Source organism: Nannochloropsis gaditana, assembly GCF_000240725.1.
Source record: "Nannochloropsis gaditana CCMP526 unplaced genomic scaffold scaffold073, whole genome shotgun sequence".
NCBI classification, from domain to species: Eukaryota; class Eustigmatophyceae; order Eustigmatales; family Monodopsidaceae; genus Microchloropsis; species Microchloropsis gaditana.
The window spans coordinates 1,220-71,552 of NW_005803880.1; the positions used below are offsets into that span (position 1 = coordinate 1,220).

Here is a 70,333-nt window from a genome sequence, read left to right on the forward strand (position 1 = left end):
AACGCCTGATTGATGGAGGGTTCATGCTGAAGTACATTGAAACGGACTGTCTTGCTCAGAGGGCGGCACTGGCCGACCGTCACAATGTCGCCCTCCTTCACCTGCGGGAAGGCGGGCGAACAGTGCGCTGCCAAGTTCTTGTGGCGCTTCTCGAAACGGCTGTACTTGGAGACCCAGTGCAAGTAGTCCCGTCGGATGATGATGGTGCGGTTCATTTTCGTGGAAAGGACGATGCCCTTGAGAATACGGCCACGAATGGAGACGGATCCCGTAAAGGGGCACTTCTTGTCGACGTAGGTCCCGGCCTTCGCCTCCTTCGGGGTCTTGAAGCCCAGGCCCACCTCCCTGGTCCATCGCGCACCCTGAGGAGCATGGGAGGATGCGACAGTGTGCTCGTTAAGACGTCTGAAAATCGTGATAAACACATGTCGTCTCCGACAGATACTTCATAGTTGTCTCATGTTTGACTGGAGTATATTGAAAACGCCCCTCCCCAAAACTGCATCCTTCCCAGCCTACTATCTCCACACGTACATGCTTTGAGCGCTTGGACCCCTCCTTGCGGGATGAGGACTTTCCAAACATAAATACACCTTTCTGCACTTGATAAGCCTTTTCATGTTGATCGGCTTCACGGTAACCACCGCGCTTGGAAACTTTCTCCGCAACCATGGTGGATGCCTGATGGAGGAGGAAGGGGAGGAGATGAGATGGAGAAAACAGAGCAATGGGTATCAACGCACTCCGGCGTGGGGGGTTAGGCTGTCGTGCACCTCTTTTAGACTTCTATACCACTCCAATCATGCCGCTGGAATTTCCTCGAAAGTATAATTCTGGATTACTGAACAAGACGGGCATGACGGTACCGCTCGTCTCGTCGAAAGCGGTAGCGCCCCACAAGGAGAGCATCTTCATCGCCATTCGTGTGTCAACGAAAGATAGAGTCACACAGAATTCGAAAGAAACATATTACAGAGCATGCTAAGGGAGAATGACGCGTCCATGAGGCCACAGAGGCACGGGGCAGGGCGGGAGGAAAGAAGGGTGGCTGGGTGGCTGGCTGGCAGGCTCGGAGGGCCGCAGGATGAGGTCTCCCGCCCCCGCCGACATGGCCCCCCCGTGCCCCTGCCAACACTGCGGCCTTTCTGGCACTAGGGACAGGCGGGGTGACCCGGCCTGCCGCATGTCTCTTATGTCTTCGAGCATGTCTGAAGGACTCTGTGAATATTCTTTCAGGGGTCGTCACAACGGTGCACACAAGATTTCACCATTAACCTCCCCCCTCTCGGGTGTTCCCACAGTTCGTCGTACAGATTACCATGCCTGTTCCGCCTCTGTTTCCCGCCGCAGCGGCTATTGGGTCTTCGCTACTACCAATTTTTCCCACATCTAGGTATATTTGTGTCGCAGGCACGTATGACGGCGGCATAGCAGGCTGGGAATTGCAGCGGGAAGGGCAAAATCAGACAACAGGCCTGAAGATGGTACGTACGTCAACCGAGCTTTACCAACAAAACGCATGATTCGATTCTTGATACAGGATTGGCGGAAAGATTCTTTTTTGTATCCTTGTGAAGATATGGCAGTAAGAAAGCGATTGATCGGGGCTTATGTCCACGTTCCCTTCTCGCAGATTTTTGCCTACACCCCGCATCAAGGAAGCGTCCGATCGCTGGCTATACCACAAGGGGGGGTCAAAGCTGGGTCTCTTTTAGTGTCAGGTGGTGTTGACGAGCATATCCGCATGTATGACCTACGAAAACGCGCGGAAGTCGGCGAGCTTCTACACCATAAGGGTACCATAACCGCCCTGGGCTTTGTGGGCTCATCCCACTTGCTGAGCGGTAGTGAGGATGGTGCGGTCTGCATATGGCGCGTGTACGATTGGAGCCTTCTTCATATTTTGGGTGGACACAAGGGAGCTATCACTGCCGTCGCTATACACCCGTCTGGGAAGCTCGCCTTGTCCTCAGGGCGCGATAGGAGTCTGCGTCTCTGGGATCTGGTTCGTGGCCGTTGCGCCTACATCACCAAGCTCGAAGCGGTGGTCGAGACCGTCAAATGGTCTGGCGATGGGAGCGTCTATGCGCTTCAAGTGGGAGATCGTCGCCTGGAGGTACGAAGAGCGTCGGATAACAAGCCCACGGCCATCGCCACCCACCCCGCGCGTGTCACAGCCATCGCCTTCCTCCCTGCCGCTGCCGCCGCCCCGTGTGCTGATGAAGCTAAAAGCTTAGAGATTTCTGCGGCGATAGAGCAGCAGGCACCGATGCACCATGTGGTCACGGCCTGCGACGACGGCATGCTGCGCGTCGTGGATGGAGACACGGGGTCCGTCCTTTCCTGCACGGAGACGGGCCCGCACTGCGGACGCATCAAGGAGGCTGTGGTCTGGGGGAACAGGGCCTTGCCCTTCTGGCAACAAAGCCGAGAGCTGGTGACGGCGTCATCGGATGGGAAGATCCTGGTCTGGCGGGTCGGGCCCGCGGGCACACAGGTGGAGGTGGGACCCGGCGCCGCTTTGGGTGCCGGAGTACGCATAACGTGCTTGGCAGCCTACGCTGCTGGCGAGGCCGTGGACGAGGGGAGGGCTTCAAGCGGGACAAGTCTTGGCAAGAATAAAAAGAAACGAAAGCGGGTGCGTGGGGAGGAGACGAAGGAGGCTAACATGGGACCGGACAGGGCCGCGCCTCGAAAAGGCGAAACTGCGCGGAAGTCCAAGGGAAACAGGCATCGCTCAGCGAATCGAGGGTCTGGAATGCAAAGTAATGGGGCGCCAAGTAGAGGGAAAAGCCGAGCGCAGGCATCAAGCAGGGCGAATGTCTGAGCCAGTATCTGCGGTCATCATGCGCGGGAAACACGCTCGCAACGAGGCCTGAATTTGACTTCATAGCATCCCATCGTTTTTGGAAAGAGCAAATAAAAGTGACTGGATGCTCTGGAGGCGAATCAATGATATCAAAAGCTTATAAAGTAATTGTATCGCCTCCTAACACATGAAGAAAAGCTCATAAATCGTTCCCAAGATACCACGAGCAACTGTTGATACCATTACATTAGCGACTGTTCCGTTCATCACTGGCTGTCTCGCGTCAAAACTATCGTAGCCCCCTTGAGAGGTTAGGAGACGGATAGTGGGTACGATAACGCGCCTTTCCTCTCAGCATTTCTACGGCACTCTCATCATGCGACGGATGCACTGACCCTATTAGATTTATTGCCATGAGACTCGCAATCCTTCCTCTGACGGTTTTCCTTGTCCGCAGATTCCAGGAACGGGACGCTTGCGAGAGGGTCATCACGTGTACTCGCAGCTTGCTTGGCGCAGCAGGCCACAGACCAGACCTTATTGCTTTCCTTCCTAGCCACGCCCTTATTTGGGGTAAAAGAACCACCCTCGGAGAGGCAGCACATCCCAGAAGAGCTTGTGCCGTACAAAAAGGTGGAGTACATGACCAAGCTGACACCAGCCAGAAATTGAGGGGAGAGGTCGGTCTCCCCGAAGACCACGTAGGACACCAGGCAGGAGACAACAATGGAAACGGACGTAGAGAAGTTCTTGAGGACTGAGTCCGCGTACTTGACCACCAAAGCAATGGCAATACCGCCCACGGCCTGGAGCCCGACCACGGACCAGACGAGCGGGCTGTAGCCAGAGAAAAAGCCGGCCTCGCGCACGGCGGCCCCATCTGTGTACCAAACGCCAAAGACGCCCACAGGGATACCGATCAGGGCCAGCTCCACGTTTCGCACCCACACGGAGATCTCGGAGTCCTTCAGTACCTTCTCAAAATAGGTTCCCGCGAACCCGCTCGAGCAGCTAGCCAGTAATACGCAGACGAATCCAAGTGACGTGCTGCCGTTTCTGCCAGCCGTACTCGACGTGCTTCCGTCTTTCAAACCCGACGTTTGAACGAGAGAGACCCCGACTATTAAGACCAATAGAGACAGCCATTGTCTGCAGGTTAGTTGCCGGTTAAGGAGGACAACGGAGAAGACAGCCGTGGTCAATATTTTGAGCTGGTAGAGTACTTGAAAGCTAGCGGCATCCAAGTTTGAAAGCGCGACGAATAACAAATTGTTTTGAATCGTGAAAAGGAATGCAGGGACCAGAAGTTTCGCAAAATCGGCAGGTTTCAGCACTATGTCATGGTAGAGTTTACTGCCCAGCCCACACAAGCCCCCTTCCTCCATGCCGACCAGGAACGAAGCTACGACGAGCTTCACAATCTCTGACATGACCACGGCCGTGCTAGAAATGTACATTACATCCTTCCTCATCCGTGAGTAGCGCACAGTCAGAACTACCGCAGAGTTCTGGAGAACTAAGACCAAAAGCGCCACATACTTGCAGGTGTCCGCCCGCTTCATGCCCCCAAAGATGGAATGCATCGTATTTGGCTGGCCTGCCCCGCCAAAGATGGCGAAAAAGAGGTTTAAGATGACCTCTTTTGTGAATTAGGGTTCTCTCTTACCGAAGTGTTCCTGTCGTGCTTGTGCTGCATAAAAATGAGAAAGTTTGAGAACAGATCCCACCAAATTCAGTTGAATTCGTGTACATAGTCACGGAGGCCTGCACGATTTTCATCAGCCGCTCACATGTAAATGTCTCCTGTTTAGCCCTCTCGATCTTCTTCAATTGTCCATGTACGGTTTGAAAAAGATATAGCATGAGTCTTAACTCGCAGGTCCCATTTAAATGTATTAATTTGGGACTCGATCAGCGTTACGCTAATGGGCCGGCAACATGTCATGGTCTTTCGACTGCCCCATCTCTATGTCACCTCCAGAGGGGGCCGTTGATTGCAAAAAAAAAAGAGCTCAATTTGAGACAGGTGTAAGCTTTGCAATCGACTCCCACTTGGCAGCGACCTAATAAGGGCGGGGAGAGTGGTGATGTCTAAATTCACGTTTTGCAGGCATGCCCATTTCGGTGCCCCTCGATGACGCTACCCCCGCCGCGGCGGCCCCCTCCACTTGCGCTCAACTCCCTTCAGGTCACAGAGTTTCACAAAAAGGGGCTCACAACGACAGAAACACGATGGATCTCGCTGTGGGCCAACAGCCTAGCAACAGTTTGGCGTACACGAATCGGTGAGTCCCTTAATAATTCTGCAGACATGCAAGGAAGCCCATCCTCATTCTACTTCTCTGCTCCTCTCCCATGTAGGGTATATGTAAGCCACCCCGATTGGGAGTTCCTTCTTTCTCGCGTAGGCAACCCTGAGGCCAGCAAGATTGAGGACGACGCGCTGCTCATAACAGTAAATGGACTGGTTTTTGCGGTCAGTCCAAATAAGGGCATCGAGACTGGGAACATAGGCCTGAACTCGTTGCAACGACGTTTCGGTGTTTTTACGCTGACCCAGCGCGTCAAAGTGGACATTTTCGAGAGTAATGCTGGTCTAGCACTTACCTCTGTAATAGTCCGTGTGGACCTCTTGGCAAAAGGTAAAGTCAAGTCGCCCTTGCTGCTAGCCACGGAGGAAATGGCCGGGGCCTTCAAGGCCGCCTTTCTTTCGCAGGTCTTACAGACGCAGCAGCCCGTGGCATGGGATTTTCGTGGCACGAAGCTGGAATTGATCATAGAGAGCTTTCAAAATCTGATACCGGGTGGAAACTGCCCCAACGCTGGGCAGCTCTTGCAGCCCACGGATGTCGTCTTCACGAAGGAGAAAGGCGCCATGGTGGCCCTGTCCGGCGCCAATTCGGGCGCCCCCCGCGACAACATCATCAACCCAGATTTTGATTTTGGGAAGCTAGGTATCGGAGGTCTTGGGAACGAGTTCAATCAAATTTTTCGTCGGGCCTTCGCGTCGCGCGTCTTTCCCGGGCACATCGTCAAGCAACTCGGGATCAACCACGTGCGGGGCATGTTGCTTTGGGGCCCACCAGGCTGCGGCAAGACCCTCATCGCGCGTACCATCGGAAAGATTCTGAATGCGCGCGAGCCCAAGATCGTGAATGGGCCCGAGGTCCTTGACAAATACGTGGGCGGGTCGGAGGAGCGGATCCGGGAGCTTTTCAAGGACGCGGAGAAGGAGCAGCAGGAAATGGGGGACGGTAGTGGCTTGCACGTGATTATTTTCGATGAGATTGACGCCATTTGCAAGTCTCGTGGCTCCAGCCGCGACAGCACTGGCGTTTCGGACTCGATTGTGAACCAGTTGCTCTCTAAGATCGACGGCGTGAATTCTCTGAACAACATCCTGGTCATAGGGATGACGAACAGAAAGGACATGATCGACGAGGCAGTTTTGCGTCCCGGTCGGCTGGAGGTGCACGTGGAGATCGGGCTTCCTGACGAGGAGGGCCGCCTGCAGATCATATCTATCCACACAAAAAGCATGCGGGAGCATAAACGCATCGCGCCCGAGGCCGTGGGAAAACTTGCGGAGCTCGCACGCGCCACCAAGAACTACTCCGGCGCCGAAATTGAAGGCTTAGTCAAGTCGGCGGCCTCATTCGCCTTCCAGCGCAACGTGAACGTGAAGGACCTGTCTCAGCTTAAGGAGGAGGAGCTGATAGTGGAGTGGGCGGACTTTCAGCGGGCCCTCTTGGAGGTCCCTCCCCGTTTAGGGGCCAACTCGGAGGAGCTTGAGGTTTTGTTTCGGAATGGCATCGTCCCGTACGGCTCCTCTTTCGACGCGATCATGATGACCCTGCGCCGCTTCGTCCAGCAAGTCCGGGTCTCGGACCGGACGCCCCTCCTGTCTGTCTTGCTTGAGGGCGCTCCCAGCACGGGGAAGACGGCGATTGCCGCCTCTTTGGGCGTGCAGAGCGAGTTTCCCTTCGTGAGGGTCGTATCGGCGGATGCCATGGTCGGCTTCTCGGAGACCGCCAAGTGCTCGGCCATCCTGAAGGCTTTCCAGGACAGCTCCCGCTCGCCCCTCTCCGTGATCGTCCTCGACGATCTGGAGCGGCTCATCGACTACTCCCCCATCGGCCCACGGTTCTCTAACACGGTGGTGCAGACCTTGCTGGTGCTTCTGAAGAAGCCGCCCACCTCCCCGGACAAGCGCTTGCTCGTGATCGGCACGACCTCGGTGGCGGCCCATCTCGAGGACCTGCAGCTCGTCCAGGGCTTCAACGTGATGCTGACCGTGCCCCAGCTGACGGGCCCGGAGGAGATCAAGACGGTCCTACGGGAGGTGGTCACCTCCCTGTCGCAGAAGGAGATGGATGATATCACGTCAGCGATCAGCCAGCCAATAGGGATCAAGCAGCTCTTGATGGTGACGGAGATGGCGAGGCAAGGAGAGGAGACCGTCTCGACCGATAGATTCTTGGAGTGCCTGCACATTTGTGGGTTCTGAGATGGGAAGGAGAAGAGGAATTATCCAAGTGTGGAGAGGACGGGTATTGAGTTGCAGGCGCGCCGAGCGATGATGGTGGAGATGATGGGAGTGGAGGGCTATGTAAAAAAAAAGTCAAAAAGCACCTTAAGAGCGCGACGGGAGAGACCGACGCTTTATCCTCCAAGTTTAGGATCGCGAAATTGGCTTTGTGAAATTTGGCCTTTTTGCATTTTTTGTACGGAATTGATTTCAAAGCAAAAGAAGTTAGATTTGATAAAGAGTCGTTGCAAGATGGTATGTAACTGGCATCCGTGTTTCTTTTCCTTAAGACTCGCGCTCTACCACCGGGCTGCTCCAAACTTATTGTCCGTAAGCAAAACAAACAACTATTTCGAAGGGCCCAGTGAGATAACCAGGCACGCGCTAAGAGGAAGACAGATATGGCGAGGTCCATCACTTGGCTCCGACAAACTCTGTGGCCCGCTCGAGGAACGTCAGGTAATGCTCCTTCTCCTTCTCGAAAGCGAAGTAGGAGACGAAAACAGCCAGCTCGTCGTCAATATTCCGCGCCGCCAGATGCCGCGTGAAGGCCTCCTGGACATCCTCCGGGTACTCGGAGAAATCCGACCAGTACAAGGTCTCGTCGTTCCACTCCCGGCCGTCCGAGTCAAGCGCGACCTTCTCCACCCACACCGTGTTGGTGAACACTACAGAGAACATCAACTTGTGGTGGGCTTTCGCAATTGTCACCACCCCCCGGATTCCCACAGTGTAATCCTCCGCCTTCTCGTCCTCGAGCTCTTGAGGGTCGAGTTCATCCTCCGTCGTGTCTTGCACATCGTACTGCACCATGATTTTTTCCGTATTGTGCTTTGTATGCATTTTGATAATACTTCATGGAAAAATATTAGACGAGAGAGTGAATAAAATTTCCTACACTCCTTTCTATTCCAATTGAGAATCCCCAGTATATCTCAAGATTCCAAATGTGAACGCACCTGCTGCCTGGAGACTCTTTGATGTGAAAGCGCTTATGAATCTTTTCGGACACGTCCTCCAGTTCCGGTGCCCGTTCTTCGCTCTCCATGAGGTCTTTTTCTTCCTGCAGTTCACGAGCTAGCAAATCTTCCAAGGCAGCGCTCGTCCCATGTCCTCCCCCCGAACCTCCTTTCATGGCGCTCGGCATCACGTCACCGTCTCCATGCGTACCAAACCTGCGACTCTTTACTATCAATATGGGTGACATAGCCTGAGGATGGCGGACGAAGCCCATAGTAGCATTTGTCCCAGCGCGGAACACAAGGCTAGTTGCCATGTGATGTTGCTGTTGCGGAGTGGCCGATGCGGCACGGCGCAACAAGGCCAAGGTCGACGTGCGAAGCATGATGTGATACCTGTGCTGTTTCTGCTTGCATATTTATTGCGGGTGATTCGTAAATGTGTTCTATTTCGAGGACAAAAAGTTGCGTATGGTTGTGGCATACGTTTGCGAAGAGGATTTTGCACGAAGGTTGCAACCACCCTCGCCAACCATGACTTTCCTGCCCGGGGGGTCAGGAGGTTAACTACAGTGTGTAAGTACAGTGGCAAACTACAATATTCAACAACAGTAATTAAATACAGTGGTGTCATGATAGTTAGTTTAATGGTATGCTTCTACTTTCTTTGACCGGAAGCATCGTGTCCTTATTTGAGTTTATAACCCAGACCCTGGCTGGCGGTTCCCCCTTTCCTTTGTATATGCTTCAAAAAAGAATATACATAATCACACTAGCCGCTGATCATTAGACAAACACCTTGTCGTGCGCTGGAGAGACACCATCATCCAATGATACTTACTTTGACCCAGGCCGCATTATTGCCTGTCGTTCCAGTCCATCTCCTAGCGTGAAAACATTTGCCGGGAAAAGAAAGTTTCTCCTCGGACATAAGAGTGACAGCGTCTTCACCAGGCAACCCCCCTATGCTATCTTCTTTTCTCCGTCGTATTACACTCACTCCTTCTCGTCTTCTTCTTGCTGTACAATGCCTCCCAAGGGTAGCGCCACCTTGCTCCTCGCATCCGATGTTGCGACCTCGACTCTCTCCTCCCTTCCCCCCCCATCCCCGTCCGCCGACATCTCTTCCTCCGCCCCCCCTATACTCCCTGCGGTCGTCACCGAGCCCATCTCCCCCCCCATACTGCGCGTTAGATGCACTGTGGTCGACGAGGAGAAAAAATCCTCCTCCTCTTCTTCGCTCCCGCGGACACCTTCCTCCTTGTCTGGACCCCAGCCGGTCGCCCCCTCCCCCTCCCCTCCTCCACCGGCTCCCAACATGGACCCGAAGCCACGCCCGGCTAAGACGCTTGCAAACGACGAGGTCCCAGTCGTACCGCCACCACTGCTAGCGGGAGCATGCCCCGTATCCACAGGCCTGTGCAGGCTGTCCAATGGAGGGAACGAGACGTTCGAAAAATCCGCCCACCCCTCTCCGAAGGTTCCCCCCGAAGGCACCCCCTCCGCGAATGCCTTCGCGGCCCATCCCCCCGCCACCAGCCCCGGTATACTGTCCTGTCCAAAGACACCTCCACTCCCTTGCCCATTGCCCTCGATTTTGCTGCCGCCGCTCCCCCCTCCAAATCCGTCCGGCCCCTGCGCGGACGATCCGCCCTTGGTCTCAAAAGCGCTATCCCCCAGGCCTGAGCCCGATCGGAGCGCCAAGCCGTGCGAGGCTTGCAGCTCCTCGTCTTGCTCTTCCTGCTGGCGCTGTAATTGCTGCATCAGCAGTCGGGCGTCCTCGTCGGGTCCCCCCTCTACTGGGGGTAAGACACTTCCTGACCAGCCCATACCGCTCCCATCCCCTTGCCCCCCGCTCAGCTCCTCCCCCACACCGCCTCCCTCCCCAACATCCACCCCCGACAGCCTCTGTGCCAAATGCTCGGACTCGCTGTCAAAGTCAGGGCCGGGGCCGTCGTCGAATTTGGTGGACAGCGTGTTCTCGTCCGCTCTGGAAGGGATGGGGAAGCCCCCGAGGGGATGACCCTGCCTCGCCGTCACCTCCGCCAAGCGCCCCTCCGAGAACTCCGTCCACCGCTGACGTAGGGCTGCGTCAACCTCCCTGCCCATAAATTGCGCGAACGAAGACAGGGAAGCTCCCGGTTCGAGGCCGCCCGATGCCTGGGCTCGGGACTGCGGCCCAAGAGAGGACGGGAGAGGGCCCAAGGTCGGATCCGAGGGCGACGAAGGCTGAGGCTCATGCCCTTCCGTGGCTGATTGCAGTCCTCCCGCGACAAAGGGAACCTCAAGCAGCCCCTCCCCCTCCGCCCCCTCCACAAGGGGGAGCCGAGCAGCCTCCATGATGGCCTGTGCCATGATGAACAGATGGCCCATGTAGCCCCGCCGGCAGCGGGGGACTGCTCTGTGCTCGCCGCGGCTCCTGTCGCTGCTCTCGCTGTGGGCAATGGAGGGGCAGGAGGACGTTTCCAAATCCTGCGCGGCAGCCGGGCCCCCAACTCCCCGCCCTGCCCCTACGCTGGTATGGGAAGCACTCACGGCCATAGCCCCGTCCTCGCCCTGGCGCCCTTCCTCCCGCCCCATCTCCTCTGCACTCACACCTGCTGCTGCCTGCACATCCAGGGCCGCCGGACCCTCCGCCGTCAACTCCCGGTCTTCCTCCATCGCGTTCACCGCCTCCCCTGCCAGCCCGCCCGCCCCCCCCCTCCACTTCCCCTCCCCCTCCTAGCCCTTTAACGTCCCTCCCGCGCCCCTCAAACACCCCTCTCCCCGGCTCTCGTTTCGAAGCCTCCGCCTGGCTCTCCGGCCGCTCCGCACTTTCATTGTGGGCGTCCGCCTCCAGGATTCTCTGCAAGATGGCACCCTCCGTGACCAGGTAGGCCTGAAGGCCCACGCGGGAGGGCCCGGCGTCCATGATCCAGGTCACGATCCGTGTCACGCTCTGGTGCAGCACGGACGTCCACTCGTATTTGAAGAGCATGTCCAGACAGACCGTCAGGACCCCCTCTTTCTCCAGGGCCCGGTCCACCCGGGGGCTGCAGAGCTTGACCAAGGCTTCCACGTGCCGCACAAGCCGCAGGCGGGTCAGGCCCAGCTTGGGGACGGCCTCCCGACTCTGAGTCGTCACGGTCCGGTCGTCCCTCGCATGCGACAGCAAGTAGACGCGCACGAGCGGGAGGGACGACAGCAGCTTGCCTACTACCTCCTCGCTCAGGGTGGCCACGCCGCTCTCCCCCTCCAGCCCCTCAATCTCCGCCCCTTCCCCTCCCACGCCCTCCCCATCAACTCCCTGCTCGCCTCTGCCGTCTGCGCCCGCAGCCGGCTCCTGCGTCTCCTCCGCGGAGAAGCTTGCGCCGTTCAAGTCCTCCTGCGAGGGGGGCGAGGGGGGTCTGGAGGTATCCATGGGGGCGGGCGGAGGGAGCAGGGGGGATAATGCCGCCTGCTGCTGGCCCATGTCCCAGTGGAGTTTGATGGCCTGCGGGCGAGAGAGCAGAGCTTCGACGATGGTAAGGGCGGAGAGCATGGAGGAGCGCTCTTCTCGCACGACCCGCAGAGCCTCCGCCGCTAGCAGGGGGGGAGGCTGGCTCAAGTCCAAGGCTGGAATCGCCACGTCCGCCAGCCGGGCGATCTTGTCCGTCAGGTGCCGGATGAAGACCGAGTCCGGGTGCGCGTTCCCGATTACTTCCAACAGGAGGGAGCCCACATGCGTGTGCGTCGCCGCCGCCAAGCTGCCCTCCTTATCCTCCTCCGGCCCCGCCTCCCCCTCCCTGCTCCCAGCGGCCTGCATGTCCCCACCCTCCACCAGCTGGTCCACCAGGATGTCCACCACCTCCGGCATGCTACTCCACTGGCACTCGAGGAGGGACAGGTCCGGGCCGGAGCCGCTAACCGACAACGTCCTTCCCCCCCCCCCTTCCCCAGATCCAGGCCCACGGGCTGGCACTGCCCGTCCGAGACCGGCTGAAAGAGAAAGAGTTTCTCCACTACCTGCATGATGCTGTAGTTGTCTAGGTGCCTGACAAACTTCCTGAAAAGGGGCAGACCGCCGGCGTTCAAGAAGGCCATGAGCTGCACGCATCGTAGTCGCAAGAGCACAAACACCACCTTCTCGAAGTACCCCGTAAGACGGTCGTCCAGGTCACCCTCCTTGTCCAGCAAAGAGAACATCCGCCTCAGCATCTCCCCGTCCCGCGTGCTGACCAGGGCGTCTAGCACATGGTCGTTCTCGCAGCAGATGGCTTCGCAGGCCATGTAGGGGAACGTTGTGGACGCGCTTGTCGTCTGCGCCATCGGGGGGGGGGGTCCACCAGGAGTTCGACCATTTCTTCCAGTGAAGCCTCTTGGGCGAGGCTGTGGAGGCATGGGGCACGCGGGAATAAGAAAGAAAGAAATCGGGGAGACGGGCGGTGAGGAGAGGGAGAGAGAGAAAAGAGGGGAGGAACCGCGGTGTTCCGGGACTCCTCTACCAGTGGCAACACTAAGCTCTACTGAGCAGGATCACTGTTGACGAGGCACCCACTCCCGCCCTCGCTAAATACGTACAAATCAATCAGGCGAGTGTTCATGGACTTGATCTCCTGGAGCACGTCGTCCTCGTCGAACACCTCCTGCAATGTGAAATCCCCCCGGTCCAACAGGTCATTGACAGGGCTGTGTGTATTGTGTTGGCAGAGAGAGAGCTACGCGTGAGGCTTACCTTCACCATAAAATCCGCTCCGCCGTCGGGCGGGTACGTCTCGAAATACGAGAGAGGCCCCCCCCATCCCTCATCGAATGCTGCCCAAACGTGGGAGTCTCGCGTCCATGACGTGCTCCAAGGCATATGCACCATCCCTTCCAACCAAATTCGTCGACATTTTTGTCGAGGCCGTCAATTGCGCGTACCTGTTGATCGTATAGTTACTCGACCAAAATTCCCCCTGCCCGAACGACTGAAATAACGCCATAGTCTTCCGTACACCGCGCCACAGGCGTGGGGCCTACTCAACCAAGTTGTTCGTGGGATCGTCTGTACCCTCCCCCACGCCCACCACACCCTATAATTGTTCCCTTGATTGCGCTTACTCCCACAGTGAGCGCGCCGCCCGTTCGATAAGCAACGCCCGACTGATGAACGGGAAGGGGGAAAGAAATACAAAGCACAAGAGCGCCCCCGTCGCAGCCGCTTTGTAAATCCTGGCCCGCCTAAAGCTTGAATTGCCTTGCTTTTTTACACAGTATGGTAAGGGGGCAATGAGAGAGGGGGTTTGAGGACAAGACAGGTTGGGAAGTGTACTACTCGTGGGTGGCGAGGAAAGGTTTGTTGTTCCTAGCTGCCCGTGCTGGTGTGTGCCAGGAATGACACGTGTGCCCCCCATTACCACCCGCTTTGCAGCAAAGGCACGCAAACCACATTTGTATTTATACATTGACACTTGTTTTCTGCTTTGTTGTGATTTCAATGGAGACGACGAAGGCCCTGTCGCCGCTTTTCCGTCTCCTGCGCTCGCTCGCTCGAGGTGCTCTCCGAAGGGGAAGTGAATTCTACGGGAGAGGTTTAGTCCTTTTTAACGCGCATTTTGTGCGAATCACACTTCCTGCGACAACAAATACGATGCAGTGTGCAAAGAAATTGTAGTGTCGTTGCGCCGGTATGTTTTTTAACACCGTTTGTCTTGCGAAAGTGGCCCTGGCGGTCATTAGCTGCTCCTCGGCACCGTGGCGGGCAAGGGTTGAGGTCAATATACGACGTTTGGTTCATTTTTTTTTATTTTGCAATGCTGGCTGGCGAGCAGGCAGCACAAATCGATTTGGAACATGAGTAAAATTCCAGCGCGTCCTTCTACGTCTACAAAAGAAGCGATTAAAAATCATCCTACAGGAACGCTCACCCCCCGACATGGCCCATGCGGGGGCCCAAACAACTCCCGCGTGCCCCCAATACTGGGCCCCACCACTCACACGCATCCCATTTCAGGTATAACCTCTTTGAACACCGGGGATAAGTTTTTCTGATGCTTTGCACAAATTGTAGCTCAAACACATGTCCTACCGTCCTCTTCAAGAAACCAGAGAGAGTGGTCCTTGTGTGTCGATATTTTCCTGCGCCCGCCCCCCTCATGCATGCAAACCGTTGAGACATCGAAGTTCTTCTCCCTGCTTGCTGTTGTCATGATGTCCTGGATAAACTCGTCCGTCTTCGCCCGGAATTTCCGTGCTCGTATCCATCGGAAAGACGCCTCCCACATGCCCGCGCCCCCCCCCCGTGCCGCATCGTCTCGTGCTCCAGCCCAACACAGTTGCACTTCATATTCGAGAAGCCGCCGATTGCACAGTCGCAGTAGAAGGGTCCCTCCTCCTTCTGCACCAGGTCGTGGTCCTTATGGCAGATCTGGGAGCAGGGCATGCAACAACCTACATTGCCCTGGAGCACGCTGTACTTCTCACAGGTCCGGCACACCATGTACGCCTGCCGCATCCAGCTGGTACCCGTGGCCCGAAAGGTGCAGATGCCTTGCTCCGTGCACGCTTGCAGCTTCTGCTGCGCATATGCGACCAGGGGAGTGGTGGAGAGCGTGCTCCGAGGCCCCTCGACCAGGGCCAGAAAAGCGCCCCCCGGGCCCATGCACGGGGTCTCCTTCGCCGTGGGCGAGGAGGCGAGGGGGGAACCGGTCGAGCCCCTGCCTCGCCTGTCGAGGGGAGTAGCTCTTGCTTCTGGGTTTGTCCGCCAATAACTTATCGAGCAGCGCCTCGTGCGCCGCCCTGTCCCCCCTTGGACCATTGTGACGACGAAACAGGGAGGCTCGCTCACCCAGAAGGCCATGAAGGCCCGCTCCTCCTCCTCCTCCTTCTTGATCTCCTCCTCGTTACTCGCCATCTTGGCCTCTTCCCGCCCCGGCGCGACCGCCCGTCCCTCGTTGATTGCGCTCACGTAGGTGAGTCCTGGGAGCACGGCGCCCGGCTTGAAGGCCAAAGCCCCGCTGCTCGCGCTCATCTCGCACGTACCCCCCCGCAAAATGATCCGATCCCCCGGGTGGGCAAGCCGCGCGATGATCGTGGCCGTGTCCCGCCGGGAGATGTCGAAGCAGCGGGTGCGGGGCAGGTGGGACAGGTTGGCCAGCCGGGCCGCAAGGGGGGGTTGGGCGCTCCCGTGCAAAATGTGCTGGCGATAGCTGTGGTAGTAGTAGTCCCATTCATAGCCCGGGCCGTCATAGTGATCTGGCCACTGGTCTCGGAGGAAGCAGGGGTGGCCGATGGAGGCGGAGGCTTCCGCGAAGGGAGCCTCGGGGAATATGTGCTGTGGGGGGGGAGGGAGAGAGGAAGGAGGGATGAAAAGGTGGCGGGCATGGCGTTACTACGGGAATCGGTCACAGGGTTAACACGAAGGAAAGATAGAGGCATGCGCCCCGATACCCCAAAGCAGCTCCCCCTACGCCCCTGTCACCCCTCACCTCCATGATGTGAAAAACCTCGTGCCAGAACCACATGGGCGACCAGACCGGCCGCCCCTTTAGCATGGGCCCGTCCGACATGAAGACCGCCCGGCCCCCGGCCGCGTCTCCCCCCGAGGCCGTGATTCCCCCGCAGGTCAGCATGTAGGCGGCCGGCGGCGCCTTCAATCCGGGCCACACCACCAGGACGGCTTGAGCTTCCCGCACTCTTTCGTCCGTTTCGCTTGCCACGGCCAAGTGTTTGCGGAAGTTGGGGCAGGCTGCGAAATCTGCCTGAGCCACGAGCCGGTTCGGGTTCGTGGAGGCCTCCACCTCGCGGTGGTAGCGGCGGGCGGGCATACAGGCCCCCCTCAGCACGCACTGTGCCCGGTCCAGGACTAGCTCCCACTTCACCGTCTCCTTAGACAGGGCCAGGAAGGACTCGGAGAACTCTTCAAAGGCCGCCTCCATCGCCGTCAAGGACGCCTCCAGCTCCTCAGGCTCGAAGGAACAGCCCGCCTCGTAGGTGCCCGAAGCCTCCCCCTCCTCGAGCTCGCGGGGGAGGCGGCCGGAGGAGGAGGGGAAGACGAGCACGACCACCCTTACCACCGTCGGTGTCGTCTCGTTTTGCCTCGCTCGACCGCCGGTTGTGCCCTTCGAGGTGGCTGCCGGCCCGCGCTTGGGGGAGGAGGAGGAAGCGGACGAGAAGCGGGGGCTCCCCGAGGCGAGGTGCCGGGCCCGCCGCTTGCACGTGTAGGAGAGCAGGCGTAGTTTCCAGTAGACATCTTCCTCCCATATCTTGTGCCCTTGCGCCCAGGGCGCCTCCAGCAACCGCGAGATTAAGGTCACCGCTTCCTTGTACCTCGTCCCCACCATCAGCTCCCCGACGCGACGCTCCACCTGCCGGCTCAGCACCTCCGGCAGGCCCGTGTGGGGGTAGACCCCGCAGAACTGGAAGAGGGACTCCACGGCCTCCCCTCCGCCCCCAGTCCCGAAGGTCTCTTGGGCCCACACCTCCATGAAGAGGGGGGCGGCGGGACAGAATTGGATGGGGATCGTCTGTTTGGAGGGGTTGTCGGCCAGGAGGCTGAGGCCGTAGAGGAAGGTATTGGCACAGGCCAGCAGCGGAGCCTTGGTATGGTACATCGCGTCCACGGTGATCCCTACCGTGATGGAGAAGTTGTGGGGATTGAGCTTCAGGAAGGCAGAGTTGAAGATCGAGCCGGCGGCCTCCAGGATCCGCGCGTAGTCCTTCCCTGCTGCGCCGTGGGCTCCGCCCTTCTCACGGCCGAGGCTACTCTCCATGCCGACCACATTTTGCTCGCGGGACTCGCTACACAGCTCCTCCTTCCAGGCCCGCCATTGAATGTTGTGCAGCTCATCTGCTTTCTCGGGGGTGAGCTCCAGGGGGCTCCGGCCTACCCACAGAGGCAGCTGCCTGCCGTCCAAGTACGGTGGGCAATCAGGAGGCGGTGCCTGGGCCAAGAAAAGCCCTTCCAATGTGCAGCTCTGACTTGATCGCACTCGTTTCATGCTGAGCGGACGACCTTCCACCAATTCCTCTTGCATGGAAGGGAAAGCCTCAGCCCGGCCGGCTGCCGAGACTTCTGAGAACTGATGGGCTCCAGGGGCCTGCTCGTTGCTCTGCTGGTGCATTTGTTGCTCTGTGTCATCGTCCCGCCGTCGGTGGTGATCCACTGGTCCACCGTTGGCCTCGGTTGCCATGCGCCTGCACTGCGCCTGTGACACGGAGGTGCTGAAGGAGATAAATATGTTGAGTGAGACAACAGTGAATATGACAGCCACCCGCGAATTTGGTCGCCTGGTGAGACACAGTTGAAGTTTCATGCCTCATCTAAGGACATATGAAATGGAGTAGTACCGCGCGTGAAGAAGTGCCAGCATTCACGAAAAGGCATACGTCAAGTCCCGTCTCCTTCACCCGGATCATCTTCTTGACAGGACATTTTTACACGCGGGAAAAAAGGCCATGACAAACGTTCCACTCCGCTACACGACCAGTACCTACTGACGGAAAGTTATAACTGTGGTTTTCCTGGTGGTCTTTCTCACATGGCGCGATTGAAAGGAGAGAGTTGTGAGATTGCCCTGCCAATAGGACGGGCCGGGCGGCATATAAGTGAATATTGTCCCGAGATACCAGCAGGGGCAAAGCCTGAGGGCTAGACCGAAAAAAAGGCACTGGCTTTCAGCAAAGACAGATCCACCAAATCTCATGCACAGCTCATATCATCAACAGTCTAATTTAAATGAAGTGATATCTGCAGCAGACTTGCAACGCACAGTTTTACTCAAAAGGTGTTGTCCCAGACTTGAGCCAGATCGTCGTTGGTTTCGCTTCGCTCTTCGCTCCTTTACGGCCCGAGCGCCGTAACCATGACCAGCTTTTCCGCAGGCAAGAAACACCTAGATCTTCTTGACCTCCTGCTCAGGCATTACCGTCACCTCACCTGATTAAAATGTGCCAAACCTAACTTGAAAAAGACACGCCCCGGGCGCGGGATTGAGCGCTAGCCTGAGCCCCCCCCCATCCGGATCGATCTTCTCGTCGTTGGTCAAACCAGCCTGCGGCGGTGCGTAATTTGCGTTGAAAATGGATTTGAGAGCCTACAAGGATAAGCCACAAAAGAAAAATCGCGTATAACGAAGAAGGCTTGAAGTTTCGTACTCTACGTTGCTTTATTTTCCCCCTCGAAAAGTCAGTGTTCGATCCGACGACGGCGCTTTCCGTTGGTAGCAGCATCCTGTCGCCGTTTTTTTCCAGCCCCCACACATCGGTGAGGGTAGAATTACTTAATTGTTCCATATTTATAACTTCAAATGTGTTCAAAAAGCAATGAACGCACGCGATCTTGCTCTTTTCTTCATGTCCTTTCCAGGTCAACATAAAAACAGACTTCTTAAAGCCATATCAAATGCTTTCGGGTTGCTTTTCATCCCAAACAAGGGCACTTGTGCGCACAGAAAACGAAAGTGGATGGCAGCTTGTCTGTTACAGAGAAGCCGGTGGAGAGCCAACCTCAATCGCATTGGTAGTAGGAAGTTGAATTCCTTCAGCCGCGCCAACGCTGTCGTATTTTTGTGCCTGTAACGTGCGGCAGAAAGGAAGGTTGAGATTGGAAGAAAGGGGGAAGAGTAATGAGTGAGCTCACAACACGTGGATAAATTGTATGGTTCAGCTTTTCTTCAAGATAATATTATCCTTGCCAGTGTAATTACCTTGCCGCGCCTACGAAGAATCAGGTAGAAGACCCATATGCTGTTTGAAATGGACATGTGAGCAGTGTTGGGAAGATATCTTTTTCGTCGTGCAAAAAGCAAGACATATGAAAGGGCACAAGTGGAGAAAGGATTTCAAGATCCAATCAAATCGTGGCTCAAGAAACTATTGTGTTTTTTTTAAAAAAATGTAGAGAACAAGGAAAGTTAAAATGTAAGATTTTCGCACATACCCGAACTTCAAGATGACCCAGAAGCAAAAAATGATAACAATGTTGTCAAAATCTTCTCCTCCAGCATCGGTTCCTTCGTTTGAACCGTAATTGGCGAGCTCGTACCCGGTAAAGGTCACGAAGAACGCCCACAGGTTGATAGCACGCCCGAACCACCGGTGTACCCACTTTGTTTTGTCCTGCAGCCGAAAAGGGAATAAATTTTCATGTCGGTTGATAAAAAGTGGATGAATGGGACGAAAGACATTCGATGATTCCTCGTGGGCTTGAAACTTACATCCGGATACGCCACTCGAAAGAGGATGTGCACGAACAGGGCAACTATCATCGAGAATCCGTAAATGACGTGCCTCTCCTTGGAGCCCATCGCCTCTTTGAACTCTTCGGCGCTCAAAATTATGATCATTCCAACAAGGCCTAGGATGAAGGCCAGCGTGTTCAGACCTCTGTGGGCGTTCCAAAGTCTGGATCCATGCTCGATGACTTTAAAGTAGTTGGTCCGCATATTTGTCTGACAGAGAGTGTTAAAAGCAAAAAAATCACAATGAGAGTAGGAGGGATAAGAGCACGAGCACGTAGACCGACAGGTGGCAGAAGGAGGAAATGCCTGGTACTAGGAGACCGCGGGATAGAACGAGCCCATGGTCGCCTTGGCTCGAAGCCTGTGCTGAACAAAGCCTATCTTCACTTTATCCTTCCTTCGCAACCTAGTCATGTCTAAATGTTTATTCCGCCACTTCCCCCCCATACCCGCTTCGCTTTCTGCTGCACCACGGAACTCTCGACCCACCTTGTTGGATGCCCACCATGCTATCGCCTCAGCTAGTTGTGTCATGAAGAGGAACGCGACAATCATAATGATACCGTGTGCACCAACAGCAGCTTCTCCCATCCTCACAAGATTTCTTTGTCTTCGTGGTCTGTGCGAGATATGGCATGCGTGTTCTGTTAGTGTGCTCAAGAAATCATACAAAAGCACCTACAATTGACTCATGGTTGCATTCGAACCAAAGACTTATTTTTTTATGTAACTTGCACATTTGCACAATGACAAGAATTAATTTAAATCACTCGGGAAGGCAGAATACTTTTTGGGAGTGTTTCGATTTTGAATGACGACGATGGTGTGCTTCGCATGCCTAGGGTGAGGTCATGCACGTTAAAGACTCTGAAACAAGTCGGATATTTTCCGTATCAGTATGCTTATCACAAATTCATTCATAATGCTTACTAAGACTCATGCCCGAATTGTTTGAGCCTCAAGGAGTCACCTGTGTAGCTACAGAACGCATGCCTCGGTGTCGAAATGAAGGCCACGACCAGCAAACATTGAGGTATTATGTTGGTGTCCCAGAATTTTGCGCAATGATGATGCTCTTCAGCAAGAGAAGTGACAGGCTATATTCAAAATGACTTCTCACTTGTCCAATTTTGGCAAGGCCATGGTTGCACCCGACCGTCGGGGTGGTCGCACTTGATGCACTGCGGTGGTTCGCATAATTTGAAATTTTCGGCGAGCAGCTGCGTCTCCTCAACGGTTCGCAACGGTCTCGAGGCTACGTTCCACTCACCTGATATCTAATCACTTTGTATAGTCTTACAATAGATATGGCCCGACGTCGGCATGGACTCGAGCACCCGCTTGGTACATTACAAATGCTGGCATGGGGAGCCTTTCTGTTCACAGCAGCAAGCTTCTTATTGATCATGCCTTCCCGCTTCAATCCGTATTCGTTCGCATTACCTTCTATCCTAGGATTTTGTTTGCTGTTGACCCTGATTGCAGGTATCTATACCACACTTATTGACCCATGCGATGAGGCTCTTTTACGTATGGCGCCATGTGATAAGGAAAGTCATGACGTACTCGATCGAAGTGTTGATCAACAGCAACAAGAGCAGCAGCAAGAGAGAGTGTACTGCTACATTTGCCAAGCAAGCGTTGGCAGAGGAACGGCGCATTGTAGACAGTGCAACAAGTGTATAGCAGGCTTTGATCAACATTGTGCATGGCTTAACACGTGTATCGGGCAGCGAAACTATCTTCCTTTTATCTGCACGCTGTGGTGTGCCTTCTCGGTGACAATCCTTCAGGCCAGCATGAGCTTTGTTATTCTTGTACAATGGATGGCTTACGGATCAAATGCCCGTATATTTTCATCTATCACGCTTCCCGTGAAAGTTTACATTTTTTTAACTGTGATTGTAGGAACCTCATCTTCTATCATAAGCTTCTTGCTTGGGCAGATGCTCCTATTCCACCTGTTCTTATCTATTCACGAGATGACGAGCTATCAGTACGTAATCCTTCAGAGCCAACGGGAGCGGAGCCACGAAGAGAGAGAAGCGGCAAATCGCGAACTCGTGAAAATGATGAAAACAAAGCATTCTACGGACGCGGTCGTAAGTGCATCCTCGTCACTACCACCATCAGAGTCTTCTTCACCTACAGAGCCTCCATGTACAGCATCGTCTCTGTCCTCGCGTTGGCGATTCCCTAAAGAAATTGTCCTGTCACGGCTACCACCGGCATTACCCTCGCCACGAGGCCTCAGCTTCTTGTCCAAGAGGGACGTGGCCCCGTCCAGTCTGCCGGGAGACGTGTTTTTGGCGGCGGACGAGGAAGATGACGAGGGGATGAGAGACGATGACGCGGTTGTCATCCACTTTTGAACATTAAATCGAAATACGACTAAACGCAATGTAAAAAGCCCATTGGAGCGCGCAGGAACTTGCCAGAAATTTACTTATTCTATCAGTCGTCGAGTCCTGAGACAGGAGGCCGCTCAAGAAGCAGCCAATTTCTTGTCTTCCTCAGCCACATCTTTAGAAAGGATCTCATAACACTCACCCAAAATTTTGTGTTGACTCGGCGACGTCCCATCAACATCGTATCCCAATTTATTGAGATAAAAGGCGAGGGCTGCACCGTTGCTTTTGAAAACCGTAAGCTTTATTTTTCTCATTTTCAATTTTACCGCCATGCTTTCTACAACGCTCATCATGCGAGCACCTAATCCTCGCCGTTGCACGCTTGGAGCCAGCTGAATCTCGTATACGTACAAAACTGCTGTTGGAATCTCTTCGTCTCTATCCAGAACATAGCGGATGTGCACGAAACCCACCGGCGTGCCCTCACCCTGCGCCTCGCCGTCTCCTGGAGAAGTCTGGACGGCAATAAGGTACCGAGACTCTTGCGAAAAAATCTCGCTTCTTTTTTCCGCCTCTCGGTAGCCCCAATTGCTCTCATACTGCTCTTTCATGTTAGATTTAAAAAGAGAGAATAAGGGCTCCTTCCATGAGGGAGGTAAAGTTGACCGCGTGTGGTAGACGATCTGTACGGCAGGTCCATGCTGATCGCATCCCTGGCGGTGGTGCAGATTTGGCGCTTCTTGGTCGCTGCTGGACATGGGCTGATGAACCGTATTTGTAGGCCCATTTGAGGTGTCGTTTTCCAAAGGTACCTCGCTCAAGGTGTCGAATACTCCAAGGTTTTCCATGCCTGATGGGAGGAGTGCCACTGCCTTCGCGGTCAATTCCGCCTGTGCAGCCATAGCCAGCTTTCCCGTCTTGCGCTCTTTGGCACGAGCTTTCTTGCCCGCACCCATGCTGCCGTGAGTTGATTACATGTATCCGATGAGTCGAGCCGGAGTATTTTGAAAACTTGCTGCGGCGGGAAAGGAGCAAGAAGGAAGTTGCCGGCATCGCTCAAATGTCGCGTGTAACGCCTCGGCGAGAAGCTCCCTGGGAGACGGTGGTGTTAAATCGTATTCCGATTGTTCTATGCTTGAGTGCGGGATGTGTAACAAAGTAAACTTCATTCCGCAGTACAGGCGGTGGGCACCTCTTGGTGTGCTTTAAGACGTAGGGCTCTAGAAACAGCAGAGTAAACGAGGGCTCGAGAAACAAGCAGGAAAAGAAAAACTCTACGAAGCCCGAACTGCGTAGTACACTTTTAGCGTTTCTGCACTGACAAAAATCAACTCGGGTCCCCTTTTCATAATCAGTATTGTGTAGCATCATGAAGCGTGCAGCTCGGGCCTCCCTGCTTTTCAAGGTTCCTGAAGCGCGAGGGAAGTTGTCAAGTGTTCCAGGATGTTGACAGCCTATTAGCGATGGACGACGTGACAGCAATGAAAGTTCCGAAAATATGTTTCTATGTCTTTCCGGCTCCTTTGCACTCTTTCCCGGGGAAAACTTACATGCACTGATCACGCGCCCTTTGAAAATGTCGCCCTCAGCTGTCTCAGTGTGATCAGTCCCGTCGCCTCTTTCGTGATGAGACCATCTCGTCGACATTTTAATAGATTTGTTTCCACGATTCACAGAAAAGTTGTGTGAAGAAAGAGTACGTTTGTCATTAAATGTGCCTTGTCCTCAAGATTCTGGCGTTGTAGACAAATGTTTGATGGCTGGCCTCACCCGGAGGCGGGCCGTTCCACTGCAAATAGTTTCTGACTAGTTGTGCGCAACATCTGGCATATGAAGCTGGTAAAGAAAAAGCAACATGCTTTTCTGATGGAATAAGCGCTAAGCGTGCGACACATGTTTGCGAAGTATGAATGGACCTCATATAAATGTGACCGGCTGGGCAGTATTCGCCAGAGACTGCTTTTTTACTTGTGGGCGCAAGAGGCGATCTTCTTTCTGCCCCGCTTACAATATATCTACCAGTAGCTCATTTTTATAAACAAAAAAATGCAATTGACGGCAGAAATGGCAGTAGGGGTAACAACACCTGTCGCTTTGACACCCGAGGAAGATGTGACGAGCATCGCTCATGAGGTAAAAATCGAAAATGAGCACCATTAGCTACAGTCGCCATTTGCATGTCTGACGACATTTTTTCTTTTACAGGTAATCGAAGGAGTTATAGGCGCCTACTCGTCGTACGACACAGCTGATGCGGGGGACTGGTCTGATCGGATAGGCGCAAATACGGTTGAAGCTCTGACAGCCCACTTCGAAAGGGGAAAAGAAAGACGTTATCGCTTTACAGGTTCGTTGAATGGGACGAGATCGTGGCTTGGTTGTGAATCTGAAGAGGACGCACACTGATGCCATCGACTAATCGAAAACTTGGATGCATTCGCGTTTCTGAAACATGCAGTGACTGTGACTCTCGTGCAGCACGGTGAAGGCATCAGTGCCTGTAGTGCTGCGGCATGGAATCCAGAAACAGATTTTGTCGTCAGAGTTTCCTGGCAAAATCAGGCCATAACCTGCCTGGTGGTGGTTTTCGCCCTGGCCTGGTGAAGAATATACACATAGATTTATGCAGTCCAAGTTACACAATGCTGTCTTACTTTCCATGCGGGGGGTGTTATCCTGAATACGTTTCAAATAATATGCACACTTCTTGCACAGAAACATTTTTAATTAAGGGCTTTTTAAAGCGACGAGACTATGTCAGGACTTGGAGGGAGAAACCTCGTCTGATGATCAGACACACATGTAAAACCCTCTGGAGTTCCAAGTATGTACTAGTCAAGGGTAGGGCGATCAAAAATTGATCAGTACGCTGGATAGGACATCATCTTCTGTAGGAAATGAGAAACGCTGAGGGGAAAAAAAACTCCGCTCTTTCCTCCATCGGCCGGAACGGAACGTATCCACGTTGTGGACCCAGAGAGAATCCCAACATGGCACGTCAAAAGATCACATTTTTCTATCACGACAACCCCTCGACATTCTTAAATCGGAAATTGCCAGCTTTTGCCTGGACCGTGGAGGTATTCTTCCGTATGGGCCGTGCGTCATCATCGCCGCGGGCGAGGCCCTCCGCCGCTTTTTCCTCAACGCAGCGCGGCTCAAGTTCCTCTGATGAAACTCTAACCTGCGAACCATATGCGTCCGCAACAGCACAAAATTTCCAACGCCAGTGCAGGTGCATTTTCGGAAAGTCGATGCAAGTGCGCTAAAACCCCAAGTGTGCCGCTCCTAGCTTGCTGGCTACAGTCGTCGCCCACGGCAACGTGCCATATCCTTTCGCCAAGCATAGAAAAGAGGGCCCCAAGCACACGGCTACCGCAGCATAAGCATTAGGTTACGATTGGAAAACTAAATATAAGCGGCTGAGACTTCGGAAAAGGGTTGGCTCGTGGATTTCTAGGACGCAACAGAGGGACAAGTGGAAAATCGAAGAGGACCGTATGAAACATCGAGTAAAAGACTGCCACACAAACGTGCTGCAGTTGCTGGAGAATCGTCGTCGGCATGGAGAGACAGGGGCAACACAGGTGAGATGAAGATTGAGGCTGGAATCAGTCGCCGTGCTACTCGCCCGATAGCTTTGTATCCTTATGTAGATCTCTCGCCTTCGCTTATACTGCGTAAGCACCTTACCCTGCACCTTCTCCATCCCGTGCTTCCCATGCACCCTACAGCGAGCCCTCGAAAGCTGGGCCGAGAGATATAGTCTTGTCCATGCACAAGCGCACTATATTTCCTTACCCCGATCGACGAAATCCACCATTGCTACTTGTTTCTCTCCGGATGGCAACATGCTCGCCTCCACTCACGGGGATCACAGCGTCAAACTCGTCTGCTACCATACCCGCCGCGTCCTTCGCGTCCTTGTCGGACACCCACGTACCCCCTGGACTGTTAAGTTTCACCCCCGGAGCCCACGCCTACTAGCGTCTGGCTGCATCGGGGGCCAGGTCAGGATATGGGACGCGGAGTCGGGCCACTGCCTACACCGAGCCGCCCTCGACCTTCCCATCATCTCCCTCTCCTTCCACCCGAGCACGGCCGGCACACAGATCCTCGCGATCGCCACCTTCCACAGCATTTGGCTTTGGCCCTATCAAACCTGCGCACGGCCCTACAACGAGTGGCAAACCGAGCGCCTCCTCCGGTGCGTCTGCTTCCCCCCACCCCAGGGCCGGCACATCCTGGTCGGCCTTAGCAACGACACCAGGACCGCACCAACAATGATGCAGCGACATTCGGAGGACAACGAGAGCGGAGGGGAGCGGGATCGCGGAGCAGGCACCACCCCCGCGGGCTCTCCCAAGACCTTCCACCTCTTTTGCTGGGACTTCGACGCGGAGAAAGCCATGGTGCCGCGTGCCCGCCGAACCCCCATGGCCCCCATGCGAGGGCGGCCGGGCAGAGGAGATGAGGAGGTGGGAGAGGGCAGCGCCCCCCCCGTTGTCATGCGGCACTTGTACTCCTCGCCGTTGGGGCGACCACGCCCCCTTTTGGAGAAGGCCGTCCTGTACAACGACGGGGGCATGGACGTTTCTGCCTGCGGGCGATTCTTGGTCACTTGTGCCCAATTTCAGCGCCACGATCTGATTCTGGGATCGGACAGCAGTGAGGCGTGGGGAGGGAGGGAAAGGGCTCAGGAATGCGGGGGCTCGGACGGCGATGCGTGGCGAGGCCGCTTCGAGAGGGACGACAGGCGCGGCGACGGCGACGGGCTTGCGTTGGGCCCAGGGGACGTTTTCTCCCTCCCGCATCTGGTGAAGCTTTCCCTCCTTCCGTTCCTGCGGGATGAGGGGGATGAGGAGAATGGGGACGTCGAAAGGGTGAGGAGCACGCGCGTGCACAGGGGGCGGCGGGAGCAGGAGGCGGAGGCCGGGGGACCGGCCGCCGGAGTAAATGAAGACACCAGTGAGGCTGTCCCCACTTGGTACGATGCTCCCATTGCAGCGGTGGAGGAGACGGACCGGAAATGGGACAGAAAGGAGGCGCGGGAGCGCGAGGCGGAAGCTGTGTCGACGGTAGGATACCGTTATCAAGGACAGAGACAGGGGTACCTGGCCCCCATCCTCGCAGCCCGACCCTTGCGGGGCGTCTCATTGGGCGAGATCACTTCCGTCAAACTCTCGCCTTCTGGGTCCCTGGTCATGCTCGGGTACGGGGGCGCGCGGGCGGTGCCCGGGTCGCGGGGGGCCGGGGGGGGTCACACTATGGTCGAGGTGTACGAGACGGAGCGGATGGGCAGGGTGCGGTCCGTGAGGTCTGGCGAGGACGAGGACGTGAATATCGCACGCTTTCACCCCATCCCCGCCCATGGCTTTGTGTACGGCACCAAGCAAGGAGGGCTCTGCGTCTTCGCGACGCCGAGAGGATCGGGCCCGCCGCACACGGACGAGGGGTGATTGTGGGAGGGCGTGAAGGACAATTGCGGGGGATGTAGGCACATCACTGTACGTAATATAGAACCAGAGCAGCGAACTCAGCGACTCATTGCAATTACAATATTTACCTGTTATTGTCGTTTTATTTTTACAAGTGCTCGCCTCTGCTTTTCTTCGATTCACATAAATTGCACGCATCACGATAACATTGGCAACAGAATCTCAAACCCCACCGTCATTTTCATTCAGGATCAGCCTCGAGCGCCTCAGGTGAAAGACTTGAAGGTTGCAATTGCTCTTCCGCCGGTACAATCACGCTTGAAGCGCGTATCGCGGATTTTTCATTCGATGGCGACTCGAAGGGCATTGTCCTCCTTTCATGCCCCCCTCCTTCTCCGTCTCCTCCATCTCCCTCGCGTCTTTCTTTCTCCATCGACGTACCAGGACTTTTTGAGGCGGCAACTGGTGACTCGGGGGAAGCTACATGGTCCGCCGTCGCTCGAGCATCCTTCTCCAGCTCTAGCGTGCTGTTGACTATCGCCACCCATGCCTCCATCTTCTCTTGAGTCCTTGCCTTTAGCACCACCCGAGTCACTTCCCGCGCTTTGAAGACACTCACGAACCCAGTATTCTCCCGTGCCTCGGTCACGTCGAAGGCCTCCGCCCCCTCCTCTGGCCGGTAGCGGGCGCTAGAGTAGGGCAGGGCTAGGAAATGGGAGGGGATCACGCGCTCCACGTCTTTCCCTTTCCTGAAGCGGCCGCGCCGATTTATGGGGCGGGGAACGAGCAATTTGAAAGCCTCCCGGGGGGACAGCACGGTCCCGGCGGTCACCTCGCTGGGCATGTCGAAGATATGCAAGAAGTTATCCAAGGTCAGCACCGCGAGGCAGGGGCGCCACCTTTTCATGAGTGGCAAAGACTCAACACCTGTGACGCGCCTGTGCTCAAGAACTTCCGCGCGTCGCACAAGAGGAGAATCTAAGGGAGCCATTAGGTTGCCAACAAAGGGTTCAGGCACCGCGGCCCCCGAGGCAGCATCATCATCGGCGGCTTTTACATTAACACCTCTTTGATCTTTGTCGCGGCCCTTGGCGCCGTTCTCTTTGCCACTTGAGTGATGTTGTTCCTTCTGCTCGGCTGCCTTGGCACAGGTCTTGATTTCCTCGCTCAATTCTTCCTCAACTTGATGCGGGTCTGTGCACGAGAGTGTACTGATGGCTAGGCTACACTCGGCCGCGGCTTGCGGAAGTTGTGCCCAAAACGATCCTTGATTCTGCATGAATCTTAAGACCAAGGCGTTCAGTTGACTGCGACGATTAACCTCCAGCGTCTTCATGCGCCGGAATAGGTCATGGAGGTGGTGCTGCGTTTCTTGCCAGATTGTCTTCTGTAGCTCCACCGCGACACGATACTGCATATCCAGCAACCACAAATCTGGTGTGCCCTGTTGCTGCTGATGTGGTGATGTGGTAGTGCTATTTTTGGAGTAGGAAGTGAGGTTTCCAGCGCCTTTCATGTACTCCGCAAACGCCGCCACAATGTGGGATTCCGCAGCATTGACATTCTCTAGAGCGAGACAGCCCTCCTCCAGAACTTCGTCCGATGTGCGTTTGAAGGAGTTGACCAAGTTTCTGAGCTTCCCATCTACCAGCTCCCTTCTTGTGTCTCGCACATAGTCCGAGTATTTGGTCACGAGGGTATCCGTCGAGGCCATCATGGTGTCCATGGCAGGGAGGGTGCCTTCGCTTGACTTGTTACAATCTTTCGTCGTTGTTGACGTCGCACAAGCAGTCTTACTCGTGACAGCGCCGGCGCCGACAGAGGATTTGGAAGGTTTAGAAGAGATAGACGCTTTTGCAACACCAGAACCAGGCGGCGGACATTTTTTAGTCCCCGTGCGCCAGCCACCAGTACCCGTAAGATCCATGTAAGGCAGCTCAGCCAAATGCTCGCAATACTTTTCTTCCATATCAATACGCTTGGTAAAAAAAGCCAACACTCGCTCATTTTCTACGGAAGATTTTGCCAGTGTTGACTTGAAGGCCTCCCAATGTGTTGCATTCACACGTATTTGTGGGGTGAATAGCAGGAGCCGCTGCCGCTCAAATCGCTCGATTTTCGAGACAGTTGAGTGTTTCATTTCCTGAGTCCCTGTTTGAGGTACGTTATGTACATGATCAAGGACGTGTATGATTTTCGCTAATCGATGACAGATGTGTAATAGGTTCTATCAGGAAAAGGGAAGGGGAACCTTACCGTTCAGTGCGCACTCTATTGTCGACATACTGTTTTAACGGGAACACTCCAACCCAGAAGAGGGTGACTGTGATATGTTTGTTTCATATTAACATTCTTCTTTGTAATAATGGTGCAGCTTCAACGGCTCGGAGGTAAAGGACAAGCGGTGTGCATGCGGCACCCCCGCGTAACGCCTACTTGAGAATCCGTTCGCTCGCGTTAACGGCTGGAAACCAGGGATTCGGACATGTCACTGGGTCCGTAAGACCAGTGAGTCCGAGAGTAAACGAGCTAGTGGACGAGCTTTCGAAACTGGAAAAATGCACGCGCACACTCGTCACACGATTCGTGTCAATCTTCAATGCTCTTAAGAAGTCACGAGTGCTGCGGCTTCAGCAAACAGGAGGGCAGCAAATGACGACATGGACATGGCGTGAAAAATCAGCAAAATGAAGGAAAGAGTGAACAAATAACTATGTATGAACGACAAGGCGCTTTTGTATAGCACGCTCTACTTTCCTCCATCATGAAATTCTAGCCTCCTCCTTTATGTGCATTATAACTGATTGCTTCATCCTCATTACTTTACAATCTACGTTCTTTCGAGTTTTAACACTGCTTTTTGACATGCCTCACGTTCGATAGTCATATTGTGCAGTACTGCTTCACACAGTCCTGCAACATGCTGCTCCACCTTTCTACTTTTACACTTTCTAAAGAGAGCTATTATCAGGAAAATACAAGCCTCTCCAAGCTAACGTCCCCTTTTTAGTAGGACGTGCAATGAGGCTTTCTTCTTGGGCGTTTCGATTACCACGCACAGTACTCCCCTTTTAATGTCGGGCCTTCTGGGTAAGAAACGTTTCCAATGGCCTCCTCAGTGCTTGGAACGCAATACTTTACGGAGATGGCCTTTTCCGCGTCGGGACCTTTGATTTTTACAGCCAGTTTTTTGCTCAGCATGAAAGATATGCTTTCTATTGTCACCTGTGTGTAAGAAATACAATTACATGCGATGAACTAAGTTTGAAAATGAGAAGATGTGCGCCACCCGTAGAGAGGACCGAATCTTACTTCTCCTCTTCTAACCCCCTTCCCAGGTCACTTACCATCGGGTTGATGCCCAAGGACGTTGGGAACACGCTTGCATCCATAACGTAGAGCTTCTCAACCTCCCAAGTTTCCCCCGTCACTTGCACTGGCCCTGCCTCCTCTGTCGATCCCATTCGGCAAGAGCACATTTGGTGCGCCGAAAATAATGCCGTGTTGCCAACTGGCGTGCCCATCTTCCGCACATATTTTAAATACTCACTCATCCCTTTGCCGCCCCTCGTAGTTCCCGAAGCCTCATCTCGGTGCGGTCGGTAGGTGCGCATGCTTTCATTCACAGGCAATGCTAGTGCCGCTCCTTGCGCGATCATCATTTTTAGCATCACCCCTACAGAATACTGGAGATTCGCTTGGTCCTTCTTGGTCAACAGATAGTGCACCTGGGGTTCCCCATCATTGTCGATCACCACTCGATTCGCAGCACAGGACTCGTCCCGACTGATCACAATGGAGACGGCATAGTGCCCTTTCAGAGCCACCCACATGCGGTAGTTGAATGCTGTCCCGTAAGGTGCGATCACTCCTGCCAGACCCGCGTGGCTAGGGGGGGTCTCAATCGCGCCTCCCCACCCATCCTTCATCTCACCCCCCATGAAATCCGAAACATAGGTTCCCATGCCCACCCCTAAGTGCGTGTCTGAGGTCTCTGAGGGGAAAAGCCCGGCAACACCGGATACGGGGTGCAACGCAAGGTGCCGTCCAATCTTATGGTGCTTCAAGCCAGAGCGCAGGAGCACCGCGGGGGAGTGGAGCGACCCTGCTGAAAGGATAACGGCGTGATCAGCCCATACGATCAATTGATATCGCGAAGAGGTCGAAGGGCCAGGGCGATGGCCAGAGGGAGGCCTCCCCTCGCCGTCACTTTCTCTCCCCTCCGCCAACCGCCTTTCCTCGTGCACCGTAGCAATGACACCGACGGCATCGTTGTCGTCATTTCTAAGCACCTTGTCGACGTGGGCGCGAGCCACCAGTTTAAAATTGCCCGTATTTTCTGCGTCCTCCAAAAAGGTCCGGAGCGTCGACTGCTTCGCGCCGTAGGGACAGCCCCGCTCGCACCCGCTGCAGTCTTGGCAGCCTCGCACGTTGCGAGGGACAGGAAGGCACCTGGCACCCACCGCCTTCGCGCCTTGCCAGAGGCGTTCATTGTTCTGATTCACGACCAGGGAGGGCACGGAAGCTACCTCCGGGTTCCGGTGCGAGTGTCGAGTGTTCAGGTTTAGGCGGCGGGCCACCGCGTCCAAAGCCTGGTCGTACTCGGCGCCTCCAAAGCATGTCAGGCCATGCTTGTCCACCCACTCTCGTCGCACGTGCTCGGGGGTCCGAAAGGAAGCGCACCAATTCAGAGTGGTGCCGCCGCCGACACAGGAACCGGCCAATATAGAGACACTCAACTCTTGCGCGCCCATCCACCCCGACCGCTCGCAAAGGGCCCTTTCAGAGTCCAACTCCCCGAATCCTGCGAAGTCTTCCTCGGAGTAATACCCTCCTTTCTCCAGCACAACCACTTTCAAGCCTGCGGCGGTCAGGACGCCGGCAGCGGTCCCTCCACCGGCGCCCGACCCCACAATGACAACGTCACAACTTAGTTCGCGGACGTCTGTACCGCCTCCCACACAGGAAGGTGGAATGGAATCTCTCCGCAGTGGATGGAGCTGTGGTTTGCGGAGTGGCTTCCCGCCCATCACGCTCCGTACCCTGTCGCGTGTCCGGTCTTGATATCCCAAGGCTGTCCAGGAAGGGTTGGTCGGAGTACCGCCTGGTGTGCTCGGTGGAGTATCTCGTGCTGCAAAGTAGATACGACCCGCCATTGCCTTTATCAAAATAGCGAGGCCTCGAATTGGCTCGATGATGCTCGTAAGAAGGCGCCCGAAGACCGCCTCCCGCTGACGAAAGGGCATGCTAGAAAAGCCGGTGCCCCATCCATACCAGGTCCCGCCAGTCAAAAAAAAGAGACCCAACGGCATCTCAAGAGCATACAAAACCATGCGTACGATTTTTCGTGCATCAGGACGGAGGTCTTCCTCGACGATGTCCCCCACCCGTGCGGGTACATCCGCATCCAGGGCTCCACGAGTGTAGTAGCTCATGTCCGTGCTCAGCCTCTCAAACAGGTCATCGGAGCCCACCAATTCCATCAAATACGCTCGTATGGCTTTTGGTACGTCCTCGGCCTCAAAGGCCGGTAAAACAGTATCGCACAATGCGCAGAGCGTTCGGAACTCGGTGGCTGTAATATACTTCAGCCTCCCACGTGGTAAGGTAGGCCACTTGCCGACACGTTCCTGAACACGGCAATCAGGCACACACGGCCAGTCATCCTTTAAACCAGGCCGCCGACACAGGAAATGGTAGACAACCCTGGACAGCAACACAAGTAAGGCAACGGCAACGATGATCACGAAGAAGGCCATGCGCTATGCCGCGTTGAAATGCTTCGTGTTCCTAGTGAAATCCCCTTAGACGAAGCGATGGAAGTGAAGATTTAGCGACGCATTTCGTTGCGCAAAGATAAGTTACGCGCTATAAGCTCGATTCGCTGCGCTCGAAACACTTCGTGTACCGTTCACACAAAATGCAGAGCACGAAAGCCATGCCATCGAAGACAGTAGATGTGACAAGCCAGTGGCTTCTGGCTCACCTGTCGCTCGTCTCACGCGCAGCGGCATCCGGGTACCCTAGCTTTTCATGTTACAGGGAGGTAGATTTTGTGCAAATTCCACCGTATCATCCATTACGACAGAGTCAATTCCCCGCATGGCCGCTTTTCCTCTGCACCAGCTTTTCTCTACAGACGCATTTTATGCAAGCATGAGACGAATGGGACAAACTCACGAATTGGGTGTTGGGAAGTATAGAGGGTCCACAGGATATCTCGATGGCTAGAACGTTGCGAACTTTTAACATCGCACGCTTTACCATCTATTCTCTTCCAAAACATTGTGCTTATGATGAATAAACGATTACAAATTTCAACAAATGCAAAAACGATCGAAGTCTTGAAAAGTTTCACGTAACCTTGAACTGACTCGCTTTGCAACTCTTGTGGTTTTAGATAAGTCACATGCGTCTGTGGGAGCGGATCCCAGCGCCTGGTCCACAATTACGTTTTCTACGATTATCTTTTATTGAAGCATTTCGAAGACAGATCAAGCGTTGCAATAACTTTCCTTTGTGAGAAGGTAATACAAGATGCAATAAACTATTTCCGACGCTGTCATGTCTACTTACGGCTTTTTACACCCATATGTACACTCATCGATCCAGGCATTGCCCTGGCCTGGGTCATGAATATAGTCTAAGGGCTAGGGACATCAATGTGTACAGTGTGTCCGTCCGGAAGTACGACTTCATCCGCATAGCGTCGAGTGTCCCGGGTATCTAGCGTGGGGGTCAGAGGATCTTTTTTCCCGTCCTCTGGGCTTGATCTTCCCCCGCCGCGGGAGACTCGCGATGCCCCCCCTCCGGGACGAGCATTAATAACGACCGGACTATCGTCTGTTCTCCCTCTCCCTTTCTTGCCGACCGGCTTCTTTTTGCTCCCTTTCTTTGTTGTAGCCTTTCCCTTCTTCTTGGGTCTTTTGGGGCCCACGTCTGCGTCGTCCCCAGGTACATCATCGTCTCCCATATCGTCGTCACTCATATCAGCCTCATCACCCAAGTCATCATCAAGATTGTCGTCAAAACTGAACTTCTTCTTTTTCTTCTTTTTGGGGGTGTCGTCATCCTCAGGCACTCCCGGAGCCTCGTCAAGCGTATCGTGGATGTCCTCTATGACATTATCTTCTTCGACATCTGCGGCACCCCATGCTAAATGTCGTCGTAGCCGACTGATTGTTCTTGTCAAGATAGGTTCCTCAAGGGTAGTGGCCGCGGCAGCCACATCTCTTCCAGAGACGTTCCGCAACTTTTGACTAGAGAAATGAAAATATGTGCCCGTAGCCGCTGCTACAAGTACAATTAAGGTCAGACTTACACCAATTGTCCAGTTTCTACCCTTCCTTGAGGGTAAGGACGCTGAAGGGTCAAACTGTGCTTTTGCCATGGAAAATGGAGAGCCTAAGGGGGAAGTAGCCGGTAGACAAGAAAGGTTGGATACTTAGGAAAAGACAGGGTCATTTTTCATATAATTACAAAGCAAATAAGATGTCAGGTTACAATATAATTCATTTTTTAGCCAAAAAGGATGGCCGCCCTTTTGCCATATCCTTTTCGCCGCGATCCCTCCGACCGGAACAAAAAGAAACAGCTAGCTCCTCTGGAGCCTGAGTTTTGCGACACGCACGGCACTCGAAATACTCCATTCACCGTGTAAGCAGTTTTTCAGAAAAGTATACATACCTGGTCGCTTTCAACTCCACTTTTAAAGCACCAAATAGCACAAGACAATACGTAAGCACGTGCTGCTGCGTCAATCCGCACGGAAAGTGCAGATTCAGAAGGCGTCTGCCCTTTCATGGCGACACCGGATTTTCAAAGTTTCAAACTTAAAAAATGATTGGCGTTGGTACTCCTCAATCAAAGCACAAACTTCTTTTATTCCACAGTACATTCAGTATTTTTATCTATGCACTTTTATATAAGTTATCATTTTTGTTTCACATGCTCCGCAACAAGTGATTTCAGTCTAAATTAACATGCCTTGGTCAAGGCCTGCTGCCGCAATGGCTTTCCTATGGCTCTCTTGCACCTCGGGATCTCGCACAGAGCGCAGTCTAGTTTGTCTTACACGAGGTGGCGCGGGAGAATCATGATAATCATGGAATATAATACCGCTAGTTGCATCATGATACTCAACTTTTGATCTATCGGGCTCATTTGACCTTCCTTCATCTGTCCTCTCTTGTATCTCCTCTAGCTTTCTGTAGATGTTCATGTTGGTCAAATCTTTCCGAGACACGATTCCCACGACTTCGTTATTTTGATCCACCACAGTTATGTGACTAAGGCCCATTGTACGAAACAAATTGAATCCGCGTTCTAGTGAGAACGTGGGGGCAATGCGATAGCTTGACTGATCAATGTACGGCGCCAGAGTGACAAATCGGCGATGATACTCCGCGGCCTGTAGTCTCCCCAACATGACCTTCCGCTCACCCTCAGTCTTAGCCAATAGTGTAACTGGCATCTTATCGTCCAAGTTGACTAGCTCCGCTATACCGAGCGCTTCCATATGCAAATTAGTAACTCCCTCCTCGCCCTCTCCCATGGAAAAGGAGGGCGATTTCGAGACAACTACAGGGTTGTCCTCCTCCAGAAACAAGGACTCTTTTGCCAGGATGGAAAAAACGTGACTCCGCAGTATGATACCTTTAAAGACCTCGTTCCCGTTCTCCGTCACTTCCACCACAGGTAAGGCACGATGATTGCAGGATGCGAGAATGTGTGCCATGAGGGCTACGGAGCCGATCTCCGGTATGGTCACTACGTCTCGGCCCATTACGTCCTCCACGGTATACAGGTCCAGGCATTCTTCGACATGTGGCTCATCAGATAAGAACGGAAAGCACTTGAGGTCGATCAATTTGTGATATAAGGAGTCAATCAACAGGTCCGCGGTCCACTTTCCCACCATGACCGCCGTCATAATGGGGAGTAAGAAGTGCGTCTCATCGGTCAGTTCGATCATCACCACCGCCAAGGTGAACGTCAGTCTCGTTAGTCCTCCAAAAAATGCTGCCGCTCCAATCAATGCGAACCCGCCGGGGTCCACCCATGTCAATTCTTCCCCCTCGTGAATCCCCACGATGTCCGTCACCCCCAGCCCCGCGATGCGACCTAGCACCGACCCGATTAAAAGCGCAGGAACCATGGAACCCAAGGCTGGAGCCATTCCCATCGTATAGCAGCAAAGGGAGAAGTAGACGACGAAAAGTGTGATAAGTGAGCCGTAGTCGAACATGTAGTGGGTATTTCGGCTCAACAGGTGCTCGATAGTCCTGTCGCCAGTGGTGAAAAACAGCGTAGCTGCAGGGTTGTACATACCCTCCGCCTGACAGGTATATTGCATCAGGCCCTCCTCCGGCACATCACTGCTCGCATAGCGCGGCGTGCATCCTGGGAGACTTGGGTCCTTTTTGCAGCGCGTGGGCATACACTCGAACAAGTAGGGGATGAGAACCGCCAAGGTGGTGGTCAGGAAGGCAACCACAGCAGGCTCCGCTATTCTGGCCCAGGGCCTGGGAACAATGTTTCGATTTCGCCATTTGCAGATATTTAGGTTCGCCCACGTGAAGAGGGCAGCAAAGAGCCCTCCCATTATGCCCACCCCGACGGTGGGCAGGAACATTGTCAGCTGGGAGTTGATGGCTTGGTCGATATTGAAGGCGGCGCGCGAGAATGATCCGAGGGAGCCTGTGCGATAAAGAGACGTAAACGCCTGCGTGGTGAAGGATGCCACGCCACAACAAAAGAATATTTGCCAGGCCAGCTTGTGTGTCCAGAATGAGGAGATTTCCTCCAGAACAAAAAGAAGGCCTCCCACGGGCGCAGTGAAGGCAGAGGCCACGCCAGCAGCGGCCCCCGCACTGATAAAATTTCTCCGGTCATACATATTACGAAGGCGCTTAAAAAGGATGAAGTCCGGTATTTTGCTGTATTTTCCTGAGAAGCTGACACCTTGGCTGAGAATCTTACCAATGGCGCTGCCCATGTGGATCATGGGTCCTGGGGGTAGGAGGGACATCACATGAAGATGATGGAATATGTTTGGAAGAATATATCAGTATAGAGAGTAAAAAGACATGGAATTCTAATTGACAGCGGCTTTCAGACACCAGACGCCAAAAAAGCTCTATCACATGCTCCCTATTCGCCAGGAATACACTCTGCTCCCAGGTCGATCATGCGTCATGACTCTCCTCGATCACCCCCACATCAGCACGAACCTTCTTGTCCGCCATACAACCCTGCTGATACAGCGAATACACAAGAAAAAAATTTGACGACAAGGGCTTTCGATCCGAAGATCTTGCGGATCGATATTCCGTTCAAATAAGCCATGATGTCAGGAATACCGGATCCCGCCGCCGCTGGCTCCCCGTATACTACAACTACTGCAGATGCCAGTGCCAGAGACATTGACATTGCTATGGCCAAGAACCACATAAGTCCAAAAGCCTCTTTTTTCAGCAGGATTGTGATGTGGTGGAATTTAGACTCCACAATTTTTTCAATGACGAGTTTAAGGGTAGACCCAAGCATGCCGACAAAAAAGCCAATTAACCCCATCATTACCCAGTGGTCCCATTCCCGCTTGATCCAGTTGTCTTCAAGCCATTTTTGGAACACACGTGTGTGTAAGGGCAGATATGTGATTGATGAAAAGGCCTAGTGGGGAAAAAGAATAGAAGCGAGCGTTATTTTTCAATATGACGGTCTAAGTTTCGGACACAGACTTTAGACCCCACTGACACAGCACCAGATCAGACTTGTCATTTTTGCCTCGTATAATGTGTACTCTCATTTTTAAAAGTTGGTGTGTCCGTCACAAAACCAACTGACGCACTGACCTGGACCTTCTCCCATTCCTCTTCCGAGTAGTGGTGAGCTTTGTGAGAATTTTCGAAGCTGATGCTAGGGGCAGACAATGGTATCATGCGCCGGACAATACCACCAACGTGAGCAGGAGGATCGTTATGATTTTCACCATCCTCTGAAGGTGACGGCGATCGCTCCCGCAAGGCCCTGGTAAAAGAGTATACAGAGGAAAGAGGAGTAAGACAGGTTATATTCGTTTATCCGCAGGCCATCGGACTCTATATGCTTCCTTGTTACCTTATATCTGACATCACCTTGGCCTTCACATTCTTGGTGGCTTTTGTACCCTTTGCCATGTGGTGCAGGCCGCTTCTTGTGACGAACGCGTACGCCGACAGGAGGAGTACAAGGGGAGTTGGAGGGGAATTCGAGTCGATCTTCAAGCGATGATCTTTTCTATGGTAGATGTCAGTACAAATAAATGCCTGTCGTGAATGTCAGCACGCCCGGCCCGCGGATAGGGGCTGGAGTGCGGTAGAGGGGCCTTATAAGTTTGGGCAAATGCACGTCCATTTGCCGGCCGTTAGTAGCCGTTACACTAACTACTAGTGTTGGCCCAGACATGCGAGAACCACGCCCCGAGCATGTTCTACACTCCTCTTAAAGCCTTTTATGGTAGGAGAGACTTTTAATGGTGGTGTGTGAAAGAGACGCAATCGCGGAGTTTATCTTCTTTTGTGATTGGACTTTAAGTGAATGATGGATGTTTCTCGATGTGTAGACGGAATAGTGCACTCCGGGTAGGTGCCAGGCCGAGCCGAGCCGCAATACTACACGGCGGGATACACCCAGGGGGTGTATAGACTTTTTCTCACGAAGAACGTGTTGTCATATTTTTACCTATTTGGTATTTCTCTGTACCTTTCTTCTCCCGGTGGGTACCGTCAACCTATAAGGACCTATACCTATAGCTACGGGACGGGTGGCACGAAAGGGTGGGACTCCTGCCAAAAGGTCTTTGTGACTTGGATCTGTTCGCAACACGCGCGCACCGTGTCTCGTGCGTAAGCACAGAGTATGTGCCGCGTGCAAACATCTTCAGAGGTATTCACGTCGGCAAAGGACGTTGACTTGCTCTCATTGGCAAGCCAGACGTTATTTGTTACGATGTGTTTATCCTCAAGTGTTCACTGGTATATAGCCTGCAATGGATCAACAAAGGACTAGCAGTCAAGAATCAAGAGGAACGCGTCTCTTGATTGCATCCAGTGCTGCTTTTAGGGCCTACCTCCCCTACAATCTATTCCTTAGGGGCACTCCAAGTCTGCTTATTGAGTTGTAGGGCAAGACTGTGGCAGACGTGAAAGATAGATACCTCAGTGCAAAACGTCATCAATTTGGACACTTGTTTAGTAGGCATCTATCTGCTTCAACACGATCCCTATCCGGTCCACGACGCTTTCCAGAGCGTTGTGTGCGCGCGCTCGGGTAGGGAGGGAGGGGGGGAGGGAGGGGAGGGAGGGGAGGGAGGGAAGGGAGGGGAGGGGGGGAGGGAGAGGAGGGAGGATGGGACTAGGTGGTATCTGGTATCTACATCAAATGAGAAATAAACATTGTGACGCTGGCCGAACATTTTTTAAGGATTTTCTTCAATAAAAGCACTACTCTGATACTGCTATGGAAATGAGAATAAAATTGCCTGCACAAATTGGGGAGGTATTTTCAGTCCCAACACTGGAGCTACAAGACTAAACCATTGTATCAAGTAGTCTAAGCCCCTCTGGCAGGCGTCCACTCCTTCCTCGTCCCTGCCGGTCCTAAATTCTATTTCATTTTGGCCCGAGCATATCATACGAGACATTCTCGCGGGCGTCCCACAAGGATGCAAAAAAAAAAAGGGGAGTCCCAAAAGTGGGTGCTCATCTTGCGACAAAATTGTCCACCTGCCTACCTCGTTTTCTTGGTCAGTGTCTTCCGTGGCAATGCCGCAAAAGCGCGCCAATTCATCTCTAATGAAGGGGGCCCCATCGGCTCGGGTGACTCGCAACCAGAGTGTCGGAGTCCTGTAGGCCTCATCGTACAAAACGTGCAAATCCCAGTCCGTCATGACGGCAATGCGTGCACGATCAGGTGTGGGGGAAGATGGCTGCATTGGAGGAAGAGAGGCGTCATCGCGGTAATCCTGGCCTGTCACATCTTCCTCGAAATCTGCCTCCGTGCTTCGTCTTTCCTCGGCATTGTAAGACGAGCGCCTGTCAGCGCAATTCTCACCCTCGAGCTTTTCGTTCCCAAAGTCCCCCTTCCCGGCGATCGGGGGATATGTGCGCGTGAAGCTTAAGGATACGAACGGCATTCTATTGAGCTTGTCGGGAGGCGCCTCCCGCATTTCCCACTCCCATCGCCATCCATCAGGTCCCTCATCTCCCTTATGCGCCTCCCACGCGGCCCGGACAAGCGGTGAGCTCCAGGCGACTATTCCTTCTCGGAAGATTTCGGCAGCAATAGTCATTCCACTGCGAAGCAAAAATCTTCAGATCTCACTACATCGGAGGCGATGGCCTGAGAGCGTAAAATTGTATCGAGGTTACGACCCTTTCCAGTGGCTGGACACGCGCCTGTGGTGCAAGGGGGAAGTAACGCTTAGAGTGAGAAGGACAACAAAGAATGGTGCAGGAATTGTGGCTGGCATAAAGGGAGCTCTTGTACAGTCAGTCGGCAAATCATTTTTTTCATCACATTTCACGGGAGGGCGGCCTCCTGGGCCTGCATGACCCCAAACTCGAGGCAAACAACCCGCACGGCACACGGGCCTCAAGCGACAGGCGCGCCTGCGGAATTTATTCGTCTCTCGCCACTCGTCCAAAGCATTCCCTTCCGATCCAACCACCACTTCAAGCCTCTTCTTTCCCATTCCCGTTCTCTAGACCCACTGCGCCAGCCTCGTCCTTCCCCCTCCATCTCACGAAAGCGCGCCTTGGCCTCCACGATGCTCGCGTCTGCCTTACAGAAAGCAAAGCGGGCATGGTTCTTCGCCAAATGTTTGTGCTCCTCCTTGTAAAAAGGCAGAGGGGGGTATAGCGGCCACGCCTGCTTCCAGAGTCAGATAGCGGCAGAAGGCCCAATCTCTGGACATGGGATTGGGGGAGGCCGGCGTGCTCTCGCCAAGATAGCGCGGGGGGACCTGGATGTTGCTCGTGTCCGCGATGATGAAAAAGCCACCTTCGGGGACGATGGGCTCGAGACCTGCTGTTCTAAGCGCGTCGACTAATAGCGTACTGTAGTAGGGGAGGGAAAGGAGGGGGGGAACGTCAAGGAAACGTACAGGATGGCCGGAATCTGCCTGTCTCCTGCCTTTGCGCAATGCGCGGACTGGAAGCAGCAATCCCCGCACCGCAGACCCTCCCTTTTCCCTTCCCCGCACCCACAACCCCCCTATCTTTCTCGTCCCATCGCCCCCGCCCCGTCACGCTTTCCCCTACTTACCGTTTTCGCATGTATTCGTCCCGCAGCCAGGCGTAGTAAGAGGGAAATTCCATGTAAGGTTCTTGGGCCCGCCGAAGCATCTCAGCCACTGCCGCTTGCAGGGGCGTGGCCACCGAGAATTGCACGTACTGGTTGCAGCACATGACCCCCCGGATCAAATGCGTTGGGCCTATGAGCCAGCCGATCTTCCAGCCGGTCACGCAGAAGGTCTTTCCCGCCGAGGACAAGGTCAAGGTGCGCTCCCACATGCCGGGCAGGGTGGCGAGGCGCACATGCTCGTGGCCCGGATAGGTGAGGTTCTCATACACTTCGTCGGACAGAACCAGGGCCCGCGGGTGCGCCCGGACCAGGTCCGCGAGCTTTTGCAGCTCGGATCGGGCGAAGACTTTCCCCGTTGGGTTTTGGGGCGTGTTGAGGAGGAGGAGTCGAGTGCGGGGGGTGAAGGCCGCGGCCACCTCTCCCCAGTCCAGGCTCCATGTCGAAGAGGAGGGGGATGGGGGTCGAAGAGGGACGTACACGCAGGTCCCGCCCGCCATTTTTACCTGGACGGGGGAGGGAAAGGGGGAGTGTGTGGGAGTGTGTGTGAGCACGGGCTTGAGGCGTGGAGCAGACCTCCCCCCGCCTTCTCCCACATACCTGCGCGGCGTATATGTCGAAGGCGGGCTCGATGAGGATCACCTCGTCGCCGGGGTTGACGAGGGAGTGGATGGCGGCGAAGAGGCCCTCCGAGACCCCCACAGAGACCGTCACCTCGGTGTCGGGGTCGAGGGTCCGACCAAAGAGGGGCGAGTAGTGGGTGGCTAGGGCGGAGGCCAGGTCTGGCAGCCCGGCCGAGCGGCAGTATTGGTTGTGGTTCTTCTCGATGGCGCGCACGGCCGCCGTTTTGCAGAAGTCAGGGGTGGGCCAGTCTGGAAAGCCCTGTCCGAGATTAACCGCCTGCATCTGTGCTGCCAGGGGGGTAAATTCTTGCCACACAGTTGGTTTCTGTGCGGTGAACGAGGGCATAGGAAATCGTTACCCGCATTTTTGTTTCTGAAAAAGTGTGCCATTTACGACATGACTACAAGGCCGAGGGTTTTGAGGCCGGCGACCCGCAGTACGACGCCTGTACTTTCCACAGGGCCTCACCTCAAAGCCTTTGAGGCGGTCGGCAGGGCCGAAGTCGAAGTCTTCCGAGCTCATCTGCCTGTAGTCAATGTCATGTACTCCAGGTATTGAGACGGTACCGCTTGAGTCATGCACATGTCGGGGTACACGCCTTAAAAAGCCCTGCCTCCAATGGCCCCGATCATGTAACTGTCCCCACGACTACTGGGAAAAAGTGCTAGGAAAAAAATCGCTGTGCTACGACTAATTTTTTATGAGTTTCCGGAGGTTACCTGGTGAGCAGCCGGGTAAAGGAGGGGACAAGTGTTCTACGGTGATATGAAGGTAAGGAAGAAGCCCAACCCGAAAGCAGCCAAGACACGCGAGCGAAGGCTGAGATCTTGAGCATGCACTTCGCACCCCAGTCCAAGCCAAGCCCTGTGTGTCCGTGTGGGCAGAGATCGCCTGAGTGTAACAGTGACCACTTTTTGAGGGGCTGTGGGCGATAGCGAGACGGAGTAGCAGCGGATCCCGATGCTCGTCGCAGCAGGTGGGTGTTCAAAAGACAATCCAATACTCATCAACCCCTTCTCCCCCCCCCCGTATCACCTAATCAATGTTAGGCATTGGGAGGCTTATGCCGGGATCAGGCCTACTTATGTGATGCCAGTGTCCGATTGAAAGGCTTCCGGGAGACAGGCAATTGACTGGCTCGTTCGCTTGCTTTCAGTGCCTGCTCCCAACTCCGACCTTGTGCGTCATGCCCCCCCATCGCAGAGGTTCGCCATCCTCCTCCCACTCGTTCACCCGTCCATCCCTTTGCCAGCCTGTGGTGCTGCCTCCCTCCAACTTCTCGTTTTCATTGCCGGAGGACGTCGTTTGCCGGGTATTGGACTACCTCCCACGCTCCATCCGGAGCTTCGCACCCATATGTCGCATAAACCGCATGTGGAGACGACTGGGAACGCGAGATGACATATGGGAGCCCTTGATCAACCAGGAGTACGGTCAATCTATGCTGAAGCGCCTAGACATCACCAAAAATGTGCACCGGTTTTATGTGGGGCAGCAACGGGCGCGAATTTGCTGTCAACCCTTGTTGCGATCTGCCGGCGGGGAGGACGAGACAGTGTGTTGCACTCTGCCGCCCGAGAGCTTCTTCCAACCCTTCACCTGGATTGTCGAGGTCCGAGAGGTACAGCACCAGTCCCTGGTGTACTCAACAGCTTTGAGCTTGGCAGACGGGGAAGAGCGGGGGCGACTCTTCACATCAGCCGGCCTCTTCGTCATCGGAAAAGGACTGCAGCTGGGGATAGACGTCAAGTCTCGCTTGCAGCCAGCACAGGCATCTCTTGGTGGGAATGCGAAGGCGCTGCCCCGCGATCGCAGAAGGGAGGGACACCCAGGGGTGGGGGGAGGGCCGGACGGAGGGAGGGCGTGTGGGGTGGTGCGAGTGAGAGGACGCGGGGGAGGAGCTCACGCACATCGGTGCAGGAGGGTGAAGATGGGCCGAAGAAGCGGAGCGTGGAGGTGCGAAGAAGAGAGGGAGACTGGCGGAGGGGAGGAAATGGCGTCGGAGGAGGTGGCAAGGTCCGGGTGGGGGAGGGCAATGGGCGCGGGGGCGACAGACACGACGGACAACGAGGAGGAGGAAGAGGAGGAGGACGGAGAGGAGGAGGGGGAGCAAGAAGGAAGGCCGGCCTTGCTCTTCACCCTCGGGATCTACGACCGGGAGCGAGGACGTTCCGCGTGCCTGGTCAGGAGTCGACTGGAGGCGCCTCGCCCCCCTCCATGGGAAGGGAGGTGCTGGGACGGGGCTTTTAGCGGCCCGGGTGGGGGGGCGACGACGGTGGTGGTGCTCGACCCCACGCACTCCCTGCGCGTGGCCCCCGTGGTGGAGATGGGGGACTGGGCGGATAAGACCTTTCTCCTCGGCATTCGGGTGGACTTGCAGATCTGCCCGTGCAGGGAGTTGGAGGGAGCGACGGAGGGGTGCCACTGCCCGGCTTTTAAAGGGCTCGGGATGATTCACAGGGAAGGGGCGTGGATGTTGCTGCGGGACTTGCTGGTGCACAGATTGGCTTGGTTCTAGGGGGGGATGGAAGGGGGTGGACAGGGAAAGCGGGGTATATAGGGGGGATTGTAGACAGATTGGGGCCGGACGTTCAAGAGAGATAATGGAGCTACAGGGAGGGCGGAGGATTGAGACGCCCGCCTGGAAGCAATAAAAAATGGGCGCCATGCCCGTGGAAGCAACAAGGTTGTCCACAGCTCTCCCGATCTGGCCACAGTTCTCAATACTTTCCCACAAGCAAGCGATACCTGCGTGGCATCCTATAAATTAAACAAGGGACCAGTTTAAGCCCAACCTCCTTCCCAGCTGTCCCCCGCTTTTGCATGTCTCTCAGGACCCGATGTCCTCGTTCAAAAACCTCACGATCTCCTCCAGACTCTGCTCCGACTCCGGAAAAATGTCGAAGAACGTCATGTAGGCGTGGACCGTGTCTGGATATATTATCTGACGCACAGGCACTCCTGCCGCTTCCAAGCGCTCCTTCAGCAAGCCCGCCTCGCTGGCCAGCGGGTCGCACGCCGCGGTCAAAATCAGGGTGGGTGGGAGCTTCTCAGGATGCTGGTATAGGATGGTGGAGACCTCCGGGTTCTCCAGCACGGCGCGGCGGGCGTCTTCGTCTTTGGCGTCTGTGTACGCGGGCCCCAGGTAGCTCTCGAGGTAATAGTCGATGGCGGTAGCGGACAGCCCGTAGCCTGTGCCGTAGGTCTCGTAGGACTCCCCCCGGCGTCGCACGTCGACAACGGGGTAAATGAGGACCTGCCGCCTGATGCGATGCTCTGGCCGGACCTGGGACTCCGGCTTACCCGCAAGCCTCACTGCTAAGGCGCTCATTAAATTGCCACCCGCGCTGTCCCCCGCCAGGCTAATGCGAGTCGCGTCCCAGGCCACCTGCCCCACCACCCAAGTGTACGCCGCCTCCACGTCGTCCAATGCAGCGGGAAAGCGGTGCTCCGGACTCAGCCGGTAATCTACCGCGACCACAACATGATCCGACCCCACCGCTATACGCCGGCACAGCTGGTCGTGCGTCTCAAGGTTGCCTTTGACGAAACCGCCGCCGTGCGCGTACAGAAGAACCGGGAGCGTCGCGTCAATTTTGGGAGAATACACCCGGACCTTCACTGAAGCGTTGCCATCCAACGAGGGGATACTGAGGTCCTCCACGCGTCGGACGCTTAGGTATGGCCCCCCCAATGCCCGTGCGGCCGCCTCCATCTTGGCCCGACCCACGTCGAGAGGCATGTCTCTTGCAGGGGGCGCGTTCGGAGGGAAGATCTGGGCCAAAAAAGCTTGCGATGCCGGGGTCAAGCTCATCGGAGATGGCATTATCAGGGCCTGATAAGATTTTGGGATGTGTGTGGAGGAGGACTATCGTGCCATTGATCGTAGGGTTCGGTGTGGAGTGGAGCATCATGATACCGAGGTGAGGATGCGCAGGAAGATATAGAATGCTTTTCCCTCGGTAAGTCTGATGGCCCTCGTTTATTAACGCCTGGGTAGAGGCAATGAATTTAATTTTTGCGCAGAATTCGCAGTTGGATGGTCGACGTGCGATCTTATCCTTAAGTCCGAGGCGAGAACATCATGTTGCACTCAGACGTTGCTCTCGCTGAGGCTGGCGAGGAAGTTGCACGCACCGGGACGCAACCGGCATCACCTCACTTATTTTCCCCATGAACAGGAGAGTCTACGCATGGACTTTGGTAAGTGCTCGGCAATATTAGCGGGACGAAAAAGCTGCGAGGTAGGAAGTCAAAGGCACCATCACTCCGAGGAAGAGGTGCAGGAGGGGTGCCTCCTGGGGCAGGTGATAGACCTGCGACCGTCGGCTCCCTCCTCTGAGAGCGTGCACGCCTGCGAACCACCTCAAGAGACGTCTACCCACCCATCGAACAAGGAGGAAACCATCCTCTCCGTTGAGGCCCAGGCACAACAGAGCGTGCACAAGTTGCAGGAGGGGTTGACGGCGTTGCCTGTGAGGGAACTGGTGAAAACCTTCCGGCAAGCGCAGGAGGAGCGCGTTCAAGCCTACAATTTTTTTGATCAGGGCTTGGCCCAAATTCTGTCGTCACGGGCATTCACTGAATACGATGCATTGTGCGCGGAAGCTACGGCCAAGTTCGCAGTTTTGAGCAACCTTGTGAACGCGGTTGCGGAGTGCCTGGGGAGGGATCCCTACAACAGAGTAGTTCTGGCAAGGTTACTTCGTCGAATACAAGCGGAAGAAAAGGAGAAACTGTCTCTCACAGCCGCCCTGCATCTGGAAAAGTTTAGACTCGCGACTTCCACGTGCAGTGGCGCTGCAGGGAATGAAAATTCTGACGGGCGGGAAGCAATGCTTTTGCGTGAAGGCGCTAGACGGTTAGAAACGAACATCAGACATGTTGTATGTCGCATAAATGATGTGTTGGAGGAAATAAGGTATGAGGAAGAGGAAGAATAGGACAAAAAAGAGGAAAGAGGTTCGGCCGAAAAACTCCTATCTGCCGAGTCAGGAGTTGCTCTGAGCGCTGTTTCTTTTCGATTGAATGCGTGCTGTTGCGGGCCTTGTCCTCCTCCCATCATTTGAGCACTCCTTGAATGCATGCGTGTCCTCTTTCTCTCCGAACACGCACCTCCACGTGCGAGACAGCTTCAACAGGGCAGCTCTTTTACCGGGCCCTGGAGCTTTCTCAAGCGCGAACATCAATCCACTTGACTGCCCGCACGCGTCATACACGCGTGCTTTCATCGGTCCATGTACAGACACGCCTTCCCTGCTTTCCCTTGGCTCACTGCTACCTTTGCAACCTTCCATCGCCTCTCCGCGCTTCCTCCTCATACATCCCCCTCCTCCGGCAACATCCTGTCTGCCCTACTGCGCCGTCTTTCTATCTTTTTCTTTGTATAAAACCCTGCCTCGTCACTCCTCACATCACAACTCGCCGAACTCTTTAGGCATAGCTGTTTTCCGCGGGAGCTGGCGCATCTATCAATTTCAATGGGAGACGTAAAAACAAAAAGAAACTTTGAGTCCTCTGTGCCACCAGGACACATAATTGCAAAAATGCCTTTGCCAACATTCATGCGTCATGCATCAGAAACCCATGGCACAAGCCTTCCTGCCTCCACGGTGGCACCGCCCGTCGTGCCTCCCGATGCCTACCGTCAATGACGTAGTGTCGAAAGAAGTAGAGACAGACCGAAAAGACGGTGTAGAGGATGAAGAGGAAGAAAGCAAAGACCGCCATGGCGTTGTTGCTCCGCCTCTCCACGTCCCCGCTCGAGGTCTGCGCCAAGCCTACGAAGATAGCGAAGAGCAAGAGCTGCATTTGCGAGTACATGATGCAGGCGCCCAGAAAGACACCGGTGGCAATAGGCGTCTTTAGCTGTGGAGGAAATGTCGATAGGTGGAGCATGTCGGACAGGGATGCATCGACAGGGGGCGAATTTGTTCTTGGTCTCGTCGTACTCGAAAGGACCGGTCTACGTACCCGCTTCATGGTGATGGTTCCGCCGATGATAATAAGGAACAAGATAAGCATGGACCAAATGGCAGCGAAACCTGCGGCATGGTTCGTGGTGGCCGTCTCCAGGTCTTTCTGGTTGGCGGCTGCAGCAATAGCGACTACAACGTAAGCGATGGAGAGGAGGGCATTCAAGTACCACAAGTAGGCGATCACTTTTCGCTTGTCGTCACAAACCATCTTTATGGTACTTTCTCGTAGGGTCTGGAGTGCGTGGCGAGCATGAGAATTTGTGAGCGTGATGCGGGTCATGGCAAGTGCTAGACACGATATGGGCATGGGCACCTCATTGGCAGCATTCAAAAAAAGCGAAAAGCAATGACGAACTCAGTGCAGCCAATGCAATATCTTCCACAAGCCCCGAAATGCAACATTGAACCCGCAGGACTGTCGACGAGGAAATCAAGAGCGGAGGAAGGGCCTTTCGTTCAAAAGCCCCCGAATGGCATGTTCTGGCGTCGCGATCGCCGTCGCGTCGCTCGACCCTCCCAGCGACGACGAGCAGACGATGTCCACAAAGACCTGCACTCACAAGGCGGGGGCAGGTTGGGCTGGCGGCTTGAGTGAGGGCGTGTAAACAACAGTGCCTTTGTATCTCCTCAATGACTGTTTTCACGCCATGATTGCGGCGGTGTGTTTTTCATAGGGTATATTTCTTTTTTTTTGGCGGGAAGGACGAATACAGAATAAGCTGAAGCCACCGCCCGGGAGCAGTCAGCATGTGGAAGGAAAATGGAATATACTTACCCACATCACCGTTGGTATGAACTCGCACGTATTTTTAGTTGAAGTCCCAATACCAAGACTTTATGAGCAGCTTTGGACAAGGTGGAGAGGGAGGAGGAGAGGGAGGCGAGGCAAATAAGCGTCGGCGTGTGCTGATGGACTCGGACGATGAGGAAGAGGACATGGCTCCTCCACCACCTCCCTTAGCCCCGCCGTTGTCTCCATTACCTGGGGATGTTGAGCAGCTGGACGCTGCGTCGGACTTGGAGGAAGTGATTGAAGAGGAAGGGGTGGAGGAGGAGCCTGTGACGGATGAGGACCCAGATGGGTTAGACGCAGGACTCAGCGACGAGGAGGGAGAGGACCTGATGGAGAATATGGAAGCAGATTACGTGGCAATTCCAGAACTCGATACGTACGATATGGGGAATTTGGACCATCGTGAGTACAGCGCGATGGATTTCGACGCCCGACGTGCGGCGGAAGCGGAAATAGCAGAGCGGACCGAGCAAAGAGGCCGCCTGGACGATATTCTGGACCGGTACGGCGACGAGGACGAAGAGGCGAGGGACAGGCGTCGCGGGATGTTCGATCAGCGGAGGCAGCAGCAGCTGGAGTTGGAAGGGATGGAGCTGGAGGACGAAGAGCTCAATTTAGAGGCCTATGATGTGCCTTTGCGGGAATGGATCGCCGAGGACCGGACGCGGCGGGAGGTCAAGCGCCGCTTTAGGACTTTGCTGGAGGGCAGTAAGGACGGTAGCAACCGGCTGAGGTACATGGACGCCATCCGGCACATGTGCGCCGCGAACATGGCTAGCCTGGAGGTGCACTACGAGGTGCTGCGGGAGGAGCAGCCCACCTTGGCGCTCTGGCTGATGGACGCCCCGGAAGATATTCTGGAGGTAGGGCGGGAGGGAGAGAGTGAGGGACGGGAAACCATAGAGAGATTCTGGGAGTCGCGTGGTATTCTCTGCAGCCTGCCTCCTTCCAACCATGTGCGTCCCTCTCTCCCCTCCCTTTGTGCCCGCAGGTCTTCGACGAGGTCGCGAACGAGGTGGTGCTCAAGCACTTCAGACATTACAAGGCCATGCTGCGGGACCAAGTGCACGTCCGCATCGTGGGCCATCAGATCGTCCTCTCCCTCCGCCTCCTGCGCCAGTCCCACTTGAACAAACTCGTCCGGGTCGTGGGCGTGGTCACTCGTCGCACGCAGGTCTTCCCCCAGGTCCAGAGCGTCACCTTCGACTGCACGCATTGCAAGCACTCGGTCGGACCCTTCAAGCAGGCGGAAGGGGCCGAGCTCCGCCCCGAGCTCTGCATCATGTGCGAGCGCACGGGCAGCTTTCGCATCAACCAGGCGGCCACGGTGTACAGGTAGGGCGCGGGAAAAATGCCTGGAGAAGGGGTCGAAGTGAGGAGGACGGGACTCTCCAGAGCCTGACAAGCTTGAATATTGTCGGAAGGAATGTCTTGTGGGGCGCTGCGGGGGAATAAGGAGCAGATGTCCTTTTACCCGCTCGCTTCGTAGCGGCGTAGGACCGCGCATTGGGCGCGGCGACGGCAGTCTCGGTACGAAGTGGCTATGCGTCCTCAAAGGCTCTCTCTTTCTCCTTTCTTCTCTCCCTCCCCCCCTTCCTCTCTCCCTCCCCCCTCCTAGGAACTACCAAAAAATTGTTCTGCAGGAGTCTCCCGGGACGGTGCCCGCCGGTCGTGTGCCTCGGTACAAGGAAGTCATCCTCACGGCCGACCTGATCGACAGGGCAAGGCCTGGGGAGGACATTGAGGTCACCGGCACCTACAAGTACCGGGCTGAGGGGCTGAGCGGGAAGCAGAAGGGGGGCTTCCCCGTCTTCAGCACCTGCATCGAGGCCAACTACATCCACAAGCGGGAGGACCTCTTCAGCATGTTCCACATCACCGACGACGACAAGGCGGACATCCATCGCATCGCCGCCGCCCCCAACACGGCGGAGCTGCTGACCAGGTGCGTTAGCGTGGGAGTTCTCATCCAGGCCGCGGGGGCTTGCATAGCTGCCCTTGTAGACAGGGGTCCTCGTCCATGAGACTCGCAAGTGTATGTTCCATGCATTCAAATGATCTCCTCCTCCTTTTCGCACACCACCGCCTGGCAGCGCCTTTGCCCCTTCCATCCACGGGCACGACAAGATCAAGCTTACCCTGCTCCTTGCCCTCTTTTCGGGCGTGGAGAAGAATGTCTACAACAAGCACAGGATCCGCGGGGATATCAATGTCCTACTGCTAGGAGACCCTGGTACCGCCAAGTCGCAATTCCTGAAATATTTGGAGAAAGTCGCACCTCGAGCTGTCTACACCACAGGCAAGGGGGCTAGCGCGGTGGGTCTAACGGCAGGCGTGCATCGAGACCCCATGACGAAAGAGTGGACCTTGGAGGGGGGGGGCGCTCGTCCTGGCGGACCGCGGCATGTGTCTGATCGACGAGTTCGATAAGATGAACGATAGCGACCGAACCTCCATTCACGAAGCCTTGGAGCAGCAGTCCATCTCTGTCTCCAAGGCGGGCATCGTAACCTCCCTGCAGGCACGCTGCTCGGTCGTGGCGGCCGCGAACCCTATTGGGGGAAGATATGATTCCTCGCTGACATTCGCCGAGAACGTGGAGCTAACGGATCCGATTTTACAGCGCTTAGACATGCTCTGCGTCTTGCAAGGTCAGTAAGAATTGTTTCGGGAAGACAGGGGGAAAAGGGGTCATTGAATGCACGGCCGCCTGCTTTTCGTTTCCGTCGGCATCCAGGATGGGCTATCCGAGCTTGGAAAGAGATGCCTTTTTGCTGCATCTGTACACATGAATGGACCTGCCCTTCTGATCCCCGCCCCCCCCCCCTTTTTTTCCTCGGTAATAGACATCGTCGACCCGATTGCCGACGAGCGCTTGGCAGACTTCGTGGTCCGCTCGCACCAGCGTTCTCACTCCGCTTCGACACGGGGGGAGTCGGGGCCGGCGCCTGAAGAGGATCCGATCGCGGGCAGAACTCCATCCGCTACTCCGTCCCAGCGGCTGTTGACCAAGTACATAATGTACGCCCGTTCGAATGTGAGGCCTCAGATCCAGGACGTGGACCAGGACAAGATCGAACGGCTGTACGTGGACCTCCGGAGGGAAAGCAAACAGTGCGGGGGCGTCCCCATCGCCGTGCGACACATCGAGAGCATTATCCGCATGTCCGAGGCCCACGCCAAGATGCATCTGAGGGACCACGTCCGCGATGACGACGTGAATGTAGCCATTAGTCTAATGCTCCATTCCTTCCTTCAAGCGCAGAAGTTCTCGGTCCGCACTTCCTTGGAGAGGGGCTTCCGTCGCTACATCACACGGACCACGGACTTCAACCAGCTGCTCATGTCGGAACTGCAGAAGCTGATGCGGGACAACTTGACGTATGACATGATGCGAAGAGGAAGAAATCCCGAGGACGAAGAGCCTACGCTGGAGGTTCCTCTGAGTGAGCTGGAGGAAAGGGCCGCAGAGTTGAGGATATACGATATTCGTCCTTTTTTGCAGGGCGAGATGTTTAGAGGCCACGGGTTGGTTGTCGAGACGGTGGTGGGGAGGCACGGGGCGGTGAGGATGATCCGCAAGGTGAGGTGAGAGGAAGGATCGATCAGGGGGCAGTTGCTGCGAGCGCGGACTGTAAAAGTGAGGAGAAGATGACGCCCCCACAGGGAGGGCGGACCGCGTCTCTGATAGTCGTAGAGAATGCTGAAAGGGCGAAGAGCTCGTAAGCGTGTAGGAGCCTGCCGTGCTGGATGGCAGCGGCTCAAGCCACGACGATTTAGAATGGGGTAATGGCCATTTGACTGACAAGAAAGCAAAAGATAGTGTACAGAGCAGAGGATGTCTCACGTGGTTTTTCCTTACGGTGAAAAATAATTGTGTTGCCCTTCCTCCCGTTCAACTTTTGCGACGTCCAGCTTAACGTTGACACGCTTGTTTTCGCCTTACTGTGTTTCGAGTCCCTGCTGCCTTTCCTTCTCAATCTTGAAGGTCAAAGCGGCTGGTAACCTATATCGCACGACCCCCTCCGTCAAGTCTCTATCCCAATGGGGTGAGGCTGTGCAACCAACGTGCAGCTGCCCGCGATAATTCCGCGCTACGACCACAGGACGCATCATAGAATCATTTTGGAAACGTCACCGCAGATATGATGTTGATTTGACTTATGTAAAAATGTCGGACACAAATTCGCACTCACTCGCACTATTGCGTCTTGTTGTTAGGCCCTCTTTTTGTAGTGCCCCTCGCATGCTACCGCACATTGGAAAGTGGTGGCGAGCGGAAGATACTAGGAGATTCCCCATGTGGCCTTCGTTTCTGTCGTCATCGCTTATGCCTGTGTTTCCTCCAGACCCGAATTGCCCTGCTCGCACATGACCCAGGCTCCTCTGGTGCTCGTTAAATAACGCCACTCTGCTCTCGTGAACCCTCGCTCCCCGATATCAACTAATTGGCCACCTCTTCACCCACCTTCGTTGATTACGGGCTGAGCCACACCGGGTAGAGGAATGCGCCTCCGTGACTACATTTGCGCTTTCACTTCAACCACCCGCTTTTGCTGCTTCCCGGAATGTGAAGGGTCATCACTGCGTCCTTTCCACTGCCTTCCAAGCGTCGTCTTTTTCTCTGGTGTCGGTTGCCGCCAGGCTCTTGGTAATTCTCAGTCTCTTTTCCTTCCTCCTCTACATCGTCTCAAGTCAGTATAACCACAAAATGTTGTCTTTCACGCCCGTTCTTTCCCTCGTAGTACGGCAATTATCTGACCGCATATCTTAACATCGCAACTTTTTCCATTCGATTATGATCATAAAGAATGTTCGTTCCGAAGAAAGACAAAGCGCCCGACCGGCGCCTCTGCTTCTCCTCGGTCACTCCAACCCTTGTCTTCCTCTCCTCCTCTGCAGAACAATCGTGGTGGCCATCTAACCCTTACAGGGCGATGGGGGACTGCTTAATGGTGTTGCGAGGGGTCTCGTAACCCTCCCCGTAGACCCCCGTGTGGATCTCCTTCTTCTCCACCGCCTTTGCTCCCTCCTTGTCAGCCTCTTTTTGCACAGTCGCCACGCCGCTGCCCTCCTTCTCTCCTCCATCTCCAACCCCTTCTCGTCCTTCTGTGGAGATAGAGAGGCCAGGGCTCTCTACTCGCTGTTTTTTGAAACCCCCCAGAAGCTCAGCACCCTTGGTTATGGAATCGGATCGCACCCGCTTGTCTTTCTCAGCCGCTGCCGCCTCCACAAGGAGCTCGGCCGCCACCAAATGCGCTTCCTTCCCTTCGCCGCTCTGCCTCTCCTTCCCTTCGCATTTCTCGCCCTCGGTACCCACCACCTCTCCCTCCTTCCCGGCCGCGGGCCCCGCCTCCATTGCTTCTCCCGCCGCGGGAGCCGGGGCCGCCGAGTGTTGTTGTTGTTGCTGCTGCTGCTGCATGTGAAGCTGCTGCTGGTGCTGGTGGTGGTGGTGGTGGTGGTGGTGGTGGGCTGCGGCCATCATTTGAGCGTGACCCTCGCGGTGATGCCAGCCATCCAGCTCCATTCGCAGGTGGGCATTTTCCCGCCGCAGGGCGTCGAGTTCGTGCGAGAGTTCTTGCATGGCCGCTTCCGCCCGGCGGGTCCGGTCCTGTTCCTTCTGAAGCTGTCGGTGCATGCTGCTCACTTGCTCCGCCTTCGCCTCCAGGTCCACGATGCGTTGGTGGATGCGGGCCAGCTCGATCAGGTTGTTGCCGTCCGAGCCCGAGGCCGTGCTGGTGATCAACGAGCTCAGCGCCGTCGAGTCCATCATGTCCGTGCGCCTATTTTGAGGCGTGGCGGGCGTGGGGGAGAAGGCCACTCCGTTCACTTTGCCGTTGCTGCCCATTCCCTCCCGGCTTCTCAAACCCAGCCCCACGGGCGTGGCCGGGCTCCCTCCCCCGCTTCCTCCCTCCTCGCCCCCTACCCCCGCTGCTCCCAGAGGCGCCCCAAAGTTGGTGGAAAGCTTCATCTTGCTCAATGTCGCGTCCGCGGCCAGGGCGTCGTCCTCCTCCCCGTCCTTCTCCCCTTCTTTTCCCTCCCCCTTTCGCTGGCCCTTGTCCTCCTGCTGCCCATCGCGCCGACCTTCTCCCTCCGACGAGCCCGTCGGCGGCTTCATATCCTCCTCTGCCCCTTGCTCATGACTGCTTGCGCCACCCGGACTGCCCCCACCGTCGTCACCATCCTCTCCTCGCCCGTTGTCCCGGCCCTCCTCCTCCACCATCTCTTCTTCCTCCTCCTCCTCCTCCCCCTCCTCCCCGGAAAATTCCTGACCCGCGTTCTCTCGATAAGGCGGGTGCGGCCCTCCCGGCCTCATCCCCATGGCGTGGTGGGAGAGGGGAGGCGGGAGGGGGGGGGGGGCGGGCCCAGAGGGGGAATGCCAGGGCCGCCGGGGAAGGCGCTCATGCGAATGTGCGGGGGGGGAGGTGGCCCGTGCGGGTAGTGATGGGGAGGGAGGAGGTGGGGAGGAGGGGGGCCGTGGGGGGAAGGGCGGCATGTGGTGCGGCATGTGCGGGTGGGGGGGAGGCACCGGGGGATGCGGGTGGTGGTGCCGGTGGTGAGGGGCGTGCCCTAGATGGTGGGAGGCATCCTCGCCGTCTTTCCCCTTCTTCGCCAGATACGACTGCCGGCCCCGCTCGCGGCACTTGTCGCACTTCGCCGCGTCCAGCTTCTGAGAGAAGGAGGAGAGCTTCAGAAATTTCTTGCAGCCCTTGCACCACTTGAAGTAGACCTGAGTATCGGCGTGCTGCCAGGTGGCCTTGTCGCAGTCCTTGCAGACGTCCTTGTTCTGACGGGGGATGACGCAGTGCTCCCCGGGCGGCAGCCCGCACATGACACAACGCATGTCGTCCTTATCCTTGGCCCTCGGGAAGTTGATCAGTTCTTCGTACATTGGCGCCTCTTTCTTCGTCAGGGAGGAGTAAGGGGGGATGTTGGTGATGCGGTGCGACTGGTGCTTGTTCAGCGTCTCCCACGGGGAGGGCAGGCCGGCCCCGCCTTCGTCGGCGCCTATCCCATTGCTGGCGGCACTCACACCGCCCTGGTCGTCCGCGTTCAATATGGCCGGCATTGGAGGAGGGGTGGACTTGACATCCCCCCCGGGAGAACGGCGTGGGGCGGCAAGAGGGGAGGGAGGGGGGGGAGACCCGCTCCCGTCGGGGGGCACGCCGAAGTTGTTTCCAGGAGATCCCTCGTAGCCACTCGCGTAGGGAGGTGGTGCACCTGCGTGCGGTGGGGGCGGCATGCTCCCGTACAAGAAGGGGGCCTCGTCGCGTCGCCCCATGCTGTACTTGGCGCTTCGTCCGGCCATCGAGACCTTAAAAAGCAGCGCGTAAGGTGGTAGACGCTGGGGGAAGGACTGCTCTCACTGGCCGCTTCCTCCCTGTCGTTCGATGTACACCTTTCCAAGTGGATTTACCACGTGCACCTGACACTGAGACGTGTGTGTAGTCTCCTGAGAGGTGGAAGGAGGGTTGGAGAGTGGGAGGGGAGAGGGTGGTTTAAGTCCATGGGAAGTGAGGCGGCATCGGATGTTCTTTCGGGCCTGACGACCAGTGGAGTCCCGGTAAACGCGACACACAAGCGTAACAACTCAAACATGGGGACACATTCAGTGAGGCTTTCTCCAACAACTGGAAAGCGAGAGGGCTTCCTTTAAGCGGCGGCCACCTCGCCTGTGCCACGTCCCGTCGCTAGGTGGGGGGCACGTCCTTTCCGGCAAAAGTGCATTCCCTAAGCATTCACTGGTTGTCTCAACTGCAGAGTTCTCTCAGAGCCCCGCGGGCATGTGTATGTCCCCCAAAATCACAACGTCCACGCGTAGCCACACCGTACACGGCCCCTCAGACCGGCATGGCTGTGCTTTCTCAAGTGTAACACAGCTCTCCAAAGGGAGCGAGCGAGTGGAGAAAGGAGCACTACGGCCATAGACACACATGCGGCGGGTGGGAAGGAAAGATACTGTTGTCATCCCTCCAGCGCCACGCTGACTGCGCATTCTTGCCAAACATAAAGTCCCCAACCCGCTGTACCACACAACGTATCTCTCGTCGGCCATGGACTACACCATCATGTGAGTGGTATGTTCGTCGTGGGGTGTCCCTAACTCGCTGTAGCGGAGGGTTTCACTCTCCAAAAGGGGAATTCCGCTGAATTAGCTCCTTAGCCAGCGCTCGCTCTAGACGTCAGTCGCTATCTTTCTATTACTTCCACTCAGAACGTGACAACGGGGTGCCGTCGTACTTTTCTTTTCCCCGTCCTTCGTCACGACTACGCAACGCCTCCATACCCATCTGTGCGCTAGATTTGCGTTGGCGCGAAGATAGATGATATACTGACGGCTGTTGGCCTGGAAGGTTTCGTCTTAGGAGAAGTCAGCGGAGATAGCATCGCTGTAAGCAAATAACATGGCCCATGCCTCTGGATATGATTAGCTTCCATCTCCACCCCTTCCACGCGAAGTGCCCTTGAAATGGCCTCAATTAAAAAAAGAAAAATGACGAGCTCGACATCGCACTGATTTTCGTACTCTACTTGTCATCTTTAACAGCCAAAAGGCCTTTCGCAGCACCTTTCCTAATCGGATTTTGTTCTTCGTTTATCAAAGGGATTTGTGAGAATACACTTCAGAGTTTTGCTGCTTTCAAGCATGCAAGGCGGAGAAGTGAGCGATATTGGCTGAATAGTGGTGCGTACTTGCAGTGAGACTGCAATATATCTCCCATCTACCCCGATTACCTCCCACTTGACCCAACATGTCAACGAGTAAGACAAAGGATCAAACGTTCATTGGGGATGTCAACAAGTAAGGCATAAGCTCAATTTTTAATGTGTATTGCACGTTGATACGTTATCCCCATACGTCTTCGCAAGGAGAACAAATACCTTTCAAAATGACAGTTTTGTTGTCTGTTCCTGGCCTTCGTCTCTGTGTGATATATTGACTGCGCTATCACCGTTAAACACTTTCGAGATCCGTAGGACCCTGTAAGATCATTTATGATAACCACACGACACGAAACGAATCTCTTCTACGCGATGAGCTTGTTTGCCAGTAGTCAAGACGTCCAACAAGCAAAGGGAAAAAAGCATAATAGCGAAAACCATAGCTTTCATTTTTAGGCACATGAACATCGACATACTGAAAGTTTTCTAGTTCTTTCAATCGATTTCGTACGCCGGCAAAGGAAGCACGAACAATATCCTCAGCATTTTTTTAAACCTCTGGAGGTCTGGTTAAAAAAGAGCTTAAGCAGTTTGTCAGTCTTTTCCTCAGTTTACTGGTTTTTCCTTATGTTAGCGCGAGGGATAATGTAAAAGAATAGCTTCATATCTTATGTATGTAAATGAGTTTGCCATTACTTTTGGAGGATAGTTTTCCATCAAACCTCTTCCACTCTTCGACGCCGCTTCGCCCTTGCGGACGTCCACATCAAAATCCACCGCGGGTGATTTCCACACAATCAGTCAACTGAACGACACCTGGAAGTTTTTCTGCCAAGCAACGGAAAAAAAATATCTAGATTTACGATATGTCTATTTTTTACCTACTTCCACAAAATAACTTCAATTAGCGAGTCGCTGCTCCCCTCTAACACGGGGCAAATCATTGCCGTGCCTGTGCCTGTGCTCGATACATATATTTACCGAAGCGACGCCACTGCCTTCTAGCGGTTGAACACTCTGAATAGCATTGCTCGTAGTAGGCGTGGTGTGCAGCGCCTGGTGCGGCAACGCCGATGTAAGACATGAGAGCAAAGAAACCTCCTGTCAGATGACGTTTCTACCCCCCCCGCTCACGGCAGGAATGGAAGAGGAGGACGAAACGGAAAATGTTGTCCGCCAGGTACTAGAAGGAATTTTACAAGAGGGGCTACGTCGAGCTAACGCTACTAATATGAAGGCGGCGCAGTGTCTTCGGAGCCTCAATAGTGACCAGAGGGCAAAGGACCAGCTCCTAGCGCCTCTCACCGCGACTTTGTGCGATGTTCGCACGAAAGATGACCTGGAAGACAACCGAAAATGCATCAAAGATCTCATGGAGCAGTATGTAGATAGAAGTTTTCCAAACATCAGTGGTATGCTAGGAGAGAACGATCAAGTAGTAGAAATGGTTGAGGAAGCGGAGGAGGAGCAAGACAAATGGGGAGACGAGGTGGGGGCAACTGAGAATTCTTACTCGATTTTCACCGGCAAGGACGAAAATCGAAATCAAGGCTCGTTCTCTTTGCTTTCGATGTTGGATTTGCCGGAAGTGAGGATGATTGATCTTGGGGCGGTGGCCGCTCAGCTGCAGGGAAGTATGAAGGAGAAGCAGATCGCGGGGTTGAAGGCGCTGGAAACTTCTATGTGGAGTGAGCTGACGTACAGTGAGCATTGGTCAGGCGTATGCGAGGGGTTGGCGCGTCTCGTGGCCGCTTCCACGGAAGCCGTCCTTGAAAGCATCGGAGACAAGGCGAGTGAGGGGCGGGTGCCAAGGCGTGGCGTGCGGGCAAGCGAGCAGGAACAGGAGGGGCAGGGCAAGGACGATTCGGACGTCTGCATGCGTGTGATTAAGATGTATTGGGAGCTCTTCACCTGTCTTTCCCCGGGGCAGCGCGCGGACATCTATCTGGCCGTGGCCGCCGACCTGGTCAACACCTTTCGATCCCGCCTCTGGGTCCTCCCAAACGCGGGATCTCCCTCCCTCCCAGCCGAGGAGGACGTCTCCTCCCCGCCCGGACCCTCCCCGCCCTGTGCAGCCGCGTTGAGTATCGAAGGAACTCCACATGGCCGCCTCCTCTGCGCCAAGGTCGGGCTGCTCCACCGCATGCAGCAGGACCTGCCCTCCCTCTTCCCCCACCTCCCCGACCTCGCCCTCCATCAAGTCCTCGCCTGGACATGCCTCCTTCTCCGGACACTCCATTCCCCTTCCTCTCCCTCCCAACATCCTCACCTTCTCCTTTCGCCCATCCATCTCTTCGCCGCCCTGGACGCGTCGGCCCACTGGTTCAAGTCCTGGTGCCTCCGCCTCCCCCCTCCCAAGCTCTCCTACTTCCTCCAACGGACAGGGCTGCTGGGCGACATTCTTCACGTCTGTCGACCGCTCAAAGAGCAGCCTGGCCATGGAATAGGCCTGGATGATAGTAGCCGCTGGGAAGACAAGGGTGATGACGCCGTTGCCGCCTCCCCGGCTCTTGCCAGCAGGGAGGAGGAAGCCGCAGTGGTGCGCCTCCATCCCCTACCACGGGTTCCGGACGAGCCAGATATCTCCTCCTTGCCCCCCTTCCTGTGCTCCTTCCCCCCCCTTGACCCTCGGGGACTCACTGCTCTCAAACAGTCCTTCTCCCTGAGCCTTCTCTCTCATCTAGGCGCAACCGCCTCCCTGACCTTTCACGCAGGTTCTGAGTCAGGAAAGGCACGAGAAGGCTGTGTCGGCGCCGTTTCTGCCCTAGTGGGGGGGGGCGGTAGCTCTCCGTGCCCATGAACTTCCCTCGAGACTCTCCGACGTGTGCTTGGCCCCCCCGCCGGCCGCCCCGGCCTGTTCCCCCCACCTCCGCATTGCCACGTCTACGGCCTCTGCCCCTCCCTCGTTTCCTTCCTCTGGCTCATACCTCATTTCCTGCGCCGAACTCTTCCTCCACACGCTTCTCGTAGAAGACACTCCCGGAGAGCACCCGCCAATGCAGGTTTCACTGCCACGGATCCCTTGCATCGCAGCAATGACCCATCCATCTGCAGCAGCCGATTGTCCTGAGCCGCGCGTGTCGACCAGCCATCCCGACAAGACGAAAGACATCGCCTTCGCGCATTTCTCAACCCCTGCTCACAAAAACGTCACTTCGGGGCCCTTTTACCTGTGCCAATCGGCCGCGGCCGCTCTGCTCGAACTTCCTCTGCCGGCTTCCTACCGCATGCACGCTCTGGGCCGCCTGATCGCCAGGCTGCGGGGACCCTGTCCACCCGAAGCCCAAGCTCGGCGTCTGGTGCTGACCGTCCTGGCCCTTCGTCTCTCCACACGGTGTGGCGCCAGAGCGGGCCCGGGGGGGGGCGACGCAGACGGGGTCGGCACGGGACTGGAAGACCTTCGTTTCCTCCACCAGCACGCCGTCCGCCTTTGCTGCACCCGAAGCCTCGCTACCTCCCCGCCCCTGTCGCTTGCGTCGATCAATCTCTTGCAGCGTGTTTATTGTGAGTCTCTCTTCTCCGTATACCGCACCCAGCCGTGCCTGTTCGACGATCTCCCTCGATGGCCTATGCACGTCTTCCTCCCGCTTTTGGTGACTCCCCCCACAGCAGCGACGGAAATCATGAGAGAGGATGACGCAGGGGGGCACACCGGTGGGGCTGGTCTGCCAAATACGACAAAGGGCGGCAGACGCTCGCAGGAGTTCGCCTACGCCTGTCTAGGGTTGCTCTGCTGGGACTACCGAGGCATGCGGTACCTGTCGCGGCTTGGAGGGTCGTTGTTTTATGGGCTGACAGGAGCCCTCTGCACGCTTGTCCTGGACGTGCTGGAGCGGGAAGAGGACGGGGGGGAGGACGACGGCGACGAAAGACGGGGAGACGAGCAGAGCGTCTGCCTCTTCCTCACGCCCTCGCTCCCTTTCCTGCCTATCCTTCTCCAGAACATCGCCAGCGTCGGCCCACAGGCCCCGTTGGCAGGGCTACTTAGTACGCTCTTGGCGTGTCTCTTCCAGGATTTTCCTCGGCGGCACGGACTTCGGTACGCGGAGGATCTGTCCTCCCCCTTGCCCCTCCTGCAGCCCCCCCGCCTCCGCCACACCCTCTGCCTGGCTCTTGTACTCGCGCGCGAATTGGCGAGCAGACCCTTCGAAGGGCTTGAGGACATTGCCGCGCCGCATGTAGCCGTCCTTCTGGAGTGGGAGAAACCGCCGCTCATGCCTGAGCTAGGGGGGGACAAGGCAAAGAGGGCCCTCCCGCGAGAGCCCCGGGGGCGGAGGGAGGGCGTGAGGCCAGCGGTCTGGAAGGACTCCGAGGCCGGGCAGCTTCTCTCCCTCCGCCTTTTGATAAGCATGGCGAGTACTCTGAATGGCGCGGCCTGGCTGGTAGCCACGTTCCCCGCGCTGAATGCTGCTCTTTGTCGTGCCTCGGCCCTTCGGCCTTCCTCCCACACGTCCTCGCCTTCCCCCGGCCGTCCGGGACCACCTGGTTCTCGAATGCATTCGACTTTTGTCAGCATTGGGAAAAACGCTGGCGATGAGAAGGAGGAGAGAGCCGCCGACGACAACCTCTTGGGAGCCCTCTACTTGCGGGCCCTCCTCCACCAAGAGAAGGCCTCATCCGCCTTGCCCCCGCCCCCTCCCTTGCGCGACGAAGAGGAGATAGACGCGGCTCTGGCTGTCCTTTCCGTGCAAAGAGCTATGGATAGTGGCGGGCTGAGGTATGGGTGGGGCGCCATGCCGGTCCACTTCTTTCAGGAGCACGCGGTCCGGAAGCTCGAGCGCGCTGGTAGCCCGCCATCACTGACGCGATTGCTGGAGGAAGGGTATGGGATGGGTGGGGAGAAGAACCACCTCCTCCCTGTGTGCTGGGAGCACGTCCGCCGGCACGTCCATGGCGGGCCAGAACGAGAGTCGGCGGGGGGAGGAGCAAGTAAGGGAAGCACGGACACATGCCAACCAGGCTGGGGACCTGAGGCGAGGCAGGTTGCGCCAGGAGGGCCTTCTACTTGCATCACTCGGGCGTGTCATGTCCAGATAGACATGGTGATCGTGCACGCCGCTCGGTGGGGCCTGTTGCCTGACGAGGAGGCGGAGAAAACAAACTTCCGTCGCTCCCTCCTCTCCTTGGTTCAGGGATCTTCCGGCGTGATGACCGTGTGGGAGCTGAGCATCTGGCTGATCATGGCTTGTGGGAAAGGGGAGGAGGAAGTTCTTCCTTTGCTTCTCTGGGGGCGTCTCCCTCCAAAGCGAAGTCAAGAACGAGGCCTCAGAGATGGACGTGTAGGACAGGACGACGGCGCCTTAGCCGACGAAACTGTCACAGCACTTGATTCACAGATGCCCGAGATAAACGGAGCTCTGACTCAGTGTGGTCTTTCTACAAGGGCGGTGGTACTTAGCTGGTTCACCCACTCCTTCTGGGGGGCTTTGTCTGTCACCGAACTTGCCATTAGCGAGACTCTGTACATCCTTCACGGCCCAGCTATGCGGGTTGGTGTGGCATTGAGCCTCTTCAAGTTCATGAGGGAAGATCTTCTGGTGGCGGCCGCGCGTCAATACGACGTAATTCGTGTGAGTCACATAGTTGAGGCAAGCTTGAAGCGGTTCGAGTTCACGCCCCAAGTAATGGAGGGCTTACGGGAGGCGCACGCAAGACTAGACCAAAAGGTCCAAAAAAGAATGTAACTACGAAAAGACTAAGCAATTGGCAAATCACGGATTTGTGTCGTTGGCACAGGGTAGGGGAGGTTTTCCAGCTCGAATGCTTAGAACGCCACTTGTCGCTTTTTTCGCCGCAAAGCCGTGCTGCCCGTTAAGCGGGAGATCAACAAGGTCCTTGCCATGCTATTGCTGAGTCTCTGGTTTATATGTACATATTTCAGCACACACGCTCTCCCTCACTACAGATTGTCGGGCGGTGCGGGGCCAGGAATTGCTTGGGCAGAGGGTCATAGAAAGCGGCTCCCAGTTTGAGGTGTATCAAGCAAATAGCGATCGAACCTTGATGAGCATGCTTTCCTCACGACGCCGCGCCGCGGTACCAACCTTTGTAATGCTCGGTCAACGATGGCTTGCTGTGTCCCCGTCACCATACTTGCGGGCGTTGTCGACAAAACCGCCCCTTTCCTCGCGCCCTCCCAACCTGTACAAGGCTCCTCCTCCAGGCCCTAAAGCTCCACGAGGCCAACCCCCCTCCTCCCGCCGGCCCCGAGCCGCCCGCTCAGAAAGCATCCGGCGGATTCGGCTTGGGCGCAGCTCTAGGCATGATTGTGCTCGCTGGCGGGACTGCCGCAACGGGGTATTACTATGTGCTTGCGGACCAAAATGAGAAATCTCAAATGGAGGGTTACCTCGCGAAAGTCAAGTCAACCGTAGGCCTCGCCCCCCCCTTTGAGATCGAGACACCACCGACTGGAGATGCCACGAGCAATCGAGAAAATGAAGTGAAGAACGCAAAAGGCGATGTTGAAGCAGCTACTGCCGGGGCTGCGGCAAGTGTGAAGACAGAGCTTCAGAAAGCTACGACACGGGCATCACAGGCGGTGCATGCCGTCGAGGAAAAGGTCGCCACCGCACTGCGGGGGGGCAAAGAGGCTCCTACGTCCGGTAGAGAAAATAGTATGGGTGCATCAGTGAAAAAGGGAGGGGCGGAGGATGGGGATGACGGAGGTGCAGAGCTGTCGGAGAAGGTGAAGGAGGCGGCGGGGGAGGTGGAGGGAGAGGTCCGTTCCGCCGTCGAAAATGCCGAGCACCTTGCAGCCCAGATAATCTCTGACATCGAGGATCGTGCGAAGAAGGAGGAAGACCCGGGCGCCGTGGCCACGGAGGAAGGAGAGAACAAGACAGCCGGGGCGCCCACCGAGTCGGCCCTAGGGAGGAAGCAGGCGGAAGCGGCTCTCAAGCACTTTGCCGGCTACGAGTCTCGGGGGAAGGAGCTTCGCTTCGACACGCTGACGCGTGCCGCGGAAGAGGCCTTGGCCCAGGGGGAGGCCCTCCGCAACCACCTGGAGCAGACCCTCCTGAAGGACCTGGCAGTCTTGAGTAACGAAGCCTTGCAACTCAGAGTCGTTCAGCTGGTGGGGGAGCTGCAGGAGCGCACGAAATGGGAGGCACTGCGCTTGCACGAGGCAGTGCGGAAGGCGGAGATGGAGGTGAGCGGGAAATACGTGGAGCTGATCCGAAAATTGCGCGAAGAAAGCGTGGAGGAGGTAGGTCGACAAAGCCGGGCGTTAGAGGCGGAGAAGCAAGTGGCGCTGTTGAAGGCGATGGAGGAGAAGGACAAGGCATGCAAGACGCTCTTAGAGGAGGAGATGCGCTCTTTTACCGCCAATGTGACGGCGGCGTTCGAGCAGGAGCGGGCGCAGGATCGGGCCCTGGTGGAGGCCCAAGCCAAGCGGGAGCTAGAGAACGTCCTGTACGAGAGGGAGACCGGCTACCAAGCCGCCTTGGCCGGGCGGTTGGAGGAGCTGGGGCGGCTCAAGGGAGAGGTGGAGGCGTTGGAAGCGGTTTTTGAGACGGACACGGACTACGAACACGTGTCCTGGAAGGTGCACAGGGTGAGCGCCGCCTTGCTGGCCTTTGAATTGGCGTTACAAAGCTCCCAGCCGTTACGCAGGGAGATCGCGGCCCTCCAGCACGTGACCAAGGGTGACCCTGTGCTGGACGCAGTGCTCGCCGGCCTTCCGCCCGCGGCTTCCGAGGGTGTGCTCACCCCGTCGGAGCTCCAGGTCCGCTTCCCCATGGTGCAAAAAGCGGCGCGAGAGGCGGCTTTCGTCCCCGAGTCGAGCCCCGGGATGGTCGGGCACATGTTCGCCGGCCTTCTAGCGGCCGTCACCATCCAGCCACGGGGTCTGGTGGAAGGCTCGGGGGCCGACGAGACGCTGGCACGGGCGGCCTACCACGTGGAGCGCGGGCACCTAGCCGAGGCAGTGCAGGAGCTGGAAGGGCTGGGGGGGTTGGCGGGTCGGACGGTGGAGGATTGGTTGCAAGACGCGCGGGGAAGATTGGAGCTGACGCAGGCGGCGCGGGCGATGAATGCCCGCTCTGCCTTGTTGAATGTGAGCATGGTATAGAGGGGGGATAGAGGACGGGACGCGAGGGAGCGGGGGCGTGCGAGCGGAGGCGCTGTCGGCGGGAGGGGGAACCCCATAAAGAAGAAGTAGACCACATAGCGAGGAGACAGGGAGGGGCAATAAGCAGGGCCGTGACGCGGCTTGAAAGGCTTTCTTTACATTGTTGGCGGCATCGATGTACATGGTGCTTGTGTCGCCATCATGTCACCTATCTTTGGACCATATTAGCCCCTCCCTGCATCCAGAAGTCCTCATTCAACCCCCCGCCATGCCGCTTCTACTTCCTCTTATAGGTTCTCTCCCTTTCCGTTTTTCTGCCACTCGAGCCACACATCCCGGCCTGCCCCCCTACTCTCTCAATTTGACCTCGTACAGTTTATGTCCGATACGGCACTCCACCCTATCCACCTTAACCGATGCCGCGTACTCCTCCCCCTCCCCCTCCTCCTCCTCTTCCCCTTCCTCCTCCTCTTCCCCCTTCCCCGCCCGGGCCCCCGCCTCCCAGGCCTCCGACACGTCTCCCTTCACAGCGGCCACAGAGATGTGGAAAAGGGCCCCGCGGTAGTAAGGGGGCTGCCGATACTTGACCAAGACCTCGTCCACGCTCTGCACCAGCTGACGGAGCCGCCCTTCCCCCCTTCCTCCACAGGCACCGTCACGAAGGACCGAGACCTGTCATCGTTCACGAGCAAACCCTCCCCCCCCTTCGTCCTCGGCGCCAGGCCAGCCTGAAGGTGAAGGCCCTGGCCCACGCCAAGGCCTTGCCCAGATCGGCCACGAACGGCTCCATGTGGTAAGAGCGGAGATAGACGGTGCGAGAGAGGCTGAGGTGCTGCCCGGACGCCTCCTGGTCCGAAGGAAGATGTCGGCGCTCTCTCCCTTCCTCCTCCCCCGCCCCCTCCTCCTCCTCCTCGTCTTCATCCGAAGAGTCGGCCGAGGGGATCGGGTTCAAGTCGTTCTCGACCAGCTCCTTCTTTTCTTGCCGTCCTTCCTCGCCTCCTGTCTCGGTGCCGAGGACATTCCTCAACCGCCGCCGAGCCTCCTGAACGCATGCCTTCGCCATTCGCACCACCTCCCTGGTGTTGGGCACGGTGACGTACACGTGCGTTGCCCAGTTCCCTTCAAAGTGCGGGACGCTTCGAATCCAATCTACGGTGGATACCGAGGCAAGAGGCTGGCCGTCGGAGCGGGAGGAGGAGGAGGAGGACGACGGAGCTCGGCGGGCCGGAAGGCTTCGGCGTTTCCCGTTGGTCAATACCGTGGTGTACACGTGTTCTGCCGAGACATGGAAGAAGTCTTGATCGGGTCCTGGCAAGTTGAAGGAGGGACGGGGTCGCTTCTGGACAGTCGTCAAGGCTCTTTGAGCGCGATGAAAGGAATTCAAAACGGGTTGCTTACGGGGAGGTGAGGAGGGAGGATCAGCACGGGCGGCAGTTCCAAGGAAAAGGGGGGTATAGGAAACCCTGTCGTCAAGTACGGCCTTGTTGCGTGCCTCCGCATCACTGTTATTCCCGTCCTCGTCAGAGGTGTCATACATATTCAGCAAACCCTCCATCGCTATTTCGATCACTTCTCATGCGCTGTAAAGAATATCCTGGACAGGGATAGGCACCCAGCCAAGTTTGGCTCCTTGCGTGGCAAGCACCAGCTTAATTAAATAGTGTACTTCGAGGTAGATGCGAACTGCTGGTATTGCCTTGTCATATTATTGTTGGAAAGGAGAACAAATGTGATTGGAAAGGGGTACGTCATCATCTTGCCCAACTGCACAGTCGGGAAAGGAGAGTCATTCGCGCGTTGTGGTCAAATCAGCGGCTCACATGCCATGCAGTGAATTTCCGTATGAGTTTTGTGGCTGTCTATTTTGCAAGATGTCCTGCGTCCTTTTGGGTTGCAGTGCCTCCGGTGCTAGGCGCGGCCAGCGACACTCAAGCTGTCTCTGCGAATCGCTTTCCCTCGCTTTTTCTCCCCTCTGGCGACTCGAAACTCGGCCATAGAAAGCCAGCGAGATCAACGCAAAAATCGCGTCTCAAGGGCAAGCACACCCCCTATGGCGGCACAGCGATCCAGTCTGTCATACTTTTCTGCTCATATATCCTCTCGAAAATCATTCTGTATCAAAAAAGGCAAAGGAAGTGCGTGCGAAGAGCCAGGAGGCAGCACCATGGCGGAGACGGACGCTCCAGACCAGGAGAGGCAAGACGAGGCTCAAGACAAGATGATTGCCGAGGAGTACAAGTACGTTGTTTCAGTAGGATGACTGATCCGTACAATTGGCTTGGAGGCTCGCGTGGTTGGGGCGGAGCACGCGGTGTTTTCTCCTACCCCTCCCTTTCCTCAACCTTTCTGCTTTATCCCACCGTGCACCTGTCAATGTACGCTCTTTCGTCTATTGTTTTGGTCTGGTATTTTTCGTCGTGATTTCCTTGTTGCTTTGTCGTGGCCTTTGACCCTGTTCGACATCCTTTTCCTCCTCTCCCGGGTGCCTGCAGGATCTGGAAAAAGAACTCCCCATTTCTTTACGACCTAGTCATGACACACGCCCTGGAATGGCCGTCACTGACCGTGCAATGGCTTCCTGGTGTAAAAACGGCGGAGAACAACCCTGAATACGCGACGCACAAGCTCTTGTTTGGGACGCACACCGCGGCGGGGGAACAGAACTACCTAATTCAAGCCAACGTGAACTTGCCCTTACCGGACACAGAGATCGACGCCAAGAAGTACGAGGACGAACGCGGGGAGGTGGGGGGCTTCGGAGGTATGAACTGCAAGGTGGAGGTGAAGGTGAAGATCGCGCACGAGGGGGAGGTGAACCGGGCCCGATACATGCCGCAGAACCCCTTCGTGGTCGCCACCAAGGGCCCGAGCGCCGACGTCTTCGTCTTCGACATCACCAAACACCCGTCCGCCCCCGGACCCAACGACAGCTTCCGGCCCGAGCACGTTTGCAAAGGGCACGCGCGCGAGGGCTACGGGTTGGCCTGGTCGCCTGCGGCCCCCGGGCAGCTCTTGAGCGGGAGCGACGACGCGCGCGTCTGTCTCTGGGACATGACCCAGGCGGGGAGGATGGTGGAGGAGGTGCGAGTCTTCCGGGGGCACACCTCGGTGGTGGAGGACGTGGCATGGCACAGCGCCCACCCGCATCTCTTCGGCTCCGTCAGCGACGACAAGAGCCTGGCGCTCTGGGACGTCCGGGAAAGCGGGAGCCAGCCCTCCCACGCCCGGGCAGGGGCCCACGAGGACTTTGTCAACTGCCTCTCCTTCTCCCCCCACTCGGACTTCTTGTTCCTGACGGGCTCGGCGGATCGGAGCGTGCGGCTCTGGGACCTTCGGAGTCTGAGTGCCCCTCTGCATACTTTCGAGGGCCACGAGGACGAGGTCTTCCAGGTCAAGTGGGCGCCATTCCACGAGAACGTCTTCGCCTCCTGCGGCGCGGACCGACGCGTGAACGTGTGGGATATTGCCAAGATTGGGGAGGAACAGTCTCAGGAGGACGCCGCGGACGGCCCGCCCGAGTTACTCTTCATCCACGGGGGGCACACGGCCAAGGTCAGCGACTTGGCCTGGAACGAGGAGGACCCCTGGGTGGTGGCGAGCGTGGCGGAGGACAACATACTGCAGATATGGCAGATGGCCGACAACATATATATGATGGAGGAGGAGGAGGAGGAAATGGGGGTGGGGGGCGGGGGCGGCTTGCGCGACGAGGATTTGGAGGGACCGGGGGGCGGAAAGTAGGGAGGGAAGAAGGGAGGGAGGGAGGGAGGGAGGGAGATATGGAAAGGATGGGCTTGGTGGAGTGAGAGGGGACTGGGACAGTAAGTTTGTAAGGACTCACGCGTGGCGTGCATCCAGGGGACGGCGGGGTGGGATGAGAGGGGCTAGGGGGGAGGGAAGGGCACGGAGAGCGCGCCGAGGGGGGGGTCCGCGTCCCACGGTGAGAGGGATCGGGAGAGAAACGCCCTGTCTGAAGAAGTGGAGTCAGGGTACACAGACACGAACCAAGTACGCATAGCTCTTGGTTTTCTCATAGTCGCACACCCTGTGCCTGCCGCCCAGCCCACGACGGCGTCCTTGACGTGCCTTCCTCCTCTTGCCTGGCCGCCTCGGTCCGCCCCTTTTGCCCCTCTCTCCCCCCCCCCTCGTCCTTCCCAGCCTCCCTCCCAGCTCCTCATTCCTAGACATGTCCAGGTGCTTTGAACACGCTCCTCCAAGAGAAAACGACGCGCGCGCTGTGACTGTAGCTGTCTCAATCGCCTTCATTGCCCTCTCTCTTTACCCTTCCCCTCCATCGCTCCTGCTCCTCTGCCGTTCCTTGCCCACCACGAACGCGTAGACGCCAAAGCGCCACCGAAACTTTTGTGACACAATTTGCTCCCTTTTGACTCGGCTTCTTCCCTCCCGGGCGCCTCATGCTGCTGAGTCCGAGGGCCACGGGCAAGGCTTTCACCAAGCCCTCCCCCGGCCCTTCCTTCCTCCCTCCCTTCGTCCCCCAACCTTACCCTGTCTTACTCGTCGAGCCCCCCGCTCGCCTCTATCCTCTTCTCGCGTATCTCCTTCATCAACACCTGCCTATATCTCGTCAGGTCGCT

General features: G+C 56.0%; 6 protein-coding genes across 6 annotated transcripts in view; 2 read left to right on the forward strand and 4 right to left on the reverse strand.

Moving 5' to 3' along the window:
• Positions 1–20,838: 20,838 nt before the first annotated feature.
• On the forward strand, positions 20,839–21,774 carry NGA_2025510 (putative palmitoyltransferase zdhhc11-like protein; the record flags this gene model as incomplete). Its single annotated transcript, XM_005855923.1, has 1 exon — positions 20,839–21,774. A coding segment is annotated over one exon (936 nt), but the record flags the coding sequence as incomplete, so codon positions are not given.
• A 9,398-nt stretch (positions 21,775–31,172) lies between these two features.
• Positions 31,173–32,113, reverse strand: NGA_2130500 (glucose-methanol-choline oxidoreductase; the record flags this gene model as incomplete). Its single annotated transcript, XM_005855928.1, has 1 exon — positions 31,173–32,113. A coding segment is annotated over one exon (941 nt), but the record flags the coding sequence as incomplete, so codon positions are not given.
• Positions 32,114–35,974: 3,861 nt separating this feature from the next.
• Positions 35,975–36,225, reverse strand: NGA_2126200 (chloride channel protein; the record flags this gene model as incomplete). Its single annotated transcript, XM_005855927.1, has 1 exon — positions 35,975–36,225. A coding segment is annotated over one exon (251 nt), but the record flags the coding sequence as incomplete, so codon positions are not given.
• Positions 36,226–36,879: 654 nt separating this feature from the next.
• On the reverse strand, positions 36,880–37,226 carry NGA_2050200 (chloride channel protein; the record flags this gene model as incomplete). Its single annotated transcript, XM_005855924.1, has 1 exon — positions 36,880–37,226. A coding segment is annotated over one exon (347 nt), but the record flags the coding sequence as incomplete, so codon positions are not given.
• A 9,182-nt stretch (positions 37,227–46,408) lies between these two features.
• NGA_2120010 (uncharacterized protein) lies at positions 46,409–47,202 on the forward strand (the record flags this gene model as incomplete). Its single annotated transcript, XM_005855926.1, has 1 exon — positions 46,409–47,202. A coding segment is annotated over one exon (767 nt), but the record flags the coding sequence as incomplete, so codon positions are not given.
• A 22,678-nt stretch (positions 47,203–69,880) lies between these two features.
• NGA_2109800 (cyclase dehydrase) overlaps positions 69,881–70,333 on the reverse strand; it is a gene marked incomplete at its 5' end in the record, with an annotated part of 1,101 nt that continues 648 nt past the window's right edge. The window contains one exon of the mRNA XM_005855925.1: positions 69,881–70,333. This exon is cut by the window's right edge and continues 648 nt beyond it. Coding sequence (XP_005855987.1) covers positions 70,250–70,333 — 84 coding nt within the window.